Here is a 72089-nt window from a genome sequence, read left to right as displayed (position 1 = left end):
TCAGTCAGTTCTACTTGGTGAAGAACTCAGGACTCAGGCCATTCAAGCACGTAAAGGTCATTCTAATGATCAGGCATTCACAGCTTCAGACAGAAGCAGAGGCAAAGGCAGAAACAGAGGTAGATCATATCAGAAAAGTGGTCAAAATCAAAGTCAGAATCAGCATCAGCATCAGCAGCATCCTCAGCAACATCAAAATCAGCAAAGAGGAAATCATTCCAACAGAGGAAGATTCCAAGGACGAGGGAATGCATCCACCAATGTGTCAAACATTCAATGCAACTATTGTCACAAGTTTGGACACTATGAAAGAGATTGCCGCAAGAAGCAGTATGACCAAGGCGGTCAATCCAGCAGTAATCGAGGGAATTCTCGAGGAAGAGGAAATCATCGTGGTGGACATTCTAGTCACAGTCATTTTGCAAATGAACATGGGAATATGTTTCTTGCAAGTGAGGAATTGCATCAGACTGATACAATGCACCTAGACACTGATTTCAATCCCAAAGAGGATTTCAGCTATCAAGTCGACCAAGTGGAACAGGATCCTTGGTACATCGACAGCGGTGCATCATCTCATATGACAAATCATCAGGAATGGTTCACAGAAATGAAGCCATTAGAAGGTCAAAAGAATGTCATTTATACAGCAGACAATACACCGAATCCGGTTCAAGGGACAGGTGTTATCCCTATGAACAATTTCACTGGTACAAAAGGATTAGTCAAAGATGTGCTCTATGTTCCGAAGCTCAGCAAGAACCTTTTGTCAGTAGGTCAAATGACGGAACACAACTACAAAGTCATCTTCGACGGTGATGAATGCACTATCAGAGACAAATCCAAAAGAGGTCAGCTAGTAGCAAAAGGTGTCAAGGAAGGACGCTTGTACAGGATGCTAGCTACCGTACCAGATAAGCATGCCATGTCAGCTCAAATGCAACAGATGCCACTATCTGCAAAATGGCACAAGAGATATGGTCATGTCAACTTCAAGTACTTGTTAGATCTAAGGAATCAAAATATGGCAATTGGGATTCCGAAGCTACAGTTTCTTGGAAAAGTTTGTGAAGCATGCTGCTTCGGCAAACAAAAGCGAACCAACTTTGTCAGAAGTACCTCTCGTGCACGAGGTATTCTTGATTTGATTCATACAGATGTATGGGGTTATGCCCAGACCCGCAGCATCAATGGTTCACTTTATTACTTGACCTTCATCGACGACTACAGCAGATATTGTTGGGTCTATTTTCTGAAAGAAAAATCTGAAGTGTTTGCCAGATTTCAAGAATTCAAAGCCATGGTAGAGAACCAAACAGGCAGAAAGATTAAGGTCATGAGATCAGACAGAGGAGGTGAATACATGTCTTCAGCCTTCATGAACTTTTGCAAAACTCACGGCATTCGAAGACAATTCACATGTGCAGATACTCCTCAGCAAAATGCAATAGCTGAAAGGAAGAATGGGACTTTAGCAGACAGTGCTAGAGCAATGCTTAGTGAAAAGCATCTTCCGAATCAGTATTGGGCAGAAGCAATAGCTACAGCTAACTACTTGCTTAATCGGCTTCCTACCGAACCGATACAAGGCATGACTCCTTATGAAGCATTCACTGGACACAAGCCACGCATTGGGCATCTCCGCATATTTGGTTGCATAGCATATGCCCACATACATGATGACCATCGCAGGAAATTGGATGCGAAGTCACGCAAATGCATCATGGTTGGCTACAGTGACGAGAGTAAAGCCTACAAATTGTATGATCCCATCAACCGCAAAGTCATTATCTCCAGAGATGTAATCTTCGATGAGGAATCAGAATGGAAAACCTCACCTACACAGGAGATAGAAGCATCGACTTCACAGTCATCTACAGAACAGGTTGATGAAGAAGAGCAAGAATTGCCAGCAACACCCCAATCAGTGTCACAGCAGCTCAGACGGTCTACTAGGGAAAGCAGACCACCAGCCAGATTGACATATGCTCAGAAAGGCAAAGCAATTCAGGTGGAAACCACCAACTATGCTCTTATGACTACCATCATGGCTACAGAAGAGCCAGTGTACTTCGAAGACGCAGTAGCTAAGCCAGAATGGCAAACTGCAATGAATGAGGAAATGGATGCTTTGTATCAAAATAACACCTGGGTATTATGCGACCTTCCACCAGGAAAGAAGGCCATAGCCAACAAATGGGTATACAAAGTGAAGTACAATCCAGATGGCAGTATTCAGAGATACAAAGCCAGATTAGTTGCAAAAGGATTTGCACAACAATATGGTCAAGATTATGATGAGACTTATGCTCCCGTAGCAAAGATGGATTCCATACGGTTCTTGATATCACTAGCGACACTCAGTAAATGGAATGTGTATCAGCTCGATGTCAAGAATGCATTTCTCAATGGTTATCTAGACGAGGAAGTCTACATGCAACAACCAGCCGGTTATGTTGAACCAGGACAGGAGAACAAGGTTTGCCATCTCAAGAAAAGTCTCTATGGCTTAAAGCAAGCACCCAGAAGTTGGTACAGCAGAATTGATCAATATTTTGCTGATCTGGGATACATGAAGTCCAATGCAGATCATACTCTCTACTACAAAGTTCAAGGGGAAGATATTACTATTGCACTTTTGTACGTAGATGATCTGATTGTGACAGGAAGCAAGGATAGCTTCATTAGAAAGCTAAAACAAGACTTATCTGCAGAGTTCGACATGAAAGATCTTGGACTTATGCACTATTGTCTTGGAATTGAGTTCTGGAGAGATTCAGATAGCACATTCATGAGTCAGCTCAAATATGTTGACAGTCTCCTGAAGAAGTTTCATATGGCAGATTGCAAGATTGCAGCCACTCCCATGGAACAGAGTTTGAAACTTACTAAAGATTCAGAAAAGCCTACAGTCAATGACAAATACTACAGGCAACTCATTGGATCTCTTATATATCTGACAATCACACGGCCAGATATTTGTTATGCAGTAAGCTCACTAGCACAGTTTATGGCAAATCCAAAACAGTCTCACTGGAATGCAGCCAAAAGAGTCTTGAGATACATCAGAGGTACAAGACAATTTGGGATAGAATACAGAGGAAGTCATCCACGGTTGCATGGATACTGTGATAGTGACTATGCTGGAGATCATGAGACCAGGAGATCGACACAGGGATATGCATTTTTCCTTAGTCAAGGTGCTATATCATGGTTGTCAAACAAACAGCCAACTGTTTCTTTGTCTTCGACTAAAGCAGAATATAGGGCACTCACTACAGGTGCATGTGAGGCTATATGGCTCAGAAGACTATTGTCAGAAACAGATTACTTTGATGAGTCAAAGCCAACAACAATATACTGTGATAATCAATCGGCTCAAGCATTAGCCAAAAATCCAGTATATCACTCCAGAACAAAGCACATTGATGTCAGAGAGCACTTCATCAGAGAAAGAGTGTTACTTGGTGACATCACACTGCAGCATTGTGATAGCAAAGAAAATGTTGCAGACATCTTTACCAAACCACTCGGTAAAGAGCTATTCGAGAAACACCGACTAGCTCTTGGTTTGATGCAGAGGAAGGACATTCCCATTAAAGGGGTGTGATGGAATGTAATGCTCAGTCCTTCTTCGATTCCCCAGAATCATCATCTTGAGGGAAGGCCTACTTCATGATGTTGATCTTGAGGGAAGGTGTTGAGAGTTCACGCTCAACATCATGTGATCATGTGTGCATAGCACCATCACGTGATCATATGTGCATAACACTAACCTTATAGAGTGCTATAAAGGAAAGGGTTAGATCCCCTAACCCTAACCCTAAAAGGGTTTGTATATATTCTATTTTTTCAACTAATTCTAGTGTACAGTTAGTCATTTGTGGTGTGCTCTCTAGCTGTGCCCTCTCTCCTCATCTCCACTCTTCTCCTCTCCCCTCTTCATATTTTGTCACAGTCCATACTGCCTCTACAAGAGCTGTATCCCACTTCGTGATCTAATCACCTCAATGCCCAAGAAATAATGTAGCTCTCCCAAATCCTTCATCTCAAACTTTTGCTTCAATAGCATTTTCACATGAAGGATGTCTTCATCACTATCACCTGTGATGATCAAATCAACATAAATGACAAGCAGCATAATACCCTTCTCTGTTTTTCTCACATAGACTAAGAAATCTGCCTTGGAAATCTAAAAGCCAATAGTAACAAGATACTGTCCTATCTTGTCAGACCATGCTCTAGGTGCTTGCTTCAAGCCATACAGGGCTTTCTTCAACCTGCAAACAAACTCAGGATGAGTAGCATGAACATAACCTGCTGGCTGCTCCATAAAGACCTCTTCTTGCAAATCACCATGCAAGAAGGCATTCTTTACATCCATCTGATGTAAAGACCATCCCTTTGATGCAGCCATAGCAATGGCTGCTCTTACGATTGCCATCCTTGCAACCGGGCTGAAAGTTTCTTCATAATCAATGCCATATGTCTGTGCATACCCCTTGACAACTAATCTTGCCTTGTATCTATTCACAGAACCATCTGCATTGTGCTTGATCTTATAAACCCACTTACAGCTAATTGCATTCTTGTCTTTAGGCAAAGGCACCAATTCCCATGTAGCATTTGCATCCAAGGCATCCATTTCTTCATCCATGGCTTTCTCCCATTTTTCATTTCCCATGGCTTGCTCAAAAGAAGTGGGTTCTGGTTCCTGTATCACTTTGACCATATAGGCATAGTGAATGGCTGTAAATCCATCATATTTCAGCCTATCCACAGGATACCTAACCCTGGTAGACCTGTGCAAAATAGGCTCACTTCCAGGTGCTCTCAAAACATCCCTGGTCTTCCTTACTCCAGGTGTAACAATAGAAGGAATACCCAACTCATCATCAATGCTCTGCTCTGAGCCACTGGATTCACCATCCACATAAGAGTGACCTGCATTCACATCAAACATGGGCTGATCTACCTTCTCTTTTCCTTTTCGTGATACCTGCATACCACTATCTGCATTGCTTTGAGGAGATTCTCCTGATCTCAATCTACCTATCCATGGTGAAGTATGTGAACCATTGCTAGAGGACACTGCAGGTCCACTGATATTTTGTGATTACTGCTGTGAATTTTGTGCAACATTACCATTTTGTGCATCTACATCAATCATCACATTTACTGGTTTATACTAGCTGCTCATCTCATCAAAAACAACATCTCTGCTCACTGTGAACTTACGTGTAGAAGGGTTATAGCATCTATACCCTTTCTGCTGCAGAGAATAACCAATAAAGATGCACTTCTCAGCCTTTGGATCCAACTTGGACCTCAACTCATCTGGCACATGAACATAGGCAATGCAACCAAAAATTTTCAAATGAGAAATGTCTGGTTTCCTACCAGTATACATCTCCTCTGGTGTCATGCCATGTATTGCTGCAGTGGGAGTCCTGTTCATTATATAAACTGTTGTAGCAACTACTTCAGCCCAATAATAATCTGGTAGATCTTTTTCATTTAGCATGGCCCAAGATACCTCTCCAATATGCCTGTTTTTCCTTTCTACAATTCCATTTTGCTGTGGGGTATGACTGCATGAATATTGCTGCTTTATGCCATGCTCCTGCAAGAACCTTGCAAACTCATTTGAGAGGTACTCTCCCCCTCCATCTGACCTTAGGCATTTTATTTGCAGGCCTGTTTCTTTTTCAACCATAGCTTTAAAAGCTTTGAAGTGCCCAAACACTTCACTTTTCTTTTTCATAAAGTACACCCAAACTTTTCTGCTGAAGTCATCAATAAATGTGACAAAATAGTGACAGCCTCCAATAGATGCAGCTTTAGTAGTCCACACATCAGAGTGGATTAATTCCAATGGCTTTTTACTCTCTTGAACATGCTTAGGAAATGGTTTCCTTGCTTGTTTTCCAAATTGACAGGCTTCACACACCTTATGCATTTCTGCAACCTTGAATTTAGGCAATCCTGCAACAATATTTTGGGCCTGCATTGATTTAAGTCGCTGTACATTAGCATGACCAATGCGTTTATGCCAGATATCAATATCTGCAACTACACCGGTCCCATGTGCAAACATTGCTGCACTCAATTCAGGCATGTCCGCATCCAGCGTAAACATCCTGCCTTTCTTCTTTCCTTTTGCTATCAAGCGACCGTTATTTTTCATATCCTCAACAAAGCATCCATGAGAATTGAATCTGACCTGCAAGCCCTGCTCAACCATTTGACCAACAGAAACCAGGTTCTTGGTGATGTTCGGGACATGAAATACATCAGACAAGTATTTCTTTTTCCCATCCTGCATAGACAAAGGAATTTTGCCAATCTGCACAATAGGATGTGCAGTATCATCACCAGTCTCCACAAATCCTGGTTTTTCCATTTTCCTTGCATCCTGCATCCATTCAGTATGACCTGTCATGTGGTTTGATGCACCTGAGTCAACATACCACACATCATTGCTTTCTTCTGCACTTGTCACAGAATTTTTCATATGCTGTACCATAAACAAATGCTCATTTCTGTCATCACCCTGTCTACTAGAGGATGCATAATTGCCTTGCTGCAATTTTCCATTCATAATGTCATTCTGCTTTTTGTAGCAGTCTTTAGCCATATGCCCCATTTTACCACAGTAGTAGCATTCAACATTGCTGTTTGCATTTTGGCCTCTCTGCCATCCACCACGACCTCTTTGGCTCCCCCTGCCTCTAGAGTTACCACGTCCTCCTACATAGGACTGGTTTTCTTGAGTTTGCTGCATATTCTGATTTCTACCACGGCCTCCAGATCGGCCTCCTCTACCTCTGCCTCTACCCCTTTCAGCATTTGAGTAGAAGACAGTTTCTTTTGAAGTTCCTCGTGAAGAAGATGCACCACCATTTCTCTGCTCTTCAAAAATTAGAAGAGCAATCAACTCCTCAAAATCAAGATATTTTTCATGGACGGCAATGGATGTCCGAAACTGTGCATAATCCTTTCCTAGAGCATTCAAGGTCACAGAAACTAAATCGTCATCATCCACTGGCGACCCAATGGAAGCAAGTGCATCAGCAATTTTCTTCACCTTCATGTGGTAGTCATTGATGCTCATATTTTCTCTCTACACATTGTGCAGCTCCTGCTTGAGCTGCATTTTCCTGGCCTGCATATTTGTGCTGTACATTTTAGCCAAAGTATCCCATGCCACCTTTGGCGTACTTGCATCCTGAATATGCACAATCATTGAATCTGAAATACTGATAGACAGCCAGTACATAACTTTTCTGGCTCTCTCATGCCATCCTTTAAATGCCTACATTTCCTGTTGATTGGGAACATTAGGAAGAACTGGTTCTTCTTCATTTCCTGTAATGAACTCCCAGTAGCCTTTTTCCATAAGGAAATTCGTCATTCTAAACTTCCATGCTTAGAAGTTGTTCTTGTCAAGCTTTTTAGTGACAATCTATGAAAGAGAATCAGATGCCATTACAGAACACTGCAAAATATTCTGTCAATGCAAAAAACACAGCTTCTGCCTCACAAGGGCAAATCTGCAAACCTGACAAAAGTGGTTTTTGACCACACAGTCACTTCCCAGTGACGATTTTGCATCAACAGGCAATAAGGATGATTTTGCAACTCCCAATATCTCTGCGCATAGGCATACAATGCAATTTCTGCGGCAAATTTTCACCGACCTGCAGAATAGTGGTCGCACAGCAAAAACAGGGCCTTTTTCTGAGTGCCTGCGGAGAACTTCTGTCTCCAAAACGGGCCCCGAAATGACCTCGAATCAGAAAAATAAAGTCACCGATGGCTTTGCCCTAGCCCGCCGCAGCATAATGCCCTCTCGCCACACCACGAAGGGCGTCTCAATCTAAGACAGTGCACTCTTGCACTTCCGGCTGTGCTACCTGCAGAGATTTGCTCCCAAACTCAAAAAAGGAAAGCAACACTGGTCTCTTACCAGGACACTGCGAACTTGGTTTGCTTTCTTGAGCTCCTTACCACGAACAAGGCTCTGATACCATGTGAAGATAGTGGGAGAGAGGGAAGGAGTCTCACTTGCAGCTTTCTCACATACACAATGGGGGAATACACACAAAGGTGGAGGCTGAAAACAGTTTTCCTCTTCTTAGTTGTGAAAGCCAAAAGAACTCTAGTACAAAGAAATAGAAGAACCCTATATGTGGGTCTCAAACCAAACTCAACTAACTAAGGTGGCATACTAACTAAGCCACAAACTAGAGTAGATAAGGATAGCTGTCTTCCAGCTATTATTCATGGGCAGTGTACCAACCGCATCTGTAGCTAACAAGTCGGTGACATAAATGCACAACGGTCACCCTGGCATATCACGAGTGGAGCTCGATATCTCAACAGAAAGCACTTGATTTCACACACACATGCCACCATTGTAAAGCCTATTTGGCTATCTCACGGCATCGTGCACATCATTTAAGCCTTGTACTGGCATCATGGTTGGCTATAATGAAGAAAGCAAAGCATACAAATTCTATGATCCCATCAACCGCAAGGTCATTATCTCCATAGATGTAATCTCTGATGATGAATCAGAATGGAAAACCTCACCTACATAGGAGATAGAAGCATCGAATTCACAGTCATCTACAAAACAGGTTGATGAAGCAAGAATTGCTAGAAACGCCCGAAGCAGAGCCAAAACAGCTCAGATGGTCTACTAGGGAAAGCAGACCTCCAGCCAGATTGACATATGCTTAGAAAGGCAAAGAAATTCAAGTTGAAACCATGAATTATGCTCTTATGACTACCATCATGGCTATAGAAGAGCCAATGTGCTTCGAAGATGCAGTAGACAAGCCAGAATGGCAAACTACTATGAATGAAGAAATGGATGCTTGGTATTAGAATAATACTTGGGAATTATGCAACCTATCACTAGGAAAGAAGGCCATAGCAAACAAATGGGTATACAAAGTGAAGTACAATCTAGATGGCAGTATTCAGAGATACAAAGCCAAACTAGTTGAAAAAGGATATAGCAATATGGTTAAGACTATGATGAGACTTATGCTCCAGTAGCAAAGATGGATTCCATATAGTTCTTGATATCACTAGCGACACTCAACAGATGGAATGTGTATCAGGTCGATGTCAAGAATGAATTTCTCAATGGTTATCTAGACGAGGAAGTCTACATGCAACAACCAGCAGGTTATGTTGAACCAGGAAAGGAGAATAAGGTTTGCCATCTCAAGAAAAGTCTCTGGCTTGAAGCAAGCACCCAGAAGTTGGTACACCAGAATAGACAAGTATTTTGCTGATCTGGGATACATGAAGTCCAATGCAGATCATACTCTCTACTACAAAGTTTAAGGGGAAGACATTACTATTACACTTTTGTACATAGATGATCTAATTGTGACAGGAAGCAAGGATTGCTTCATCAAAAAACTAAAACAAGACTTATTAGCAGAGTTCAACATGAAAGATCTTGGACTTATGCACTATTGTCTTGGAATTGAGTTTTGGAGAGATTCAAATAGCACATTCATGAGTCAGCTCAAGTATGTTGATAGTCTCTTGAAGAAGTTTCATATAGCAGATTGCAAAATTGCAGCCACTCCCATGGAATAGAGTCTGAAACTTACTAAAGATTCAAAAAAGCCTACAGTCAATGACAGATACTATAGGTAGCTCATCGGATCTCTTATATATCTAACTATCACTCGGCCAGATATTTGTTATGCAGTAAGCTCACTAGCACAGTTTATGGCAAATCCAAAATAGTCTCACTGTGAATTGCAGCCAAAAGAGTCTTGAGATACATCAGAGGTACAAGACAGTTTGGGATAGAATACAGAGGAAGTCATCCACGGTTGCATGGATACTGTGATAGTGACTACGCCAATGAGACCAGGAGATCGACACAAGGATATGCATTTTTCCTTGGTCAAGGTGCTATATCATGGTTTCAAACAAACAACCAACTGTTTCTTTGTCTTTGATTGAAGCAGAATATAGAGCAATCACTACAGGTGCATGTGAGGCTATATGGCTCAGAAGACTATTGTCAGAATAGATTACTTTGATGAGTCAAAGCCAACAACAATATACTGTGATAATCAATCGGCTCTAGCATTGGCCAAGAATCCAGTATATCACTCTAGGACAAAGCACATTGATGTCAGAGAGCACTTCATTAGAGAAAGAGTGTTACTTGGTGACATCACACTGCAACATTGTGATAGCAAAGAGAATGTTGCAGACATCTTTACCAAACCACTCAATAAAGAGCTATTCGAGAAACATCGACTAGCTCTTGGTTTGACATAGAGGAAGGACATTCCCATTAAAGGGGTGTGATGGAATGTAATGCTTAGTGCTTCTTTGATTCCCTAGAATCATCATCTTGAGGGAAGGCCTACTTCATGATGTTGATCTTGAGAGAAGGTGTTGAGAGTTCACGCTCAACATCATGTGGTCATGTGTGCATAGCACCATCATGTGATCATATGTGCATAGCACTAACCTTATAGAGTGCTATAAAGGAAAGGGTTAGATCCCCTAACCCTAACCCTAAATGGGTTTGTGTATATTCTATTTTTTCAACTAAATCTAGTGTACAGTTAGTCGTACAGTTAGTCATTTGTGGTGTGCTTTCTAGCTGTGCCCTCTCTCCTCATCTCCACTCTTCTCCTCTCCCCTCTTCATATTTTGTTAACAGGCTCGCCGCCAAGGACGACTTCCTGCTCACTGCTATGCACATGCTCCACTGCACGCAAGCCATCAACGGCTAAGCACCTACTATGGGCAACTCAACGACTGGCAAGCCTACCTTCCAAGTGCTTCTATCAAGCTCACGGACGGCAGCCTTGGCAACGTCACCACCAATAGATCCACCATAGCACCAGTGCACAAAGCTATTGACTCGAGCAGCTCTACAACTCCAGCTATAGCTCCATAAGCATGCCTAGGTACCCATAGCCATGGGCCTCCAAGCCTCTCCAAGCAACGATCTCTCTAGGCTCCATCGATAGAACCATAGCCACCAAGGTCATTTGCCATCTACAGCTCCTTCTCCAAAGCGACCCGACAGAAGCGTCACCCACATACTCAGAGGAGGAGATCCATCAACGAAATCTTTAGATTCTGATGGAATCTTAGAGATTTTGTTATCCCCAACAACCAACACGTGGCCCTATCACCCACCTTGGTTCAGATAACCCGAGTACAGTTAGGAAAGGATAGGGCTGGTTAGATTAGCCCGGGTCAGGTTAGATTAGCCCGAGTCAGGTTAACTTCAATTGGGTCACCACAGCTATGTTTGGTCAAGGTTGATCCACGTGGCATCTTATCTTGCCATGTCAGTAGCCTCCCACATTTGCCACATCATCAACTCATCTTATCTGCCATGTCATCATCGATTACCACATCATCATAAACACATCAATAGGCCATGTCACCCTGCCAGCTCATCACTGCCATGTTAGTTGACACATCAACATAGCCACATCATCACTGCCACATCATCTACCATGTCATCAATGCCACATCATCATTGCCACATCATCTACTGACATCATCATATGTGCCACCTCAGCAATGCCACCTCAGTTGTCTAGTCAGCACTGACCCCTGTAGGCACAGTTACCTCTTCACAGTCACTACATGAACACTCCTGCCACCTCAGCACAAGGCTCCAGTGGCATACCTCTTGCTAGGCACAGTGTCACATCATCACTGCATGTGACCCACAGTGACACATCATCATTTAGCACAATTGCACTCCTTTTGCCCCTCCACCTAGATCAAGTCGTATCTCTTCATCCAAGAAGAATTTGAGGGTGCTCCAAAAAGAAATGTCACTCATTTTTTGTGCTCTACGCGCTCATCACATCACATGCACATTTTGGTGCAAGTTATACTCACATTTGAGCCTCACCGACAAAACCACTTCCTTCATGCACATTTGCATCTACATCAATGCATTTGACCCAGCACTTAAAAAGAACAAAAGAAAAGGAATTATTTGCTGTTCTTTCATCGATCGACGGTTGGTATGGATCTAGATCAGAGTAGACTAGATCGCCATACCGGGGATGCTTTGAATTTCCCCAAGTTGCCAATTTAAGCCATGCCCGAAATTCTCGACTAGGACCTACTCGACAGTCCATACACTCACATACAGTTTCACATCATTACATTACCTGAAATCTTACGTTCATTAGTTCAGTGAGCTGACTTCAGAGTTCAGAGGCATTGCAAATTGTTCAGTGGGCAAAAAGCATTTGATTTCACACACACATGCCATCATTGTAAAGCCTATATGGCTATCTCACGACATTGTGCACATCATTTCAGCCTTGTAAAGCCTCTTGGCTACCGGCATTATTGCCACAAGCCTTGTAATACAGATAAGATTTTATATATTGCAGTTCTATCCTCACCGATGGTTTAGAGATTTCACTTGGCATAATCAATGTATTTGCAGTTGATTCATACATAGATTTTCATGACACTTTTGAGTACATGTCTTACACCATGTTTACAACTAGCAATCTCAATCTGGAGGCATCTGCTAAGTTAGACAACTCCAATTATAGTACATGGAAATATTGAATGGAGATCATTATTGTACTTCAGGACAAATCGGAGTATGTCGATGGGTCTACACCTAGACCATTGGATGATCCAACCAGAAGTAGCTCTACTCCACCTGTTGTTACAGCACCAGCAATGGGATCTACAATGGGATCTACATCCACACAAATAGTTTCCACACCTATAGCAAATCCTACCATTGCCCAAGTTCAGGCAGAATGGGATAAGAAAGACAAGTATGCCTACCATCTGATCAAGCAAAATGTGCAAGATGTCATGCTAGGACAACTCAACACAGTCAAGACATCGAAAGAAGCATGGGGCAGAGGCCCAAGTCCAGCACCCTCTTAGGTAGGAGCAACAGGAGTCTTAGACCCCCTGGGTTACCCCCTCAAAAGGGGACTGGACCCTAGTTAAAAATAAAAAGAAACCAAGCAAACAGGCCTTCAAGCGCCACAGGCAGAGGGCCAAACACATAGAGAGAGGGACATGGTTGACCGATAGGACCTAGAGGAGGAATACCAGGAGCCACCTCCCCTAGCGGAAGGGTCCACCGCCCAGCAGATGATCCTCCCATCTCGGAGGTTCAGCCTCGGCACTCACCCTACCATCAGCAACAAGCTCGAGGAGCTCTAGATGCAGTGATGGTAGAAGCCGTGGACGCTGGCCTAACACTAGCTGCTACGGTTGATCGAGTTGAGAACCCCAACGAGCCTAATCAGTAGGGGGGCCAACGATCGTCCTTACCCATCCTCCTCCGCCTCCCCCTCCCCCTCCAGATCCCTCCCCCTCTTCCTCTCCACTTCCCCCCCCCCCTCCATGTCCCCCCCCCCCTTCCGCCCCTCTTGCCATGATCACTCTCACCACCCGCCCCCTCTCTTTGACCCCTGCTCCCCTTCCTTCCCCGTCGTCCCCCTCTCCACCTCCGTAGTGGGTTCTTTTTCCTTGACACCTCTACTAGTAGGCAAGGGAAATATGATGTCCCCTTATGCTTCCTCATCATAGTAGTCGGTCAGGGAGAGATCCTAAGGGATGGGGCTCGTCCTCCTAGTCAACAGTTCCCAACTCTAGCCTAGCTGTCCCTTACTATGGGACTTTTGGAGGTAAAGACCCTGGAACTATCTGGAAATTCTAGACTCATATCCTCTACCATTAGAGGTAACGCTCATGATCCTATAGCCCCGAAAGGAGGGTTTGATTAGTGCGGTGGGCTCTCAAACACACCCCATTTGGAGATTCCAGTTTGCCTCCACAGGGTTGGAGAAGTGGTCCCCAGAGGTATTTGATGCTATTCTGGGAGATCAGATTTCATGCATGATGGATGAGTGGATGGGGCCACAGGGAATGGACCTTTGGCACACCCATGATGCCGCTGTGAACTTTCAACTGAGCTTCACATGCAAGGAGTTGATGTGTGGTTTGGCGATAGGAGTTGGAGGCAAAGGTGGAGCAGGCATACTACTGGCCCCTCCAAAAGTGTGCGGAGCTGTTCGGGATGGAAGTCTCCTTCATGATGAATTGGGCATGGAAGATTGGTACTGAGCCAGTATCCACCCTAGTACATCGTCACACAGACACAGACTATTTGCCCTCCAAACCCCCGGCAAAGTCACACAAGGCAGTCTTTCTGGAATAGGCACCCACTCACAGAAGAGCCTTGTTCTTGGCACCCCTATCCTCATGAGGTGGACCATAGCGATTTGGAACGTGCAGGAGCTCCACAATCGTGCTCGTAGCCAACCATAGTACCTGATACTCCAACAAGAGTGGTAGGGCGAGCAATGGACATCCTTTTGATTTAGGAGCACATGTTTTTAGCATCAGACATCAGATGACGACACCACCTTCTCCCAAGGAGAGGTCCAGAGGAGTGGTCCCTCACAATAGGATGGAGCAGAGGGGTGTGCATCTCAGTCTCACAAACTTTGGCTCCAGAGGTCTACAATCAGGGCGAGCTTATTCTAGGATGGGCAATTTGGATGGGAGTTCAGACGGGAGAGTCCAAGATTGGGATCCTAAATGTGTATGCCCCAACATGCAAACAGCACCGCCGACCTTTTGGAGGAGGTTGTTAGAGTGTTTTTGTATGTAGACTCCTAGATTTTTGGAGGGGACTTCAACAACTTGGAGTTTGGGGAAGACAAGTAGGGTAGCGCCTCCTTCTCTGAGATGCTAGTAGTAGAGCGTAGCACTTGGGAACAGTTCATTTTCATGATCCCTTTGATTTGGACTAGGCACACTCTCAATTTCTCATTTCAAATCATCACTCATTGAACTTTGACATTTTTTGAACCTTTGGGATTTTAACATGTCCATATTCTTTTTGCTAAATAGTATATAAAGTATGAGAATAATTCTTGGGTTGCTTTCTTTCTATTTGTTTGTGTCCAATGTAATCAAACAATTCTTTTTTTCTCAATCCTAGAGGAAGGATCTTTCTAGTAACCTCTTCACCATAAATGGGGTGGAGGAAAAGCATTTCCTATATGAAGTCATCCAGAATTCCTTGTGCCATTATAATTGTGCTTCTTGTTTTGGGCATTCCTATGTTACCATGAATACTAAATTTCTTCTTCTTTGGCTTTACCAACTAAATCTCAATATATGCCATGTGATAATATAGTAGTAATGTGATTTCTATTGTGGGAAAATCCTCTTCCCCTCCATAAGATGGCTCATCTTTTGTCCTAAACCTGACCTTTTTTTGTCATTTTAAACAAAGCAAGAGAATGTAAAGAAAGTGCATACATCTACATCTACCAAACTTTAGTTCCAATCCATTAAGAATAGGCTCTCCATCCATCATTTGTATTCTCTTTGGTTGCTTTTTTGGATTGGCAAGGATTCATTGTCTCTTCATGGATCTATATGTCTATTTTCCTCCCTCACAATTGTTTGTCACATTACGTCCCTGGCATATTGCATACTTCATCAATTCACTATCAAAGTCAAATACTAAATAATCATACAGTGATTTCATCCTTGCATTGAGTGTTTGTGATAGGCGACCTCTGGAGTGCAAGAGAATGCATCTGTCAACCAAGCACTATGAACACATCACAAGTACTGGGAACTAGGTAATTTGAAGGGTAAGTAGGAACACGTGTCAACAAAGGAGGCAGTGGATTGTCTAGTGGTGATGGAGGAGGAGAAGACAAGGGGGGAGATTGAGCTATGTCTCATGACCATATGGACCAAGTATAGACATTTGTATTGATGCGAGCTGGGGGAGCACACACTAGTTGATGCAATGGAGAAGGACAAGGCAAAGCACTAATTATGGACATTGTAATGATGGGACCTGGGGGCCATATGTTGGTTGATGCAATGGAGAAGTACAAGGAAAGTGGAAAACAATACATACCTCATATATACCGCAAGATAGAAGTGGAATCAAGCAGGTGAAGATAGAAGAGTTAGAGAAAGAGAGGATTATTTAGGGTTAGCTATAGGCCCTGATGGGGTTGCTCCATATATTTTCGAGGATGGCACAACTTGTCTCTCCCTCTTTTGTGATCCAAAATACCACTATTTCGTCCAGTATCCTTTCCACCTCCTCTACACCAAATTGGTGTATGTGAAGTACTCCTAACACCAAAATGATACAATGTCTACCGAATGTACATGGATTTCTCTTGTTCCTTGCCTTTCCACCTCATTTGCACCATTCTAGTGTCTATTAATAATTCCTAATACCAAAATGATAGATATTTCTACCAAAATTGCAACAAATTTCTACCAAAACTAAAGAGATTTCTTTTCTTTCTTGCCTTTCCACCTCCTTGCACCAATCCCATGTTAGCCAAGGAATTCTAACACCTAAACAATAGAGATTTCTATAAGAAATACACGAGATTTGTACCCCAAACTTAAGGAATTGTTTTTAATTTTGGCACAGATCCGATTTCTCAAATATTGATTTCATCCAGTTTCTACAAAAATTCCATGAGGCAGGCACACAAAAAACTTTGTTCTTGGAGAAATTTTACAGCAATGAGGGGAGAGGAAGAGAACAAAAGTTTGTTAGGGGATACGGTAATGAGGATTTATGGAGGCAATGGTAGCTATGGCTATGTTGATTGCTACTATAGTGGCCTTGAAATTATTGGCCATGCTAAAGCACCTTCTAGCTATGTGTCCATCAAGTCACAACAAAGTAAGTTAAAAAAGCTCAAGGAGATTGTTCACTCTAGCTAAGCTATGATAGGCTATAGCATTTGTCTGCCATAGCTAGTGCAACTACAAGAGGAGAAGTGGATTTTTTGAAGCAAAACAAGAGGAGGAGAGGATTTTGTATAGTTGAGCTATGATAGGCTATACCATTTGTATGCCATACCTATAGCAACTACAAGAGGAGGAGGAGAGGATTTTGTGAAGCAAAACAAATGGAGAGATAAGTAGTCTCATCATCAAAAAGAGAATGTTAATCCCTTAAACTTGGACCATAGGGAATCCAATGCTTGTGACATATACATGTGGCATAGGAGAGGCAAGACTTTTTCTTCATGGACTAAGATCTTCATGTAGTAAGGAGTGCTCAATTGGCCCAGGGGATTCACAGGGGGAAACTTATGATATCACATGAGTGTACAATAGGGGGTTTTTTTGAAATGAGGCATAAGCTTATACATTAGGGGTGGGGGCCCTTTTTATTTTTTCCCAATATTGAATTTAAGTTAGGGGGCCATGCCATATTTAAGAGGGGGGGACTTAGTATAGGCTACCTTGCCTAACTAGTCCGAACAAGTTTGGTTTTGTTTATGGTTTTAAATAGTCATAGGGAAAGTAATCAAAATTTGCTTTTTGTGTAATCTAAATGCTTGAGAAATAACGTAGATTTAAGGAAAGGGGGGGACATAATAGAATTTTGGTGGTATCTTATAAGCTTAAATAGGGGAGTTTTATCATCCTACATGGATCTTAAATAGGGGGTTTTCTTGAAGTTCACGCACGCAGGTGACGCCCCCCTTTAATGAAGAGTGAATCCCATGGGTCAATTGGAGAGGGAGGTGACAAGACAAAGTTGAAAGTGATGAATTAGGGATAGGTAGGGAAAGAGGGAAGATATCAAGCAAGAACATCATGGAGTATAGGAAGTGTTGGAAGAAATTTACAAGAATGGAGTGGGAGGGGGATGGAGCTTATCACATCAAGCTAATGCCTCTCCTTTTATCGCCAAACTTTCACAATCAATTCACCCTCCTACATGCATAGTGTGAGTTGGCTTCTCTTCCTTATGAGATTTTTTTTTGAATGTAACATCTTTTTGTCTCTTTTCCATATAAATAAAATACAATCTCCAAAGCATGAGTCACCCCTTTGAACCCTTCCCCATTTTTTTAAATATTGAAAATCCAACCATGAGAACAACTACAGGGTTGGCACAATTTTAATTGCCACCTCATTCCATTGTTCTCAATATAAAATTCTATTGACTTTGCACAAATATTGGGGATATACTATTGACCTCACACAAGTACTACATTAATGTTCATATGCGACTACCTATGTTGGCAAACCTTGCCAGCTCATCATACTTTTCTAAAATAAAATACTCAACCATGAGCACAACTCAAGGGTTTTCAAATTATACATGCCATCTCAGTCTACCTTTCCCAATATAAAATACTAAATCAATACTTTGACCTTGCAAAACTACTATCTTAATGCTCATATGGGACTAGCTATGTGGAAGGGTGGCACATGGGCATATCTACTCCCTTAATGCTCATACTTGGCTACTTATGAGGAAGGTGGCACATGGGTATATCTTTCCTCCTCATCCTATTGTTTCATAATAAAAGACCTACCCCATGCACTAGTACTCCCATAATGTACAATGGGGCTACCTATGTGGAAGGGTAGCACATGGGCACACCTGGGCAGCTCAATGAGATAGCCACAAGATTAATTATTTTACATCACATATTCATATAGAGGTTACACTAGTAAAACCTTTATTGTTGGTTCATTTTGATTATTCATAGCACACACACACATACACATGTTGAGATATCGAGCTCCACTAGTGATATGCCAGGGTGACCGTTGTGCATTTATGTCATCGACTTGTTAGCTGCAGATGCGGTTCATACACCACCCATGAATAATAGCTATCTTTATCTACTCTAGTTAGTGGCTTGGTTAGTATGCCACCTAGGTTAGCTGAGTTTGGTTTGAGACCCACATACAAGTTTCACCTATTCCTTTTGTACTTAAAGCTTTCACAACTAAGAAGAGGAAAACTATTTTCAGCCTCCACCTTTGTGTGTATTCCCCCATTGTGTATGTAGGAAAGCCACAAGTGAGACTCCTTCCTTCTCTCCCACTCTCTTCACATGGTATCAGAGCCCCGGTTCGTGGTAAGGAGCTCAAGAAAGCAAATCAAGTTCGTAGTGTCTTGGTAAGAAGATCAGTGTTGCTTTCCTTTTTTGAGTTTGGGAGCAAACCTCTACAGGTAGCACAGTTGGAAAGTGTAAGAGTGCACTGTCTCAAATTGGGATGCCCTTCGTGGCATGACATTATTTCTTTAATTCAAGGCCATTTTGAGGCCTGTTTTGGTGGCAAAAGTTTTCTACAGGCACTCAGCAAAGTGCCTTGTTTTTGTTGTGCAACCACTATTTTGCAGGTCAGTGAAAAGTTGCCGTAGAAATTGCATTGTATGCTTGTACACAGAGATATTGGGAAAGACAGAGTCATTCTTATTGCCTATTGATGCATAATCATCACTAGGAAGTGATTGTGTGGTCAAATAATTTGCCCTTGTGAGGCAGAAGTTGTGTTTTTTTGCAGTGACAGAATATTTTGTAGTGTTTTGTAATGGCGTCTGATGCTCTTTCACAGATTATCACTGAAAAGCTTGACAAGAACAACTTCCAAGCATGGAAGTTTAGAATGATGAATTTCCTTAAGGGAACAGGCTATTGGGAGTTCATTACTGGAGCTGAACAAGAACCAGTTATTCCTAATGTTCCCAATCAATAGGAGTTGCAGGCATTTAAAGGCTGGCATGAGAGAGCTATAAAATTTATGTACTGGCTGTCTATCAATATTTTAGATTCTATAATTGTGCATATTCAGGATGCAAGCATGCCGAAGGAGGTGTGGGATACTTTGACAAAAATATATAGCACAAATACGAAAGCCAGGAAAATGCAGCTCAAGTAGGAGTTGCACAATGTGCAGAGAGAAAATATGAGAATCAATGACTACCACATGAAGGTGAAGAAGATTGTATATGCACTTGCTTCTATTGGGTTGCCAGTGGAAGATGATGATTTAGTTTTTGTGACCTTGAATGGTCTAGGAAAGGATTATGCACAATTCTGGACATCCATTGCCGTTCATGAGAATTATCCTGATTTTGAGGAGTTGATTGCTCTTCTAATTTTTGAAGAGCAGAGAAATGGTGGTGCATCTTCTTCAGGAGGAACCTCCAAAGAAGTTGTCTTCTACTCAAATGCTAGAAGAGGTAGAGGCATAGGTAAAGCAGGCAGATTTGGAGGCTGTGGCAGAAATCAGAAAGCGAAGGATCATGAGGGACTATGCATTGAGTTCATTGCATATGGGATTAACCTCCTGGCCCCGATGTTAGCCTCATTTTAAAGTTTTTGGTTACATTGCCTATGTTCATGTGCCATATGAATTGAGATCTAAGTTGGATCCAAAAGCTGAGAAGTGCATCTTTATTGGTTATTCTCTGCAGCAGAAAGGGTATAGATGCTGTTGTTTTGGATGAGATGAGCAGCTGGTATAAACCAATAAATGTGATTGATGATGTAGATGCACAGAATTCACAGCAGCAATCACAAAATATTAGTGGACTTGTAGTGTCCTCTAGTAGTCATTCACATACTTCAACATGGATAGGCAGATTAAGATCAAGAGGATTTCCTCAAAGCCATGCAGATAGTGGTATGCAAGTATCAGGAAAAGGAAAAGAGAAAGTAGATCAACCCATGGTTGATGTGAATGCAGGTCACTCTTATGTGGATGGTGAATCCAGTGGCTTAGAATAGAGCCTTGATGATGAGTTGGGTATTCCTTCTATTGTTACACCTAGAGTAAGGAAGACAAGGGATGTTTTGAGAGCACCTAGTAGTGAGCCTATTTTGCGCAAGTCTTACAGAGCTAGGTATCCTGTGGATAGGCTGAAATATGATGGATTTACAGCCATTCACTATGCCTATATGGTCAAAGTGATACATGAACTAGAACCCACCTCTTTTGAGCAAGCCATGGGAAAAGAAAAATGGGAGAAAGCCATGGATGGAGAAATGGATGCCTTGGAAGCAAATGCTACATGGGAATTGGTGCCTTTGCCTAAAGACAAGAATGCAATTGGCTGCAAGTGGGTTTATAAGGTGAAGCACAATGCAGATGGTTCTATGAATAGATACAGGGCAAGATTGGTTGTCAAGGGGTATGCACAGACATATGGCATTGATTATGAAGAAACATTCAGTCCAGTTGCAAGGATGGCAACCGTAAGAGTAGTCTTTGCTATGGCTGCATCAAAGGGATGGTCTTTACATTAGATGGATGTAAAGAATGCCTTCTTGCATGGTGAGTTGGAGGAAGAGGTCTATATGGAGCAGCCACTAGGTTATGTTCATGCTATTCATCATGAGTTTGTTTGCAGGTTGAAGAAAGCCTTGTATGGCTTGAAGCAACAACCCAGAGCATGGTCTGACAAAATAGGATAGTATCTTGTCATTATTGGCTTTCAGATTTCCAAGGCAAATTTCTCACTTTATGTGAGAAAAACAGAGAAAGGCATTATGCTGCTTGTCATTTATGTTGATGATTTGATCATCACAAGTGATAGTGATGAAGATATACTTCATGTGAAAATGCTATTGAAGAAGAAGTTTGAGATGAAGGATTTGGGAGAGTTGCATTACTTCTTGGGCATTGGGGTGATTAGATCCACAAGTGGGATATGGCTCTTGTAGAGGCAGTATGGATTGGACATGCTGTCCAAATATGGGATGACAGGCTGTAAGCCTATTTCAGTTCCTTTAGAGCAAAATGTGAAGTTGAGCGCAAATGCAAGTGAGCTTCTAGAAGACCCTACTATGTACAGACGCATAGTACGAAGTTTGATTTATATGACTAGAGCTATGCTATTGGGTTGGTAAGTCAGTTTATGCAAGCTCCAAGGAAACCGCATTTGGATGTGGCTAGATGCATACTGAGGGTTCTGAAGTCCACATTGCAGTATGGACTATTTTATGAAACTAGGGTTTAGATACAGTTGCTGATTGGGCCTATAGTATTTCTGATAGATGATCTACCAGTGGATATGTGTTCTCTTTTAGGAGTTTTGCAGTCACTTGGAGCAGCAAGAAACAGCCTACAGTTGCCTTGTCAAGCACAGAGGCTGAGTACAGGGGTGTAGCAATGGCTGCATGCGAGGTAGCTTGGTTGCATAAGCTACTTTATGATATGCATCAGTTTACAGATGGGCTAGTTGTCATTTATTGTGACAACATGAGCAGTATACACTTGGCAAATAACCCAGTCTACCATGCTAGAACAAAGCACATTGAGGTGCATTATCACTATGTACAGGAGAAGGTTCTAGTAGGTTTTATTGATCTAGTTTATGTCAGCACAGAGGATCAGGTAGCTGACATATTCACGAAGGCATTGTGTGCAGAGAAGCTGCACAAGTTTAGAGACCTGCTTGGTGTGCAGCAATCGGGATTGAGCTCGAGGGGGAGTGTTGAGATATCGAGCTCCACTAGTGATATGCCAGGGTGACCATTCTGCATTTATGTCACCGACGTGTTAGCTGCAGATGCGGTTGGTACACCGCCCATGAATAATAGCTGGATGACAGCTATCTTTATGTACTCTAGTTAGTGGCTCAGTTAGTATGCCACCTAGGTTAGCTGAGTTTGGTTTGAGACCCACATATAGGGTTCACCTATTCCTTTTGTACTTAAAGAGTTCTTTTGGCTTTCACAACTAATAAGAGGAAAACTGTTTTCAGCCTCCACCTTTGTGTGTATTCCCCCATTGTGTATGTGAGAAAGCCACAAGTGAGACTCCTTCTTTCTCTCCCACTCTCTTCACAACACACACACTTAGGAGAGAGAGAGAGAGAGAGAGAGAGAGAGAGAGAGAGAGAGAGAGAGAGATTATATGATATGATATGATTGTATTAAAGTCCGCTTGAGACCCTTCGAGATCTATAGGACTGGAGATCACTATTAACTAATAGTGATCCCTTAGATACATTGCAAAAAAATATTATGGACTTGCTATAGAGTGCGTACTTGTTGTACTAGCTTATGTGCCAGTTCTAGTGCATTTTTGCGGTGTTCCAAAACCTCTTTCAAGTAGCTTCCTATCTTTTTGGCTTGAGAGAGAGAGAGAGAGAGAGAGAGAGAGAGAGAGAGAGAGAGAGAGAGATGGGTGTGAAGAGAGTGGGAGAGAAACAAGGAGTCTCACTTGCAGCTTTCTGACATACACAATGGGGGAATATGCACAAAGGTGGAGGCTGAAAACAGTTTTCATCTTCTTAGTTGTGAAAGCCAAAATAACTCTTTAAGTACAAAAGGAATAGGTGAACCCTATATTTGGGCCTGCATTAATTTAAGTCATTGTACATTAACCTGACCAATGCATTTATGCTAGATATTAATATTTGCAACTACATTGGTCCCATGTGCAAACATTGTTGCACTCAATTTAGGCATGTTTGCATCCAACGTCAACATCCTGCCCTTTTTCCCTTTTGCTATCAAGCGACCTTTATTTTTCATATCCTCAACAAAGCATCCATGAGGATTAAATCTAACCTGCAAGCCCTACTCAACCATTTGACCAACAGAAACCAGGTTCTTGGTGATATTCAGGACATGAAATACATTAGACAGGTATTTCTTTTTCCCATCCTGCATAGACAAATGAATTTTACCAATCTGCATAATAGAATGTGCAATATCATCACCAGTCTCCACAAATCCTAGTCTTTCCATTTTGCTTGCATCTTGCATCCATTCTGCATGACCTGTCATGTGGTTTGATGCACCTGAGTCAACATACCACACATCATTGCTTTCTTCTGCACTTGTCACAGAATTGGTCATGTGCTGCATGTGGGGGTTAAAGGTCACTGTGCCTTTACCCTGGTTATGTGCAATACTCAAACACATATATAAATGAATGAAAAAGAGGATGAGGGTGTTTTGTACCCACCAAAACTTGTGTGGCTCTCTAATTATCTCTCTCCCTCTTCCATTCTTGCTTTCATTGAGAGCACTCTCAACTGGTATCAGAGCCCGAGTGATTTAGCTGAGCATGCGTGAATGCCTAGAAGCTCAGCAGCTCTGTGGAGGAAGGAGAAGCTTTGTGGGAAGCTTTGTGGGTGACTTTACTTGCATCCAAGTGTGCAAAGACCTTGGAGAAACCTTTGGAAAAGTCACTTTGGTTTTGCGAAGTGGTTTTGAGAGCTTGTTGAGTGTTTTCAAAGAAAAAGTTATTTTTTCAGCTCTTCCTTGTTCCGTTCAATGACAGAGACTCCGTATTGACTTGTAGAGATCTGTCAGTTCCGATGGACTCAAGAGGTCCTAAAACTTCTATGTTACTCATCATTCGCACTCTGGTGGAGTTTACAAACAATTCTATTTCCAAAAACGTTTTTTAGTCCATGTGTTGGACCCAGTGATTGAGGCCACAGTTTCCAAAACCGTCTGTCCCATTGTGTTCCAGATGCCCAAAAACCCCTACCTATTAATTCTTATGTGATTCGGTGGAGGATTTTCAGAGTTATATATCTCTGTGTATTCGATTTCGTCTCTCTATTATGCATTTTTCATTCTAAGGTTTTGAAACCTTAGATTTATGCCACATGGCAGTGGATAAGTGTTGACTCCCATTTCTCACTCATTGGTTGGGATTTTGGAGTTCTGGCAGAAGAGAGATATTTGCAGATTTATTTGTTGAGTCCGATTATGCAATGGTGCCCACGTTTTGAGGCATCTCAGGTTCTATTTTAAGTAGCAGTCATTATTGTGGGATCATGATTTCTTGAGCATACATTATGCAGATCACTCTGGTTACAGTGTGCGCTCATTCGTGGTGTGCATTGGGTTGCGGTGGATGATTTATAGTCCATTTGGATGCATTGTGATCCTTATTGGATGCGCTGATAGGCCCAGATTGCCTTGTAGCATGCTATTTTTTATGGACGCTTTGCACATGGATGCTATTTTATGCTGAGGGACACCTTTGACACATTGCAGGTGATGCACTGATAGTGTTATGCTCTCTTGGATGAGATATTGGTAATGCATATGCCCATGGATGGTGTTTATGCTTGTGCCATTTGGCACTTATTGGCATTTTGGATTGCCATTGTAGTTGGCATTTTATTTTGGGCCAGATTTGCTCATATGGATGCATAGTACATGCACATGAGTCAGTTGTATCTTTTGATGCTTTGAGCTTTAAGTTTTGGTGATATTTCACTCTATTGTGGCATACACATTTGGGTGCACCTAGTATTTGGTGTGATTCTCTCTTGCAGGCAACACTAGCATTTGGGATTTTGCTTTATTTGCATCATGGCATCCTCTTCCACATCTGAAAAGGAGATTTTCAACATTAAAAAGTTTGATGGGACAAACTTTTCTTTGTGGAAAGAATAGATAAGGGATGTGCTTATTCAAAAGAAGCAGATTAAACCCTTGGCAGGGATTGAAGCTAAGCCTGCAAATATGTCTGAGGATGATTGGAATGAGTTGGATGCATTAGCAAAGTCTACTATTAGACCATCTTGCGGAGTCAGTTTATTTCACAGTAGTAAATGAGTAGACTACATAAGATTTGTGGAAGAAGTTGTGTGCCACTTATGAGAAGGAAGCTGCCTCTAATAAAGTTTACCTCATGAAGAGATTGTTTGAGCTGCAGATGAAGGAAGGGGTCTCCATTGCTTCTCACTTGAATGAATTCAATATTATTTTCAGCCAGCTTCAGGCTCAGAAGATGAATATTGATTCGGAGACTAAGGCAATATTTCTCTTATGTTCATTGCCATCCTCATGGGATACCTTCCGTACAGCTGTCAGTAACTTTGCACCTGGTGGAGTACTGAAATTTGATGATGTTGTGGGTAGCTTGTTATCTTAGGAGATTAGACGGAAGTCTATGGACAACAACAAGCAGGATGCAGCCTTAAATGTGCAAAGGGGTAGATCACAATTTAGGGGAAAGTCCCAAGAAATAGGGAAGTCTCGTAGCAAATCCAGGGCATGGAACATTGAGCGTTACCACTGTGGCAAGAAGGGCCATATGAAAATGGATTGCTACAAGCTGAAAAGAGAGCAAAAGTATAAGAAAAAGAATGCAAATTGGGGTGCAAATAAGAAGGAAGAGAGTCCAAGGGAGGACAAAGGAAAAGTGAAGATCGAGAAGATCAATGCAGTCACACATGATAGTGACGATGACATTCTCTTCATGTCTAGCTTATCTGCAGAGTTTCTTACCACTTCAAATGATGCATATTCCCAGGATTGGATTTTGGATTCTGGTGCTTCATTCCATGTTACTCCCCATAGGGAATGGTTCTCCACTTATGATAGTGGAAAGACAAGTTGTGTGCATCTTGGAAATGACTATGCATGTGACATAGTGGGAGTAGGTGACATAAAGTTTTCCTTTGCAAATGGGTCTACATTTGTTTTGAAAAATGTGAGACATGTCCTAAGCTAACCAAGAGTCTCATTTCAACAGGTCAGCTAGATGATGCTGGTTTTTAGACCAACTTTGGTTTTGGAAGTTGGAAAATTTAGAAGGGCTCTATGCTTTTGGCTAGGGGTGCCAAGTGTGGAACTTTGTATCCCTTACATGTATCAGGGGTGTTTGATCATGTTGTTGCAATAACCGAGCAGCCAAGTACTTCTTTGTGGCATTGCAAGTTGGGGCACATAAGCCAGAATGGAATGAAACTCTTATGCCGTTTGGGTTATGTACCGCATTTGAGTTTCTTTGATTTTGAATTTTGTGAGCACTATCTCTATGGGAAGCAGACTAAATCAGCCCATAAAAGAAGGGGAAAGAAAGAGTTTGAAAAGCTTGATTTGGTGCATTCAGACATATGTGGTCCCATGCCTACATGGTCATAAGGCGGGGCTGAATACTATGTGACATTCATTGATGGTGGATCATGTGAAGAAGTGCAACTTATAGTATGCCATTCTCCAACATTGTGTCAATGTCCATGTGAGCTTATGGAGATTGTGGCCTGGGATTTCTTATAAGACTCTCTTATTTAGTGATCATATGGCAGAAGTGCCAATCTACATGTGAGTTTGTGGAGATTGCCACCAGTGGAGAATGGTAGTGGTGCCAATCTCAAGCTAGAACCTGGAAAGTAGCAGTATGAACCCTAAAACTACATGTAGATTGGAACATGTGCCATTCTCCTAGTGCCAATATGATCATTGGAATACCATATTGTTATATTGTCTTTGAAATTTCATTCTCTCAGTGATATCTTGAACAATAAATATGGCAGAATATAGCCAAAAATGTGAGATTCATCTTGGGATTGAGCTCGAGGGGGAGTGTTGAGATATCGAGCTCCACGATATGCCAGGGTGACCGTTGTGTATTTATGTCACCGACTTGTTAGCTGGAGATGTGGTTGGTACACCGCCCACGAATAATAGGTGGATGACAGCTATCCTTATCTACACTAGTTCGTGGCTCAGTTAGTATGCCACCTTAGTTAGTTGAGTTTGGTTTGAGACCCACATATAGGGTTCTTCTATTTCTTTGTACTAGAGTTCTTTTGGCTTTCACAACTAAGAAGAGGAAAACAGTTTTCAGCCTCCACCTTTGTGTGTACTCGCCCATTGTGCTTGTGAGAAAGCCTCAAGTGAGACTCCTTCCCTCTCTCCCACTATCTTCACACATATTTGGTTGCATATCATATGCCCACATACATGATGATCATCGCAGGAAATTGGATGCGAAGTCACGCAAATGCATCATTGTTGGCTATAGTGAAGAAAGCAAAGCATACAAATTGTATGATCCCATCAACCGCAACGTCATAATCTCCAGAGATGTAACCTTTGATGAGGAATCAGAATGGAAAACCTCACCTACACATGAGATAGAAGCATCGACTTCACAGTCATCTACAAAACATGTTGATGAAGAAGAGCAAGAATTGCCAACAACACCCCAAGCAGAGCCACAGCAGCTTAGATGGTCTACTAGGGAAAGCAGACCTCTAGCCAAATTGACATATGCTCAGAAAGGCAAAGCGATTCAGGTGGAAACCACCAACTATGCTCTTATGACTACCATCATGGCTACAGAAGAGCCAGTGTACTTCGAAGATGCAGTAGACAAGCCAGAATGGCAAATTGCTATGAATGAAGAAATGGATGCTTTGTATAAAAATAACACTTGGGAATTATGCAACCTTCCACCAGGAAAGAAGGCCATAGCCAACAAATGGGTATACAAAGTGAAGTACAATCCAGATGGAAGTATTCAGAGATATAAAGCCAGATTAGTTGCAAAGGATTTGCACAACAATATGGTCAGGACTATGATGAGACTTATGCTCCAGTAGCAAAGATGAATTCCATACGGTTCTTGATATCACTAGTGACACTCAGAAAATGGAATGTGTACCAGCTCGATGTCAAGAATGCATTTCTCAATGGTTACCTAGACGAGGAAGTCTATATGCAACAACCAATAGGTTATGTTGAACCAGGAAAGGAGAATAAGGTAAATGCCATCTCAAGAAAAGTCTATACGGCTTAAAGTAAGCACCCAGAAGTTGGTACAGCAGAATCGACAAGTATTTTGCTGATCTGGGATACATGAAGTCCAATGCAGATCATACTCTCTACTACAAAGTTCAAGGGGAAGACATTACTATTACACTTTTGTACGTAGATGATCTGATTGTGATAGGAAGCAAGGATAGCTTCATCAAAAAATTGAAACAAGACTTATCTGTAGAGTTCGACATGAAAGATCTTGGACTTATGCATTATTGTCTTGGAATTGAGTTCTAGAGAGATTCAAATAGCACATTCATGAGTCAGCTCAAGTATGTTGACAGTCTTCTGAAGAAGTTTCATATGGCAGATTGCAAGATTGTAGCCACTCCCATGGAACAGAGTTTGAAACTTACTAAAGATTTAGAAAAGCCTTCAGTCAATGACAGATACTACAAGTAGCTCATTGGATCTCTTATATATCTGACAATCACACGGCCAGATATTTGTTATGTAGTAAGCTCACTAGCACAGTTTATGGCAAATCCAAAACAGTCTCATTGGAATGCAGCCAAAAGAGTCTTGAGATACATCAGAGGTACAAGATAGTTTGGGATAGAATACAGAGGAAGTCATCCACGGTTGCATGGATACTATGATAGTGACTATGTGAGACCAGGAGATCGACACAGGGATATGCATTTTTCCTTGGTCAAGGTGCTATATCATGGCTGTCAAACAAATAGCCAACTGTTTCTTTGTCTTCGACTGAAGCAGAATATAGAGCACTCACTATAGGTGCATGTGAGGGTATATGGCTCAGAAGACTATTGTCAAAAACATATTACTTTGATGACTCAAAGCCAATAACAATATACTATGATAATCAATCGGCTCAAGCATTGGCCAAGAATGCAATATATCACTCCAAGCCAAAGCACATTGATGTCAAAGAGCACTTCATCAGAGAAAGAGTGTTACTTGGTGACATTAGACTACAGCATTGTGATAGCAACTCGGGGGGGTCACTATGTATAAACCCTCTATATCACGTGCGTTCAAGGCCTATATTTAAAGTCCCTTATCTGTAAAAAATTTCATTAATAAAATGTACCCCTTTTCTATACAAATCTATAAATTTTTTCCCAAACTATTTTGAATAGTCCCTTATGTATATTTATTTCTGTAAATTTTAGAAATAAAAAAAATCCTTCTGTTGAACTCACGTGATAGGGTTACATATGATGAGTGACCCCCCCGAGGATAGCAAGGAGAATGTTGCAGACATCTTTACCAAACCACTCAGTAAAGAGCTATTCGAGAAACACCAACTAGCTCTTGGTTTGACGTAGAGGAAGGACATTCCCATTAAAGGGGTGTGATGGAATGTAATGCTCAGTCCTTCTTCGATTCCCTAGAATCATCATCTTGAGGGAAGGCCTACTTCATGATGTTGATCTTGAGGGAAAGTGTTGAGAGTTCACGTTCAACATCATATGATCATGTGTGCATAGCACCATCACGTGATCATCTGTGCAAAGCACTAACCTTATAGAGTGCTATAAAGGAAAGGGTTAGATCCCCTAACCCTAACCCTAAAAGGGTTTGTATATATTCTATTTTTTCAACTAAATCTAGTGTACAGTTAGTCATATTTGTGGTGTGCTCTCTAGCTATGCCCTCTCTCCTCATCTCCACTCTTCTCCTCTCCCCTCTTCATATTTTGTCACCTATCATTTTCATCTACCATGTGTAAGACTTATTTGTAAGGAAAATGCTCATTTCCATGATTTGATTTTTAGGAGGGGTATTCCTGAACGTATTTCTTCCTCTTCCCCATTTTAGGAGCGGCCATTTTTGCAAGAATGTATTTATCGATTCCTTGTTCCGTTCTTTCTCTTCCCCATTGAAATTTTATGGTTTTAAGTCCTTGAGAATGTTAGAGGTTTCTTTAAGTAGAGAGGTGACCCTCTCAAATTGACTAAGAGGAATCGATGATTGTGCCATGAGAGTTGCCGATTGAGAATCAAATAATTTAAATATGGCTTAGTTAGGGATTTTGTTGGCTCTTTCCCATGGATTCTACAAGAAGAGCAGAGTGTTCTAAGTATGTAAGGTTCTGAGGCCTTTTGTCACCTACAGATATATCAATGTCGACGTTGTAGTATAAGTGTAGCTTAGGACCTCGGGTCATTTTTTGATGAGAGACATAGTCTTAAGTGTGGTAAGCAAACATCGTGCATGTTTGTATCAAAGCAATGTGTATCATCATGGTTAGGGTAATGAAGGCTTTTGCCTCCATTAGTGGTTAAAAGGTTTAGAAAGAGTTTAAGGGTTAGAAGGAGGTTTAGGGTTCCAAGGTTTAGAAGGGGCCGCTTTGCCAGAGCCATGTCCTTGTCCATAACCATGATGCACTTTGTGTGGATGGCACACAAGTTGGCATCCTTGAGCAAAGAGGTGGCTTGCTCTGCAACCTCCTGGAGCACCCCCATAGCTCCCATGCTAAAGCAGACATTGTCCTTGTACCCCTGTGCTATCTCCAGTACCACATATTGGAAGGGAGCATGTGGGATCAGGTTGTTGCTAGTCTTTTGTAGCTATCTGATCTCCCTTAGGGCCCTCACTCCTTGCTTTGCTCTGTATGGCTTCTTGACTCTTGGTGGAGGCCTTACAGGTACTCAAACATGGCTCCATGGCGTCTTATCTACTTTGAACTTCTTGTGATGCTCTTCTCTGCACTCATCCTCCTCTAAATCCTCCTCTCATAAATCACTTGAGCTTTCAGCTTTTTTGGAGTCCTTGTGATAGGGCTTCTTTCGCGTCTGCTTTATCCTATGCACAGGCACAAGAACTATGTCCTTGAGATGGGCTCTATCACTAGGAGAGGGATGATTGTGTTCTTTCTTGCAGTTTGTTGAACCCTATCCAAAAGCCTCTCGATATTGGGGAGGTTCTCAAACACCTTTTGCTCATTCAGGGGAGTCCTCTCACGGGAGCCCTCCTAGGTATTGGGGTTGGCTCATGGGATTTTGGGGAAGGCTCACAGGATTCAAGGGAGGGAACATGCTCTTGGGACTTGGGGGAAGAGGGCTCATGGGGAGGGTAAGGCTCATGCTAAAGTTGTAATCCTTCTACTTGCTACAATATCTCCATGGGGATTATGGCTTGGACTTTATTAAATGATTTGTTTTGGGTGAAATAATGACAAAAATATGATACACATGATGCAATACGTCCATGAGGGTTATGGCTTGCCTTTGATGCTTGACTTCTAGCTTATCAATGAGCTAGGGGTTGCAAGGCATCAGAGCTAAGTTGCAATCATTCAAGCAATTTAAAATAACATTGTCTTACATATTGTGATTTTCATGGGGATTATGGCTTGGCCTTAATGCTTGACTTCTAGCTTATCAATGAGCTAAGAGTTGTGGGGAATTAGGGTAAAGTTGCAATCCTTCTACTCGCTACAATGTTTCCATGGGGATTATGGCTTGGACTTTATAGAATGATTTTTTGTGTGTGAAAGCATGATGCACATGATGCAATACTTCCATGAGGATTATGTCTTGGCATTGATGCTTGACTTCCTGCTTATCAATGAGCTAGGGATTATAGGGCATCAGAGCTAAGTTGTAATCATTCAAGCAATTTCAAAAGAAAATTGTCTTACATATTGTGATTTTCATGGGGATTATGGCTTGGCCTTTAGGCTTGAATTCTAGCTTATCCATGAGCTAGGAGATGTTGGAGGTTTTGTAATCTTGCCATGGAGGTAATGGCTAAGATTTCATGCTCAACTTCTAGCTCATTAATGAGCTAGGGGTCAAAGGGCATCAAGGAAAAGTTATAGTCATTCCAAGTTAGTTAAAATATATTTGTCTTACATATTACAAATTTCTCTATCATCGCTTGGTGTTTATGCTTGACTTCTAGCTTATTAATAAGCTTGGAGTTATGGAGCATTAGGTGAAATATGCAATCCTTCTACTTTTGACAATATTCCCATGGGGATTATAGCTTAGCCTTTATTCTTGAATTTTGGCTCAGCATTGAGCTATGAGTTGTGGGACATCAAGGCTAAAGCTAAAATTCCTTGAAATTAAGCAACTTATTAGAACTTGATCATTGTGGACAAATGGTGTATCTCTACACAACCCTTTCATGTGGAATATAACAAGCTCGTGAATTACTTTATTTAGGAGAGTATTGAGTCAACTAGATCATTGTCGAGTGGAGCTTATCACTTTTTGGCTATTTATTTTTTTATTTTCACTTCATATTGGTACAATATAGGCTTGTCTTTTATGCTTAACTTCTAGCTTATCAATGAGATAGGGGTCATAAAGCATCAGAGCCAAGTTGCAATCACTTCAAGCAAGCTATCTTTGTCTTACATATTGCAATTCCTTTGCGATTATTTATTGGCCTTTATGCTTGACTTCTAGGCTTTGGTGCAACATTGAGCTAGGATTATGATTTGACCTTCATTCTTGACTTTGGTGCAACATTTAGCTAGGAGTTGTGGGGCATCAGGATTAATTTGCAATCTTGACTTATATTTAGAGTTTAACAAAATCTTAAACTACTCTATTTTTGGAGTTATTTGAGTAGGAATGACCTTTGAGTTGTGGGCATTAGTGGTAAGCTACAATTGCTTGAATTGTGAGGCATCATGATGAAGCTAGGATCATCCATAGAAATATTGTTTCAAGTTATTCTTCTTATAATTTCATGAATGGCTAATTATGGTATTCTTTCTATATATTGCAGCTTGCTATTAGTAAGATATCATGGCTCCTAAGACATGAGGATGCAAAAGTGATGACAGTAGAAGATATGTCACTATGTTATTAGCACCCAAATGGAAGTCCAATTTTTTTAAAGGTATATTTCATGGATCGGGGACTAGGATGCGAGCACACCTCCTTGGTTAAAAGAGTGGAAATATTAGAAAATGTGATGGTCCTAATGTCCAATCAGCTTGTCCAATCAGCTACCATTGTTTCTCTTACTAGGGAAAGGACTTCCTTGCAATTGGAGAGAATGCAACATGTTACAAGGTCAACAGAATGAGGAGGTATTTACAATTTCAAGGAGTTAGAGTCCATATGGTTTTTCTACTCATGAAACTGAAGATATATCCTCCAAACCTCATGGCTACAGTAGAATTTCAAAGAGCTAGTTGCTCACATAGAGGGTCTGTGTATCGACAACCATCAATTGAGAAGTCATTAAAGGTCAATTGAATGAGCAAGAAAAGGAGGAAATTATGGATGCAATATGATGAAAAGGATTTTCTTTAAGCATGGTCAATAGCCCACATTGGAAGAGACCATTTGCTATAGTTGCTAAAGTCGAGCCAAGGTATAAAATGCCATCTTACAATTCAGTGCGCACAAGTATGCTTGATCAACTGTATGAGAAGTATCAAGTTCGTGTACAAGCTATTGTGTATGAAGCCATAGAAAAAAATGGGTGTACCATTGTGTGTGATGCTTGGAAAAATGTTGATCATCATCCATTATTGATTTTGATGGTTGTTACTCCATGAGGTGAGGGACTATTTGAATTTGTTGATTGCACAAGGAGAAGTAAACAAGTTGCTTCATTGCATTTGCATTAGGTGAGGTCATTGAGAATGTGGGTTATGACAATGTGCTTCAAGTCGTAATGGACAATGCAAAGAGTTTTAAGAAAGATGGGAAGATAGTTCATCATAAACATAAGCATATATGTATTGGAGGATTGGTACAAAAGCCTTGACACTACTTTCTTTAACGCTATCATCGATGAGGGAAAAAGTCTTGTGAATTTTTTCCTTAATCATGAACGTGTCCTTGGGGCATTTAGGAATAGGCAAGAAAATAACAAGAAAGAGTTTATTTTAAAACCTACTAAAACTAGATTTGGCACAAATTATTTGATGTTGAGGCATTTACAAGATTTGCATTCATTTGTGGTCGAAACATTATACTCTTGAGATGTGATTGCATGGTCAGAAGAGAAAGTTGAAGCTGAAGGTCAAGAGTATATGCAGATTAGAAACATGTGTTAGAGTCAACAATTTCAAAAGAAAATGGATGATGCAATTTCAATCATGAAGCTAGTTTACTATGCAATCCATAAACTTGACACAAAATCACCTATGATGGGGAAGGTCTACATGGTTTGGTGGGAATCATAAAAAGCTGTGCTTAAGGATGATCTAGAACTACATCATGAGGGAACCTATAACCTAACAAAACATTGTACTCTACATTCTTATCTTGATAAGAGATGGAAACAAGCTCACTCAGACTTACATCATGTGGGCCATGTGTTGGATCCTAGATGGTGGAATTATAGTCTAAAGATAGTTGAGGAGACCATGCATGGTTGGATTAATAGATTGAAAAGTTTTTATATGAATGATGTTGACTTTAACCAATGATATTTTGAGCTTGCAAATTATCACAAAAAGGAAGGACTATTTGATTCCAGCGGATGGCTCTTTGCTTTGGGCTGCCAATTTAGCAAGCATGAAGGGGACAAGCCTAGTCAGGTCACTCATTCTAGTATGAGAGAGGACCGGAAATTTGGAATTCATGAATGGCCTGAATTCAATCATTTGGTATAGTTTCAACTAGCCCGTCTAATCTCATTTTACGGATGACAAACTATGTGCCTTCTTGTTGCTTGTTTTTCTTTTGACACTCTTCTACTACGAACCTACTTGTTGCTCATTTCTCTTTTGATGTCTCTTCTAGTAGATCTTACTCAGTCATCATGATGGAATCTGGTGGCCTAGTTTCCATGGGATTTCTTCTTTGACACCACTTTCATGTCAGATCCCATCCAACGTAGCTCGAGGTCACAGGGATTTTGTGTTTTACATAGAGATGGAGGAGGATATTGTTGAACCTACAGGAGGCTCCCATATTCGAGGTTGCCAAAGAGTGGCAAAGCATTTTATGTGTGGGTGCTTGCATCTATTCACAATGGAATATAGCATACATTGAGCGTTACGTCTTGAATAACCTTAGACATTTTTGTTACCTACATGCTAGCCTTACACACCTTGCCATCTCTCATTTTTCCTAGCAATGGCTTGATATATAATTTGAGGCCATGTTATCTAAGCCAATTTTGGTTGTCTGCAAGGATTGAGCGTGGATTATGCTTGAAGTTCATTCTCCTTCGCAATACTTGATCAGAACAAGGAGGGTAAAATGAATAGTTACATTGTCGAGGGCCTTCGGTTAAGGAGATAGCAACTCTGTTTAGTGTAGCTGAGAGGTTTATATCACCACCTACCTACATAGCTCGCTGGCGAGCTATGCCAAAGGGGGGGATAATTTTTTTAATCCTATGATATTTTTGTCCCTCTTGGCCATAGCTCACCGGCGAGCTATGCCCAAAGGGGGGATAATTTTTTAATGTGATATTTTTTGCCCCTCTCTAAGATAGGGGCATAGCTATTGTTGCCCCATCGATTTGTACCAAGAATCTATGCCATTTGGATTGTACTTGGCTCCCCACATCGTGCACCCATGCTAGGATGGCAAGGAATAATTTCTTGTATGTGAAATTGTTTTACTCCCCTTTGGCATATCTCTGTGCTGAGCTATGTAGGAGGGTACGACAATTTTTTAATATGAATCTTTTTTACCCCCTTTAGCATGGCTCTCCGAGCTATGAGGAGGTCGGGACAAAACTTTCTATGTGGAAATTTCTTTTCCCCCCCTAAATAAGGGAATAATTTTTTTAATGTGAAAATTTTAAGCCCCCTTCAACATACCTCGCCAATGAGCTATGCTGGAGGGGAGGATAACTTTTTCTTGAGGGAGGGATAAAGGAAAATTGGACATGAATGAAATATAACCATACGGATGTGTATGAGATGGCAATGATGGAGCATATGCAATATCTATGCCATTGTGCATGACAAGGTAGGGAAGACGACATGGGGTAGAGGGGAAAAGGAGAGGAGGTATATTGGAGGAGATGCAGGCATAGCTCATTGTTGAGCTACGTTGGAGAGGGGATAATTTTCTTAATGTGAAATTCTTTTAGCCCCCTCGAGCATAGCTCACCAATGAGGGGGGGGGATAGTTTTTTTAATGTGAAATTTTCTTCCCCCTTGGCATAAAATTTTTTATAACAAAGATAGGGAAATAAAGGAAAGAGAAAGATTGAGAGCTTGAGGATGTGTGTGTGTGTGTGTGTGTGTGTGTGTGAGAGAGAGAGAGAGAGAGAGCATATGCATGTGCATGTGCATGTGTGCATGTGTGTGTGTGTGTGTGTGTGTGTGTGTGTGTGTGTGAGAGAGAGAGAGAGAGAGAGAGAGAGAAAGAGAGAGAGAGAGAGAGGATATATGATGAGCTATTGATGAAAAGAGGAATATTTGTAGTGAGAGAGAGAGAGCATGATTTAGGCTAAGCAATTGATAGAAAAAGAGAGTGAAAGAAAGGGAGAGATTGGGGAAGAGTGAGAGAGGGAAAGAGAGAGTGGGAGAGAGGGAGAAAGAGGGAGAGTAAAAGCAAGAGAGGAGTTTCAAATAAAAGGATTTCAAGTAATAACCTCAAACAAAGAAGTCCCAACTAAAAAAGTGGTGAAGGCTAAGAAGGAGAAAGAAAAAGTTAAAAGTGAGGATGATTCTTTAAATAAGATATTCGTAACCCATTTTCAAGTGGAATTGCTAGCACAAACTATTGGACAAACTTAGGATTGTGAGGTCTTATCCCATTTTGTCAAATTTACATGCATAATGATGTGAGGCATATAGGGCCAAGACAATCTCCATTGAAATCCACATTCACTTGAGATGGATATGTGGAGGACAAAAAGTATAGTCACTAAATGATATTACTTATGAATTCTAGAGCAAAGTGGCAACGAAATGATTTGATGGATAATGCTTCTTTTGAGTGGTTTTGTCAAAACAAAGTTGAAGGATGTTTTGTATTCCATCAGAATCTCTTTTTGCATCTAAATTTACTCCTGAGGAGATGGAGTAGGTAAATTGGAGGTAATGGACTATTAGTCCCCAAACCCTGAATACAAATCATTATATTGTCCAAGTTAGAGCTACAAGAGATGCAGAGCTAAAAAGGCATGCAGGATTGCCCTGGTAGCCTCTTACCCATTACATGTTGGCATGGATTATATTCCGGATGGGTCCTTGGAGACAATTTATTTTTCTTCCACATTCTTTTGGTTTCAAATGTGTGTATAGGATCTATTTTTTTTTCAAATGTGTGTATTGGCATGGATTCTATTTTTGAATTGTCCTTGGAGATTATTTCTTTCCTTCCACTTTTTTTCTATTTCCAATGTGTACATTGGAATTTCTTTAAATGGAGTGATGGATTGAGATATGTACCACATAAGAAACTAGGTGTGCTTTGTCTTTTGTTATGGAAAGAGATAGAAAGGATCTCTTCTTCATTAGGAAGCGTGACACAGGTTAAATGGGATTCCTTGTCCTTGCATGCAGGGCATCCTAGAAGAACAAGGAAGGAGGCTCAAAACTCTTATAGTGTGGATGTCATTCTTTTAGATATGCCCACCAACATGACGGATAGTTTTGCTAGCATGCTTGATTCGAACAAGTGGTCTATTGACATGCTTGAGGAAGTGCTCAATTTGACTTCAAGACTAGATACATGCTTGATTCGAACAAGTGGTCTATTGACATGCTTGAGGAAGTGCTCAATTTGACTTCAAGACTAGATACATTTGCATGGAGTGGATCCTTTTGGGATGAGACTTGATGGGAGACAAGTGAAGAAAACTTGTTCCAGACAATATTTTTTAGTTGGTTTATTTGGTTGGGAGTTGACGATATATTTTTTCTTTCTTTGAATACTTTTTTGGTCTAATAAAGGGGAAGCTAGTACAAAATGATGGTTATAATAGCGGATTGCCTTGTTATGCAAAAAATATGGCTAGGCACATGGAAGCTCATAGTGGAAGATATTTGCAAAAGGTTAAATTAAAGAAGAGATAAATTTTTGCATTTATGTGAATGAATTTGCTTTGGGCGATGTGGTTAACCATACCTTGGATTTGGTTTTCTTTCATTGTATGTCTTTTTAGTACAATTTCAATCAAATTTTAGAGAAGCACGTCAAACATAGCTAGCCACTAGCTATGTTCATTGTGGTTGAAATATATTGAAAAACTCACAAAACTCACAAAAAATAAACTTGCGAATGTCAAAACCAAAGTACATTGTAGAGGATCCCAAAAAGTCCCTTGTGGTACCCCAAGATGTTCCTTATGGTATCTTTAAATTACTTACGGTATCTTGAAAATTCCCTCACAGTACCCTAGAGACTCCCTTATGGTACCCCCCTTATGGTACCCCAGAAAGCCCCTTGTGGTACCCTAGAAGTTCCCTTTTGATATCCAAAAAAATCCCTATGGTAATCTACAGATAACCTCTTGGTACCTCTTAAAAGTACTAGATTGTACCTTTTGATGTACCTTATAACACTATATTAGGGAATTTGGGAATTTCCAAAAGGTAAAGATTTGGCCACATGGTCAAATCTGAAGCCCTTAATAAAAACTTAATCCACCCTAAACACTATATTCAGGAATCTATACAAGTCCCACTTTCAAATAAGGGGTCAAGATTTTAGCCACATGATCAAATCTTCAACCCTATTTAAAAGTGAGACTTGGGAAATTCTCAAATTCTCTAATATAGTGTTTTATAGAATCAAAGTACCCCAACATACTATCTAAAGTACGTTGTAGAAGTCAAGGTATGTTGAACTAAAAGTACCATATTGTACCTTATTGATAAGCTAGAACTCAAGCATAAAGGGCAAGCCATAATCCCCATGAAAATCACAATATGTAAGACAATGTTATTTTAAATTGCTTAAATGATTGCAACTTAGCTCTGATACCCTGCAACCCCTAGCTCATTGATAAGCTAGAATTCAAGCTCAAAGGCAAGCCATAACTCTCATGGAAATATTGCATCATGTGCATCTTGTTTCTATCATTATTTCATCCAAAATAACTCATTTAATAAAGTCCAAGCCATAATCCCCATGGAGAGATTATATCAAGTAGAAGAATTTCTAACTCTACCCTAATGCCCACAACTCCAATCTCATTGAGAAGCTAGAATTCAAGCATAAAGGCCAAGCCATAATCCCCATGAAAATCACAATATGTGAGACAATGTTATTTTAAATTGCTATTATAATTACAACTTTGCTCTGATGCCCTGTAACCCCTATCTTATTGATAAGCTAGAATTCAAGCATCAAAGGCAAGCCATAACCCTCATGGAAGTACTGCATCATGTGCATCATGTTTTTGTCATTATTTCACCCAAAACAATTCATTGAATAAAGTCGAAGCTAGAATTCCCATGGAGAGATTGTAGCAAGTAGAAGGATTTCTAACTTTACCCTAATGCCCCACAACTCCTAGCTCATTGATAAGCTAGAAGTCAAGCATAAAGGCCAAGCCATAATCCCCATGAAAATCACAATATGTAAGACAATGTTATTTTAAATTGCTAGAATGATTACAACTTCACTCTGATTCCCTACAACCCCTAGCTCATTGATAAGCTAGAATTCAAGCATCAAAAGGCAAGCCATAACCCTCATGGAAGTATTCCATCATGTGCATCATGTTTTTGTCATTATTTCACCCAAAACAATTCATTTAATAAAGTCCAAGCCATAATCCCCATGGAGAGATTGTAGCAAGTAGAAGGATTTCTAACTTGACCCTAATACTCCACAACTCCTAGCTCATTGATAAGCTAGAAGTCAAGCATAAAGGCCAAGCCATAATCCCCATGAAAGTCACAATATGTAAGTCAATTTTATTTTAAATCCAAGCCATAACCCTCATGGAAGTATTGCATCATGTGCATCATGTTTTTGTCATTATTTCACCCCAAAAAATCATCCCTAGTGATTGTGTAGCAAATATCGATTATGTAACCAACATCAAGTTGTGCATGTCCTATTCTTTTGATTGGGATTTGACAAAGAAGCAAACAAATGTTGGAGTGAAGCAGAGGTTAGGGCTATTACATGACCGAACCTTCCATTTGCATACATTTAAGAGATTCCTAGTAATGTGACCCCTTCCATTCTGCATGATTCTCTTACACAAGCATGACCCCTTCCATTTTGCATGCTCTCAAACATTCCTATTAACTCTATGAAAAGTATCACAGTATACAAACAACTGCCCCTAAGTTGCTGGATTCTTACAACTATGTGGTACAAAAACAACTAGCCCCCTTCCACTATGGCTAGAATGCAAGGCCCGATCTACAACAAGCTGGCATAGGATGACGCTTCTAAATTTGAATCCAAACCCACTTCCAGAGATAAAAATTAGAGGTGAAAATGTAGTACACGAAAACATGCTTTTTAAGCTACATGGGGTGCCTACATATATCTGTGACTATGAACTTTCCCATGCCCATAACACTCAGCCTAGATATATCTGTCACGAGGAACTTTCCCATACCCACAATAGTCAAGGAGAGGCATATAACATCTATGATGTAGGGAAGACTCAATAGCCAAAAAACCTCCCACCCTTGCGAAAGAAGCAACCAAAAATAGCCCAGGAGGCTAGGTAGCTCATAAATTAGGGGTAGTGAGATCTGAATCTTGGCTATTTTCGAGTGTGGACTCATAAGAAATCGATAAAAAGTTGCAAAATGGAACTACAACAAAAAATATTGAGAGCTCCAAAGTCAATTGCAACACCATGTAAGAAGAGACGATAGATGATCCAAGCCTCGAATAAAAGTGACCAAGGTAGAGCCAAGGTATAGTAGAAGAGATGTAAGTTGAACCAATGGTAGAAGGAATCCTTAGGGAGCAAAATAATCTCTCAACTTGGATTTGGAATTAGTAGAAGCTACAAGGCCTGTAAGCAACACTTGGAGCTATATAAGAGCTCAAATTAATAGCCATGACTAGAGTTTGGTAAAGGAGAAACAACAACTTGTCAAAAACATCAACAAAGAAAGTTAAATGCTAATAGCCAAGCTTGCAGGAAAGAGCTACATGAACGAATGCGTATAAAAACTCAAGAGAAGTTATTTCTATAAGAGACATCAAATATTCCTCACCACCTTCACCAATGTTCTTTGGTAAAGAGATCTTGGCATCAGAATGAGTGAAAAGATAGCTTGCAGATGTGACCCTTCAATAATTGATGCTCACTAGAGAGACTAAGAGATAATGACATTAATTGTGAAAAACCCATAAGCCACTATAAGAGTGACTAAGCAAGCATAAGAGCCTTTCTAGTAGACCAGTAGAAAAAAACTCTAGCAATAGTCTTCACGAAAAGCTCTAGCAATAAAGAATAGCGTCAACCATAGGCCCATCAAAATCTTGTATCACAAAGGAAACCTTTGAAAAGAGCCGAGGTAGCAACTTTAACCGTCTTCTTTTGGGAACCATTCTCTTCTAGTCTCACTCCTCTCAAGAGTTGCTACAAAAAATCAAGCCTTCAAAGAAATGGCATCAGAGCATCTTGGAGAAGAGACTTCCAAAAATAGTTTACCTGACTAGTTATTGTAGCACATTAGCAATCTCGACTATTCCCTAGCATTTCTCGTGCTCTAAAAAATGCAAAGCGATAACACATATAGACTTGAATGAAACATCACTTTGGGCATGTGATAAAAATCAATAGAAAAAAAGCGTCAATTGGACATTGATCAATGGGATCGTGAGTAGAGATGGGAACCGACCTACAAAAGGATGACAAGCGTGGAAACATCAGCAAGGGATTTGATGGCTTGGGAGCCTTAGAGGTCAGCTACCTTAATACCAGGAGGCTGAGTGGGAACCTTGGAGGGAAGCCAAGGATATTGAAAGGGCTCCAGGATGAAGAGAAGACTAAGGGGGATTAGATACAAATTTCATTCAATGATTAGAATTTAGGTGGCTAGCCAAAGGCCACAAAAGCACAACTGTCTGACCTAGCCTTAATCCTCTAAGATTTTATTCTTTCTTTCCCTACTAAGTTTGAATTATCCATTCATGGAAGGGTTGAGAGTGATCCTAGGAGGACCTAAAAATATATAAGAGCTAGTCCCCATGGCCTGGCATTTCCTACTTCGTCCCCCATGCTCAGAAAAAATGAGAGTCCTCATGAAATAGATCTGCCAACCTGCCCCGCATTCATCAACTTCAGTTACAGGAGTTTTTAGCTCAATGCCTAGTGCACTCCATGGATTCCACTCCATGTTCCAACTACGAACAAAAAATCATTTGACATTGAGGGACTTTAACCTCTTTTAACCATGCTCCAAAAAAACCTTCCCACTTAGGGGGACTCAATTTGTGCATTCCAAGCACAAATTGACTAACCACATCTGGCACCTGAGGGAAGTGACCAAGGTCCCTTGCTTTTCCGTTGCATGGGGATCATCTATAACATTTAGAATACACATTGCTCCCTCCAAAATGTGTTTGTATATTTATTTCTAATTGAAATATTTCCTCTTTTCCTAGTGTTTAAAAAAAGCATTTGGGCTTCTTTTTACTAAAAAATATAAAGGGGCTACTCTAATATTTCCTATTTTCCTTGTGTAAAAAAAAACATAACAGAGATACTCTAACTTTTGTAGAAAGATTAGAAAGCTACAATTGCCAATTGCTCATGAAAAGGCAATTGTTGTAGCAACCAAATTGGATTCGGGTATCGATGATACTAAAGATTTCAATTATGAAGATGGTCTTGTTTGACATTCAAAGATTCAAAGATATTGTTGGTGTTGATCACACTTGGATGAGAAAGAAGAATGAGTCATTGTAGAGAGTAAGAGCATTTGGACAAAATTGGATGTCAAGAGGTACCTCTTGAATATGAGTTGGATATTATCCGCTTTGTATTGTTGGGTTGATCGGCATGAGATTGTTAGGTCTCTTTCATTTGATGATTATCTTTCCCATTGAGTTTCATATGACACTTGTTTATGAAAATTGAATGCCTTCCACCTCACATGATTTTTATGTAAGTAGGTAATGTGATTGGGTATACACTATTAAGGAGGAAAGAGGGAATCATCCTTTAAATGTTGTTGGATTAGGTTAAAATGTTGCTAGAGCCCTTAAGAACAAGGTAGTTGTAATCGCCCTCTCTTATTGGAAATTGATATCACAAATTTTGACAACAATGTGAACTCTCATGGAATAACACTAGGTATAAGGGACAGTGATTAGATCTATAATTGCCGAAGTTACTCAACTCTTTTTAGTTCAACAAACTAATGTGTGATTTTGCGATCGATCATGAATCTCGAGTTTGTAGGCTAGGGTTAACGAGGCAAACGATCCACATTGGGACTTGTCATAGAAAGATAGGGTTAACACTATTGGATTAAGATGAACACATTCCTCAATGCGATGGAAATGATCCACATTGGGACTTGTCATAAAAAGATCTCAGAAAGATATGACAAGGATATGCCAATGCCATGTGATTTAACACATTGAATCTCCATGGGAGCCCTCAATCGTGTACCATTTGAACATGATCACATGAACATGAAATCATTGATCAATATCATAAAATCCTAGTGTCACCATGATGGATAAACAAGCTTTAGTAACCCTAAGGTCGACACTTTGATTGGTTGATAGAGCCTACCTTGCTAAATAAACATTGAAGGGAACAAGAGTTGTCATATTAAGGCCTATATATAATCCAAACCATATTATCGTGGTGTGGGTATGCTATACTTCAACCCATCATCCATTAAGGTTTAATGGACATCTAACTATAAAGGTACAAAATTTAATGTTGTGTGGCTCAAACCAATGACAATCCACTACCATCCAAGGGTGTGCCTCCAATGTGACAAGGATCAACTATCCATCCAAGTGAGTGGCTCCAACCAATGAGAACCCACCCACTGCCCAAGATGACAAACTAGCAGATCTCTCCACCTCTCTTATACAACCATGACACTCCAAGGGTACACTTGCTTGCATCTTTCTTTGTCTTCTCCTTGTATGATTGCCCTAGGCTCCTCCTCAGTAATCTCCTATTGTATTAAACAAATCACCACCATTCTTTCCTATGTATGATCTAACTCTTTTCCTAAAACTTTATGTTGCTAATGAATAATGCTAAATAATGTTACCTATCTCTGTCTTGCTTAGAAATTCTATCACATACTCTCTCCTATGGACCATAAGGCATAAAAGTTTGTTAGTCAACCTTAGTCTAGCTAACAAATAATGTTTCCATCCTCAAACTTAATCATAGAGACAATATAAGAGGCAAATTTAATTGATTTAACACAACATAAATACTGTATATCACCACAACAATCCAAGGTAGGGATTTGAAACCATGACCCAATCTTCAAATTTTTAGGTCACATGACAAAAACCAATCTTCCCGAAGAGTTTCCAAATTTCTATGTTGCATGTTCAAAGCTTCTCTCATGCTTCTAAAACTTTTGTAATATACACAACCCTTTTGTATTTTAACATTTAGGCATTAATTTAGCTCTGAATGTATATATAGATCTGGAATTAATAAAAACCCATCTATTGAACTCACGTGATAGGGTTACATATGATGATTGAACCCCCCAAGCTTTGCCCAAAGTGGCACAAAGGTGGACAAACTTAGCTTACAACCACCCTAAATCCCACGTGCAAGTTGGCAAGTTTTAAGGTTTTCTTTAACCTAATAAGAAATAATGTTTCATTCCATTACCCATTGGATCTCAATTCTAATTATTTATGCATTTTCTCATGAACATCAAATAACGAGAAATATCCTATAATGAGAATATAGGTTTCTGGTATCCAAGCATTGCTATATGTCATACATGAGCCTATCAACAGGACTTTTAAAAGAACCAATCCGTCCTAAACTAGCTAAGAAAAAATACAACTATTATGGCTATTAACCAAATAGAAGGATTTATTTGAAATATTGAATCAATTCACAAGCTCCTCATGAAGTACTTAGACTTTTTAGTTCTTTAGCTTTATAACATTAATTTGTACACTTATGTCCTTTATAATCTTGCAAGTACGGAAAATATTTTAAAAGGAAAAAATTTATATATATTAAGCCTTGGATAAATATAAAAAAGTAATTAAATAATATATCCCATCCATATCCTTCTTTAGGTATTTTTAGCTTCCATATGGGACTTCAAGTTCCCTCATAGGATTTCAAGTTTCCATATGGGACTTCAAGTTCCCTCATAGGATTTTAAGTTTCCTCAGGGGATTTTCTCCTTTGTGTGTCACTCTTACACGGTAGTTAGTACTCCCTTATGGAAATAGACCTCTTGATATAGGAAAATCCCTAAATAATATGTCCTATCTACATCCTTTTTTAAGAATTTCTAGCTTCCATATGGGACTTCAAGCTCCCTCATGGGATTTCATGTTTACTCATGGGATTTCCTCCTTTCTATGCCATCTCTTGCCTCTCTCTTGCATCGTAGTTAGAACTCCCTTATGGAAATACACCAATAGCCCTTGATTGTTAAAATAAATATCCCATGTTACTTTTGAAGTCTTAAACATGGCATTTGAATCAATATCTTGCATGTATATTTGAAGTCTTGAACATGAAATTTGAAGCCCCATATATGAATAATGATGTCTTAAACATGACATCCAAATGAATATCCCATATGAATATTTAAAGTCTTAAACATGACTTTGAATCAATATCTTTCTTGAATATTTGAACCCTTAAACATGACATTTGAATCAATATCCCATGTGAATATTTGAAGTCTTTAACCAATATTCCTTGATGGAGTGAATCAGTATCTTGCATGAATGTTTGAAACCTTGTTGAACATGACATTTGAAGTCCCACATATGAGTTTAGTACTCCCATATAGGAGTGGATCAATATCCCAAATAGAGTCTTTGAAGTCCTAAACATCAATTTAAAGTTCCACGTACAATTTTAGAAGTCTGCTTTGGGAGTGAATCAATATCCCACATGGAATATTTGAATTTCCAAATGGGATATTTAAAGTTATTTGGAAACTTGTTGAACATGACATTTGAAGTCCCATATATGAGATTGGTACTCCCATATAAGAGTGGATCAATATCCCATATGGAATCTTTAAAGTCCTAAACATCATATTTAAAGTCCCACAAAGAAGTTTAGAAGTCCACTTTGGGAGAAAATCAATATCCCACATGCAATATTTGAATTTCCAAACATGATATTTCAAGTTGCATGTAGGTGTTTGGAGGTTCCTTATGGAATTTCAAGTCCCACATAGGAGTTTTAGGGTCTTTTATGGGACTTGAAGTCCCACATATGAGTTTCATATGCTCGTATGAGATGTGATCCATCTCCTACAAGAATTTAAAGTTGCACATAGGAGTTTCGGATCCCTCATGGGATTTGAAGTCCAAGATACGAGTTTTGGGGTCCCTTATGAGATTTGATCAATGTCCCACAAGGGATTTGAAGTCCCATAGAGAAGTCCAAATGTCCCTTAAGGGACTTGATCATATCCCATAAGGGATTTGTAAAGTCCCATAATAAAGGTAGCAGGTTTTCAAGTTTTCTTTGACTTGATAAGAAATACTACTTTGAAAGAATTAATTCAGGATTTATGGAATTAAATTGGATTTAAAAGACTTTTTTGAAAAAAGAGCATTAAAAAAAAACTCTGAATGGAGGAGATGAGAGGAAAATATGCTTCAGTCTAGGCCATAGATTTGTTGGTCCATCCAATGGAGGAGATGAGTGCAAATAGCACTTCAATACATGCCTTAGATTTGCAAGTGGATCAAGGGAGGAGATGAGTGGAAATGATGCTTCAATCCAAGCCCTATATTTCTAAGTGGACAATGGCACTAGAATCTGAGCCATCCATCTCCTTTGCACAACAACACAAATCACCCACAAACACACACACAGACATGTTTCCTTAATTGAAAAAAAACTTATGGGCACGTCTATTTGTGCATCTATATGTGCATCTACAGACTCGCATCTATTAGCGTGTCTATATAACAGATAGACGTGCTTATAGATACACCTATAGACGCACTTTTAGATGCTCTGTAGTATGCATCTACAGACCTGCATCTATCAGTGCATCTATATAACAGACAGACGTGCCTATAGATGCGCCTATAGACGCACTTTTAGGTGCTCTGTAGAAATTTTAAAAAATAGAAAGATGCGTACATAGACGCGCTTATAGATGCTCTATAGAATCTTTTTTTTAAATAAAAGCAGAATTTTGTGTGGTTGAACAGAATGCTGTGTATATTGAGTATGTTATGTGGTTACAAGAATCCCATTTCCACATTGCGCAATTCAATTCTTACAACCAACCACATTTTAATTAGCACGATTCCAAGCCTGTCTATAGCCGACAATTACAATTTTTAATAAAACATTACAACTCCAAAATGTTTAGTTCACAAGGCATTCATTGATAGAATGTTGCACAAGGAAATTGAAAGCCAAAAAAATAAAAGGAGTGAATATTAATTCATAGCCCAAAAAGTACTTGTATGTACATATAGCACGAAGTCAAGCCACGTCCTGTGGCTTCACGTAGAAAAAATAAGAGGAGTGTATGTACAAGAGAGGCAAGAAGCCAAGCCAATGGCTTCAAGTACAAAAAAGAGTAGCTAGCACTACTTCTACGACTAATCTAAGTTCTTCGCACTCTCACTCCCTTCTTCCTCATCTTCTTCCTCCTGATTAGCCCTAGGGCCCCGTAAACGAGGGACAACATGTATCAAAGTATGAAAAATCAAATCTTTATTTATAATATTGACATTATTTAATTACTTTTAAATACCTAGGGGGCAGTCCAGTAGCTCAGATATACTGCTCCTTAGTAATCAACCCATCTTCATAGAAGTGCATCCATGTATCTCCTCTGTGATGGTGGCAGTGGTAGGCTATCTCAATAGGAGTAGTGTACCTGCCCATGATATCAAGTTGCAAGATGACACAATTTGCAGAGGGGTTAGTACAAAGAAACAACCTCCTAATAAACCACATAAACACAATATAATTTGAGATAGATACTTACAAATTGGGCCTCCTATGATTCAACACCCCTTGCTCCAAAATGCAAGTTTCCATATTGCTTCATTTGGATCCTTCGTGCCTCCACATGCTGCAGACTGCGGTCCGCCTTTGCTGCCTTCATTGCTTTCTTCCACTCATTGCTGAGCGATGTGGGGCATGCCCCTTGGTGGTTGACCTCCCTCTCTCCTGGTGGCAATCTTGGCTAGCACCTATCTCTTAAGTGAAGATCTTTTATTAGCAAGTATCATAATAATCTTTGACTTTTCCCATTTACTTGTGAACTGAACATTAGGGGGATTGGGATACCTAGAGTGAACAGCAGTGATGGTCTCATCAGCCAACTTTTTTAGCTGCTCTTTGTAGTGAATAAAGAAATCTCTATATTTGTTAGCAATGATAGAGCGCATGAAGGCCATGATGTCCTTCCCCCGTGCATCCATCAAGATGCCTCCTGTCTGAGTGATGTCATAGAAGATTGTACCATCACCTTGTGGCACGTTTGCATCATCTGAATCATCCCCGCCCCCACCATTACCCCCCCAAAGCACTATGCCATGCATCCCCCACCGCTCTCCCTGCTACTATGCCTGTTGTCTTGTCGTGTTGAGCTAGTACGCTGGCCACTCATAGCTAGAGAAGCGACTCTTGATTGCACAGGAGTACATTGGCCACTCGTAGCTGGAGAAGCGACTTGACTGCAAAGGAGTACGTCGGCAACTCTGCAAGGTAGAAGGGTCTCCTGACCACATGGGGGGAGAAAGGGCTCGGCTCTGTAGCCTGTTGGGCTATCTTGACTCCACTGGGGTAATTTCAACTGGTGTGGGATTGGGGTGGTTTGGAGTCTGTACTGCCAACTCCTAGGGGGTGGTTAGAGTACCTGTCATCTATGTGTATAACTCCCCAGGAGTGGGAGGGTGCCCCAAAATGTCATATAACTCCCGAAAGATGGCATCCTGAAGATCAAGTGAGGCTAAAGAGCTTCCTGTCCACATGATGAACTGAAGAAAAGAAAAGAAGAAGATTACCATCGAGCATGCCCTCTTTCTATCATGCAAAAGAAAATTTAGAGTGACAGCCTAACATTGAGCAAGCATTGACAGACTCCTGCATTCTTTGAATTAGAGTGACAGAATTCTGTATCTGCTTGCTCAATGTCAAGCTATTGAAGCTTCACATGGGGAAAAAGAGAGAAGGAAAGAGAGAAGAAAAGACAAGAAAAGAGAGGGTAAAAGAGAAGGAAAGAGAGGAGGAAAGAGAGAAAAAGATAGGAAAAGAGAGGAAAAAAGGAGGAGAAAAAAGAGAGAAAAAGAGAGGATAAAAGAGATTAAAAGAGATTTAAAGGAGAAAAGAGAGGAAAAGAGACGAAAAGAGAGAAAAAGAGAGAAAGTGAAAAGAGAAAAAGTGAGGATAAAAGAGAGAAAAAGAGAGAAGGAAAGAGAGGAGAAAAGAGAGGATGCCAAAAGAGAGAAAACGAGAGAAGATAAGAGAGAAAAAGAGAGGAGATAAGAGAGAAAAAGAGAGGAAAAGAGACAAAAAGAGAGGATAAAAGAAAGAAGGAAAAAGAGAGAAAAAATGAGGATAAAAGAGAGAAAAAGAGAGAGGGAAAGAGAGGAGAAAAGAGAGGAAAAGAGAGGAGAAAAAAGAGAGAAAAAGAGAGGAGATAAGAGAGAAAAAAGGAGGAGAAAAGAGAGGAAAAGAGACAAAAAGAGAGAAAGAAAGAGAGAAGGAAAAAGAGAGAAAAAGTGAGGATAAAAGAGAGAAAAAGATAGAAGGAAAGAGATGAGAAAAGAGAGGAAAAGAGAGGAAAAGAGAGGAGAAAAAATAGAGGAGATAAGAGAGAAAAAGAGAGGAGAAAAGAGAGGAAAAGAGAGGAGAAAAGAGAGAAAAAGAGATGAGAAAAAAGAGAGAAAAAGAGATGAGATGAGAGAGGAAAAGAGACAAAAAGAGGAGGAAAGAGAGAGAAAAAAAGAGGAGATAAGAGAGAAAAAGAGAGGAAAAAAGAGAAGGAAAGAGAGGTGAAAATAGAGGAAAGGAAAGGGGAAAAGAGAGGAACAAAGAGGAGAAAAAAGATTGAAAAATAATGCTCCATCATGCATGCCCTCTTTCTTTATCCTGCCCTCATGCAATCACTTATTTCCATCATTCATGCAATCCCTTATTTCCTCACGAATGCTTAAGGAAAAGAGAAGGGGAAAGGGAAGGGGAAGGGGAAGGGGAAGGGAAAGAGAAGGAAAAGGAAAGAGAAGGGGAAGGGGAAGGGGAAAGGGAAGGGGAAAGGAAAGAACACACAAGAAACCATAAGAAAACTGTCGTAGTGCATCTATAGGCATGTCTAACAGTGCATCTACAGGCACGGCTGCCTGTTTTTCCAAAAATTAGACACGTTATTTGACGTGTCTATAGACGCGCTCCGACAGATGCCTTTTTAAAAGAAGCTGAAAAAGACATGCACCGGATCCCAAAAAGAACAACACTAGTACCAAAAACATCCCTTCCCTGCATACAACAAAGGACGAATCCAAAGAAGACCAACTGCCAAGAGGCTTACTTTGGATAGAGGTATGGAAGCTTCTTGTCCTTCTTCAAAGCTGCTTCTCTTTCTTCACCCTGTTCTCTTGCATGCTTGGGGTTGACTGTGTAAGCCTGGAGATGAGTGTGGGTGCTTGGAGATAAGTGTGGATGCCTGGAGTTAAGTCTGTTAATAGGAAAGCAAGCCACGTGATGCTAAAAGTATGTGAAGGAAAGCAAGCGCGCTAAAAGTAGGTTCGAAAATCAACTTGTCTACACATCTAAAAGCACGTCTAAACATGCATCTAAAAGCGTAGCTACAGTATGTTTTAGACATGCCTATAGACGTGTTCCATAGTATAGACGCAGTGTTAGATGCGCTTTTAGATGATACACAGAGTTTTGACATTTACAACTCATGCAAGAACATATTTTTTGGGTTGTTTATCTGTAGGATGTCTTCATCTTCAACAAGTAGCTCCAGTGAGGATGAATCTCTATGTATCCACCATCGCGAAATGTCGTTGGAGCAAAAAATCAAATGTATGTGTGATCGATGTCAAGGAAACATGTATCGTGCATGCAGAATTACACTCAATCACATCTCAAAGTATGGAGAATGGGATGCGACCGTAAACATGGTAAGTGTTAAAGAGTTAAGGTTGATTGAGATACCTATGGGTGTTCATGTGTTTGATATATGATCCTTTTTCAATTTGATAGAAGATGTAGTGCCACACCTGCATATGTTGACCTATGCTCGTCGTGAGGAGGCAAAGCATCAGCGATATGAAGTGGGATCTTTAGGAGGGATCGTTACGGATGCATGCAGTGATGATGATAGTAGCCCTCCGCCATTACCTCATGAGGCCGTGGAAGAGGAGGTGTTTGATGATATGGTGTGGGATTTATATGTCCATTAGTCCTCAGGTAGGGATGATAGCATGGAGCAAGATGATCTTTTTACTACAGCATCAACTCCACTATTTGAGGGGTGCACATTCTTTGTTCTACGTGCCTCCCTTGAGTTACTAAACTTGCAGACCATCTATGGATGGGGCAATGCAAGTTTGAATGTATTACTCAAGTAAGCTTTAAAGTCTATTTTGCAAACATGGTGAATTATGCTAATGGGTCAATTACTCGAATGCTTTTTCTCATTTATGGTCTTCACATGTAGGATATTGTGTAAAATGCTTCCAAGGGAGAATAAATTACCAACCTCAAGAGATATGGCAAGGCAACATGTGACCTCTCTTGGAGGATTAGATTACAAGTGCATCCATGCATGCATCAACGATTGCATTCTATTTCGTGGACCACATAAGGATGCAAGAGAGTATCCTACTTATGGAGAGGCAAGATATAGAGCAGATCTCAGAACTTTGGATGTGTCTCGTACGGTTCTGCGACATTTTTCCATAATCCCTCGCATCCAACATATGTTCAAGTGCAAATCCATTACAAAGCTCATATCATGGCATTCCTCCCATCAATCAACCAATGGCAAGTGGAGAACTCCCGCAGATACTCCTGCGTGGAAGCATATTGAAGACACATGGCCAAGCTTGAAGGAAGAACCTAGGAACTTGAGACTTGGATTGGGTATGGACGGTCTGAACCCATTCGGTCTCAAAAGCACCTCTTATAGTGTATGGCAAGTGATATTGGTGAATTATAATCTTCCACCCTCTATGGCGATTAAGAAAGGACATGTTATGTTATCCCTTCTAATTCCAGGGAAACATTAAGTCAAAGATCCTGATGTTTATTTGGAGCCTTTAATTGATGAGCTAGAGATACTTTGGATAGGTATCGAGGTGCATGATGTGAGCAGACCTCCATCATCACGAGACTTCAACTACAAAGCAGTCTTGATGTGGACGATGCATGACTTCCCAGGCTATGGCGAGTGTTCAGGTAAGCATTGAACTTTTAATTATGAGTAGGCAATCGATGTGGCACCTTGAACCCACCTTGAACTTTAATTGTGTCTATTGTTCAGGTCTCACTACATCGAGTTACCATGCATGTCTTGTTTGTGGTCCTTCGCTAGTTGCCTCACGGGCAGACGCATTGAATAAGGTCATCTATGAGAATCACCATATATTTCTCCCACCTAATCATCCTAGATATGTTGCCCCTTGGAATGAAGTCCCCCCACAATCACTCACTACGGGAGATTGGATGAGAATTTGGGACGGTTCCATGACTCCTCGACCACTTGGCATGAGCCGGTAAGGGTTTATAACTATTGTGTGCTATATTGAATATTGGTTCCACCTCAAGATCAATCACCTACTTGATCCCATGCATATCTTCAAGAATGTGGCATCTACCATTTGGAAATATTTAAATGGGACACGAGATTCTGCTGGCATAAGGGAGGATCTATGCACCACAGGGAGGATGCGTAAAGCCTGGCCACAAGAGAGGCCAAATGGGTGTGTCTTTTTACCTCGTGCACAGTGGAGGTTATCAAAGCTAGAAATGGTGGTGGTGAATGAACCTTTTACTACAATTCATACTCCCACTGGATGCATGAGGTGTTTGAAGGGGGCCTTCACAAAGAGCAAGAAAAGAGGTGTAGAGCAATTATATGGCTTGAAATCTCATGATTGGCATAAGATGCTCCAGGCAAGTATTTTATATTCATAATATATTTTTCCTTCCAAATTTGTGAGTGAATTAGAAGCAACTAATCAACCATTCCTCATGTGTTCAGTTCATACTACCTACTAGCATTTCTCGTAGTGCATCGAAGGATGTGAAGGATTGTATTTACAAGATGGGTGCACTTGTGAGGTACTTTACAGGATACAAAATGTGAAGCTATCAATGCTCCATGCAAGGTTTTCATATTGCTAATATGGTATACTTTTCCTTTCTAGGTATGTGAGCTCAAAGGAAATAGATCCAACCATGCTTGAGAATGCTCAAGTTATGTCAGTGGAGGTGGTTTGTTTAGTGGAGGAGACATTTCCACGTTCTATTCTCACAAGCCAACTACATCTCATAGTGCATTTGGTGGATGAGATTGCTATATTTGGTACTATACATGCACGATGGTTGTCCTTCCTCGAGCGCTTCATGAAGACCTTGAAGGGTTTCGTGAGACAAAATGCAAGGCCCAAAGGTAGCATGGCCGAGGGTTGATTGGTACAAGAGTCACTTGTATATATTTCTGAGTTTCAAAAGGACGAAACAAAGGAATAGACACAGAGTTGCTTAATAATATCAACCTTTATTGCATGCTTAATAGTGTGTGATGAAAAGATGGGTGACAAGATATGAGGATGCAAAGGCAAGAAGACAAGGAGAAAGGGCCCTCTTTCGTACACACCACGAATCTCGTGTACCATACCCTCAACATCTAAGAGCACTTCCAAAGGATATTCATGTGGATTGGCTACTTGACGAAATGAAGAGAGCAGAGAGAGATGAAGGGATCCATATCACAATGGAAAAATAGGAGTATGCTAGGGGATGCATGAGCAAGGTCGGTATATAGGAGGTATATAGAATGTTATGCATAAGTTAGGAGCTTTCAACAATTTAGATTGCTTATTTAATTGATTTTGTCTTGGTGTAGTGTACTATGTTTAATGCTATATGGTGTGAGGGCAAGCATTTTCGAAGACAACGGATTGATGATAAGAGAAACACACAAGATTGCAACGTCATTGCTAGCTTTGAGGGAGCCAATGGAGCCATAGATGATTATTGTGGCATAATCCAAGATATTATTAAGCTTGACTTTCAACGCTTCTTTGTGTATGTTTTGGATATCAAGTGGTTCAAGGACGTGGTGGAAAGAGACCCTAATGCAATAATCAAACGCCATGCAAGTGGCTTTGTAATGATTGACTCCACAAAGTTTTGGCAAAGTAAGGACACACTAGTACTACCACAACAATGTGAACAGGTATTGTATACACAATAAAAATACTCACTTTTAAATATTTGATACCTTCGATGCAAGGAAAATAACATGATTGTATTTGTGTTTGAATTAGGTTGTCTATAAACCAATGGTGGATGATAATAGGTGGTGGCATGTCATACCTATTACACCACATTCCAAAGTGATGTATAGTACATTTCCTAATATGGAGCGTATGGAGGATGATCATGGCCATGGGGATGATGATGATCATGAGATAATAGATACAAATATTGAGGCCATTACCCGTGAGGACGAGCCTACCATTGGTGATGCTGATTTCGATGAGCACATGAGTAGCACAAGTAGTAGTGGATTGAATGTATTTGTAGATCTCAACACTGGTTTGGATTTTGAAGTAGTTAGTTTGGCAAGGGTTGATCTCATTGAGGATGAGATTGAACCGTATCCCATCATTGATATTGGCAAAACTATTTTACATATTGTCTCATTCTCCTCACCTCACTTAATTTTTGTATATGTGGATTTGCCAAAAAGCATTGATATTTTTATTAAAATTATGTGCTTTTTGTAATCATGGGCAATGTTTGGAAAGCAGTGATGCACATTTATCAGCTTACACCAAAATCTCACTTTCTGTATTCTCTATTTTGCGTTTATAAAGGCGTCTAAATTCGCATCTAATTCATAGTGCAGACGCGCTATTAGATGCGCAAATAGACACGCTACTAGATGTGCTCGTATTTTCACTATTCTAGCTACATCTATAGATGCACCTGCTATTTTGTACGTCTATCAAGTGCATCTATAGTTGCTTTGTCTTGTTGTGTTGGTTGATCTCCTCCCTTCAAAATGCACTTGAATCCTAGCCCTCCATCATTAGAAAGCCCATGGGCTACCATAGTAAAGTTCACTTGGTCATACCTTATGAGGCCATTTTGCGACCCCATTTCTCCCTTGATGATCCACCTAAGTTAGCTATTGTTTCAAATTTCTTGGGATGCCCCTGCTACTTGTTAGCATATGCCCATGAGCATAGGCCATGGGCAGACGTGCCCCTCATAAATGGCCATGTGTGTGTGAGTGGGAAAAACAAAAAAAGAAAAACAAGAGCATTAGAAATTAGAATTTTTATTAAGAGGTATACTAAATTACCAATTTGAAGGGTATGAGGAATCCAATTTGTATAAGCTCCAAGTGAGGGATCTTATTGGTATACTGAATTGAGGTAGAAGGATGCCAATTGGTGAATGTCTGGCAAGAATATGTCCAAGAATGGAATATAATAATGCCGCATGCTAAATGGATGTGAGGACAAGCTCAAGAATTAAGAGGCAAAATGGTTATCACATGTTGGATTGGAACCTATAGACATAATTGAGACAGATTTTCAATCTCACTTATACTAAGTTAATCTCTCTCTAGAACTCGTTCTCTCTCTATATGTGTCACCTTCATAAAGCTTCCAAAAATGAGGTTTAAAAACATGAAGAAAAAATGCAAGAAGTGGCATCGAGGCTTGCCATGTGGTACCTCCCCCCACAAGCCTTGCAGAAGACGCTCTGTGCTATCACTCCCACCTATTTTTGAATTTTAGAGATCATCCAAGAACGTGCAATGCACACAGGTTTGTTACTGCTTCGAGATGAGCTAGGTACAATCATGTTCTGGCATAGCAATGTAGTGTAGGTCCCTACTAGTACTAAGAAATAGCTTGAAGCAAGGCGATATCATTCTGCACAGGTTCTCTAAAATACAGTTGAGCCTGACGTTCAATCTTCCCTACTACTAAGTAATGGCTTGAAGCAAGACAAGATCATTATGGGCACAAGGTTCTCTAAATACAGTTGAGCCTGATGTTCAATCGCCTTAGCCAGACAGAATGCAAAATCATGTGAAAGGCATCGTAGCGCTTGGGCGGCTGATTTAGCACGAAATGCCTCTGCACCTGCCTCACCCTCTCTTGCATCTGTTCATACCTCTCCTTCGTCACAGCCTCCAGAATCACCTTCAATTTGGGTATATCCTCCTCGCTCACCTTCAGAGAGAACGACTCCCAGTCCAGCACGTCGCTGAATGGCAGCACAAAGTTGTCTGCAATCACTACCGGTACACAGTCGTTGTATATTGCCTCCACTATCCTTGGACTGTTCACTTCGTAGCCCCCCGGGCACAGACAGAACTTGCTCTTCTTCATGAAATCCTGATACGAATACTCGGGTGGTAGATTTTGGAATACCCTCACATCGTTGTCCTTGCCCTCCCAATACTTGTACAGGATTGGTCTCACAGGCCCATGGTCTCTCCCTGCGAAAAACGCTAGATATGGCCGCCGTTCGAGAGAAGGGCCTCCCAGCTCTGGTTGGATGTATCCGCCGATAAGATTTATCTCAGGTAAGCTGGCATCTTTGACGGGCAGGTAGCCTTCTGTCTTATCAGCATTGCATAGAACGCGGATTGCATGCTTTTCCAGATCTGGACGAGCCCTTGTGACATGAGGACCCTGGAAAATCGACAAACCTGAGACTGATGAGGCGACGAACGCAACACAACGAGGAAAAACTTAGACATGCAGAATTCGTGTAAACTCACCCAATCATGGCAAGAAAGCATGAAATGATCTGCTCCCTCGCTCCGATTCCAGAAGGGATGTTTGCTTGCTATCACGTCAACGTAATCCTTTACGAAGTGTATCAACGGCTTCATGTCCTTCGAATTCGGTACGTAGAGATAGGTGACCATCATAGAGACACTAAATGGCATAAAGAAGACGTGGGCTTCCTCCGGATCACTCGTTACGAATGGATTGCTTGTTTGGAGCTCTTGAATAAAGCGGCCTTCCACCGAGTAAATCTCTTTGCAGGGACCGTTGTGCACCAAAGGCTCTTCACCTTCAGGATATACAAAGACCCTGAATCGCTTCTCCATCTCTAGGTAGCTCCTGGCACGTTTGGAAACTGCTGTTAAAAACCACGATAGGCCTCATGCATAGAGTGACAGCTGTAGAGAATTGCTAACTGCTTAAAGTTCTCTCTCTTCCTGTTTGGAGGTCGGAAAAGGGTTCAACGACGTACTGGCGAAAGATTGCAACATCCCTGTACGCGGATCCTGATGGAACATAATCTCCTATTTCTTTCGCTTGCAATGCCCGCGTCGTGTTCTTCTCCAATGTCACCTTCCTTAAAGCCGCTCGAGCGTTTCGTAGACCCGCTTCCACCTTTCGTAATCCGAGACTCTGAATGATAGAAGGCAGAGCTGAGAGAATCATTCCCAAACTAGACAATACTACATCCTAGCCAATTGAAGGCAAGCGTGTGCGCTGCAAATGACCACAGCAGTGCTGCTCTAATTAATCGATGTGTTCATAGCAAGAATGGCGATATATATATACGCGAACAGGTTTTGCCAGGCAAGATCCGGAGCAGGCAGCGGCATAAAAATTGTAAGAAATTTTAAAACTTCTTAGCACCCTGTAAACTTGCCAGAAGCAGATTCCCGAAAATTGTACCTGTAGAGGGTCGGGCGTTGATGCAAGCGAGGTCTGATTGGAAGAAACGTTCGTCTGTGAGCTGAGCACTGCATCGACGGCATGAGTAGAGGTGTTCTGAATGGATTGTTCATTTGGGGATGCAACAGATGAGCTGAGCGCCTGTTTAGAAATTTGCGAGGCGTTTTGAATTGTCTTCAAGCTATTGAGATCAGGATTGCCAGCCGCGTTGGAAAAGTTGCTCTGCAATTCATCAGAGGGTGAGAAAGCGGAGCCGGGGCGTGTGGCGGCGGTGGACCAAGGATATGGAACGAAGTGCCAATTGTAAGACTCGAACAGAAGGAAGCTGGTCAGGAGCAGCACGACGGCGATCCAGGCGGTACGGTGAAGGTTTGGAGGAGGAAACATGGAGGATAGTATAGTCTACTGAGTCCTGACTGCTTCCGAGAAAAAGCTGATCAACTGCAGAATTGAATCAACGGCATATGCGCCCTCTTGCTGGGGATGCGCCTTATCCGTAGCCTGTATTGCGTGGGGGGACGCTCCACGGATTTTCCCGGAGATGTTTGATGCTTCTCGGGGCTTCTTTGGCGACCGCGAAGTCACCGGACGAATTGCCGGATAGATAGATTATCTGGACGCTGCTGTTGCTCCGCGGCGAGACGGACACCGTAATCCCAAGTTGGTGAGCCGTGTGGTGGGCGACCATCTCACACGGTTCGGAGAGCACTTGATTATGTTGCTCAATTCGACGGCCATTGAGGAGATATCAAAGCTGGCCATTATGAATGGGGTGTGAAGCAGAGGATAATCTATGCTTGTACCTCCTTGGCTCGTCCGAGGCACAGAATGGGAGCTGTCTGAAAAGTATGAGCCCATAAACGCCCAGAGAGATCTGGAGCTTTTCAGGTGAAAGCAGGGAAACTTAAAGCAGCAGATTGACGTTTTTGTGCGTGTCACCTAGTGGGGCGGAGTCCGGACAGGGCGATAAGCTCTCTCCCTTAGCTTGCAGAGAGAGATGAATTACTAGAGGGCATAAAGCATTGATCTAGAAAGAGGGATCAGATATCATCAGCATCCATTGACATTGTGAGCTAGAAGCGGATAAACAAATCAACTGATGAGTGATTGATCGAGAACTGGGACGATGAACAATCAAGTAAAATGTCAAGGGGATATTTTACCAGCAGCGAAGCAAGAATGAACAAAACTTCTTTATAATCAGAGAAAAACAGCTCACATGAACAAGAACGGTATACTGATTGGGTGATGATTTTCCAAAAGACTGAAGTGATCAAGGATGAAAGACAAAAGGCTGAAGTGATCAATGACGGAGAGACTCGGATGATTAAGTCGTCAAGCGTTCCATCATCAGAGGTCGATGAAATTCGCAACCTTGATTGAGAGAGGTCGATGAGGATGATGGAGAACAAACCCGGAAAAGAAAACGCAGAACCTAACAGCAGCAGCAGCAGCAGCAGCAGCAAGGGGAGGTCGATGAAATTCGCAACGTTATTTGAGAGAGGTCGATGAGGATGACGGAGAACAAACTCGGCAAAGAAAACGCAGAACCTAAGAGCAGCAGCAGGATCAACAACGCAAAGAGCAACGAGAAAGAGAGAGAGAAAATAAACAAGAGTGTGATGGAGAAGAAGTGAAGGAGAAGCGAAGTAAGAGGTGAGTAAGGAATCAGCTGAGGAAGCGGGGATGGAGTAAAGGGGATGTAAGGAAGAAGTTTAAAGAAAGGAAGAACAAAGAGGGAGGGTTGTTTGGTTTTGCAGTTTGGAGGTGGAAAGAAGATTCGTTTATGTTCATAAGACTTGACGCGTGGCAGAGCTGTCGAGGTTTACGGCCGCACGTGTCAGAATCTGTTGATGAAAGCCCACGTAGGATGATCGGCTGTTTGCATGCATTTGCTTGTCGTCTTGAAAACTACAACCAAAGATTTTGTTGGGGCGGGCCGTTACCGCACGTAACTTCCCCCATCATTTTCCTTCGCCCTCTCTCTCTCTTTCTCTCTCTCTCTCTCTCCATTCATCAAGTTTTGAAAACGTACTTGGTTCTTTGATCGTTGAAACTTGGGACTCACCCTCTTCCGTCTATCTAGCTGTTTCCACTCAGCGCCGGTGGCTGCATTTGAATGCGCGGAGGCACATTCGAGCGGTTCTCGAGTGGCGGATTCTGGGTGGCCAAGGCGGCACTGGGTGGTGGTTGGGGTCCATGAGATTTCTTTGGATCCCTTTCGCCTCAAGAGTGCCACCGCGGCTCCCGAGTGGCGGATTTTGGGTGGCCAAGGCGACACTGGGTGGTGGTTGGGGTCCATGAGATTTCTTTGGATCCCTTTGGCCTTGAGAGTGCCACCTGCCTCCAGGAGAGGGCTCCAATCTTGGGCAGTGCACCCCTGTATCCACACTTCAATGAGGGCCGCCTCTCCTCTACATGGCTTCACTCTTTCCTTCACTTTGATGCATCTCCTCCTCCTCTCTATTGTCTCTGCATCGGCTCCCCTTGCTTCTCCCCAAGGAGAGTCGTCCCCTCCCTCCCTCCCGTGCCGAGCTCCTTCCCTTCTACTTTTTTCCTTCTGTTCCTTCACCTCCTCTATTCAGACGACCCTTCTCCTCTCCAATCTAGTCACCCCTTCTCCCCTCGGCTTCTACATGGTCTGATAGTCCACTATGCCTTCCCGCTCAAAACACTCGAAGTACCCCTCCCCCCACCCCCCCCCCTACGCTACACTTTCATTCCCTTTCGTGATGGCTTCTTTACTACCTCGACCATCATTCAGGCGCCCTCCCCAATATGCATGCCGTTTTGCCGACCACGCATGCTGTACTCTCCATTCACAATCCCTCACCTCACCACCTATAAATCAAAGGGAGGTTGTTTGGGTTCTTTGCGCTTGACTATCAGTGAGCATGGCGTCCTTTCTCGACTTGAACGAGTCTTGGAGTCAAGAGGAGTATTTGGAGGATTTTGTTTTGAGCACCCACTTCCAAAGCCAGCTTGAATCGATTGTTGAGAACATTGAGTCTGCATGTGCATCTCTTGCATGATCCGAATTGCGCACACCCTTGGCTCCTCTAATGAACATGAACGCGCGTGTTCCCACAAATTCGAATGGACCCTCTGTAAAGGCAATCTCTACCACCCATCACGAATCAGGAAGGTGCATGATACATTTTCTTCTTTTTGCCTCTTCCCTCCATGCAGCTTAGTGAATCTTCACAGTGTTTACATGTGCAGGGTTCATCAGAGGGGGATTGTGGTCATAGCTCCATGAAAAAGCAAGGGGCTCAGGGCCCTTCGGCTTCTAAGAAAAGAAAGAAACCTGCGCCAAACAATAAGGGCGCCAAAAACGAAAAACCCGCAGCAGAGGAGTCCTTGGGTTCGCAATCCATGTATTGGGATGGGGCTAAAAACAAGGTTTTGGTTTCTCAATCTAGCATTCAAGGAAGAGAATGACTCTCTACCTGAAAAGGACAAGGCCAAGAAGAAACTGCAGAAATGGACGATTGTCTCTTAGAAATGCAAGCAGGAAGGTGTCATTCAAAGCTGGAAATAGTGTATGGATAGCTAGAACAGAGTTTACAAGGATTGGAAGGCCATTCATGAGTATGGCCGCAATACACCTTCGGGGTTGTCTACATACTCGGCAATGGATCCAAGAGCTCGCAACAAAAACAAGTTGCCACCACATTTTGAAGAGCGTCTATACAAAGCCATCAAGCTCGAGTTTGGGAAATCCCGATCTGTAGAGCTTGGGGATTTGTTGGTCGACACGTCTAGTAGTGTCAAAGGTATTTTAAACGATGGTTCTTTATGAGTATCGTGTTTGTTTGGTTTGTGGCTCTGTAGATCATGAGCATATTGTTGTCTTGTATTCGTTTTGCAGAAGTTGTTATTATTGGTGCTTCTGTTGAGCGACCAATGGTTGATGGGGGCCTTCCATCAACCATTCATTCTTTCATAGTATACTTCATTTTCATGAATGAAACATCCTTCAACAATGGAGAAAGATGATAAGTTTCATCCGTGCAACCTTTGCACATTAATGATGTCTTCCATTGGTGGAAGTCCCTCCATAGTCCTAACGTTCTACAAGTTAATAGGCTATGCATCAAACCCTTGGGCAAATCACAAAAAATATGTCAAGCTATATTTGCCCAAGGGGGTTTGATATAGCCTATTGAACTAGATGATCATTCATGGTGTCAAAGGGTGGTGATTTCATCCTTCATGAGCCTCTTCATAGCTCCCACCTTGTAGAATTAAACAAGTTAATAGGCTATACTAACCCCTTGGGCAAACCCCTTTGTGATTCGCCCAAGGGTTTGATATAGCTTGCATGTTTGAGTGTATCTAGAAGTTAATAAGATAGATCTCGATAGTGATTAGTGGTAGTTGGAGCTTGTGAGCTAGCCCTTCTCTCTTAAAAATTCACATGTTTTGGCTCCAAGAATTGTAAAACCCTACTACATACCCTTACTATTTCTTAGTAATATCTTAATTTATTAGATACCTCTCCCATTCTTTTCTACCCTTTTTACACCTGCCTTTTTTTAGAATTTTATATAAGACTAGATAATGTACCTTAATTATTAGAGGTTCATTACCATCCTTTTTGCACCCATCTTTCTTCATATTTTTGTATGTTGTGACTTCTAGGACCTTGCTCTTTTTACCATAATTGCTCACAAGAAGGCTAAGAATTTGAATCCTTCATCATGTTTTAATGCATGTACTATCAACAACTTTCATACACTAAGTTGTTTGCACTTAGAATAGTCTCATATCTGTTTGTTTTCTTTATACATCCTCAAGCTCGATCATAACTATCTGTACCTTCTTTCGATCATATAGGCATCCTCTTCTATGGAACCCATGATTCTTATTCTTTTATGTTTATTTAAGCTCCACTTACTCTACCCTAACTATGTATTTTCCCTATCTTCAATGGCACCTGTGATTTGGGTTCCACCACACTACTTTCTCTTGTGGAATTTTTAGTTTAACCTTGAAAAACACTTATCCCCCATTTGAATGGCCTTATAATACATACTCGGTAGGGTCCTTGAACTAGATAATAACTCTAATGGGATCTAAAATAGAGGCTAAATTTAGATATAGCCTTACATGCATGCTTGCAAGATTCAATGATAAGAATATGGATCTTAGGAAAGAAGAAAATAAATATGTCCATAGCTTTAGTAATATGGTGCATTTTTTGTAATATAGATATGAATACAAGTAGCCATGTTTAATTTTTCATTGATTCACTATTTATTACTATGTAAAGCATGTAAAACTAAGCAGTAACATCTTCATAGATCCCACCTTGTATAATTGAACAAGTTAATAGGCTATATCAACCCCTTGGGCAAATCACAAAAAATATGTCAAGCTATAGCTTGACATATTTTTTGTGATTTGCCCAAGGGTTTAGATGATGATAATGCTAGAAAAGGGTGGTGAGTTCATCCTTCATAACAGTCCCTTCATAGTTCCCTCCTTCATTTTTTGTGATTTGCCCAAAGGGTTGATATAGCCTATTCAACTAGATGATGATAATGCTGGCAATGGGCATGTGAGTTCATTCTTCATGAGAGTCCCTTCATAGTTCCCACCTTCATGGTGCCCACCTTGGTCAATTAAACAAGTTAATTATCAAACCCTTGGGCAAATCATAAAAAATATGTCAAGCTATAGCTTGACATATTTTCTGTGATTTGCCAAGGGTTTGATTTAGCCTATTGAACTAGATGATGATAATGCTGGCAAGGGGTGGTGAGTTCATCCTTCATGAGAGTCCTTTCATAGTTCCCACCTTGTACAATTAAACAAGTTAATAGGCCATATCAACCCGTTGGGAAATCACAAAAAATATATCAAGCTATAGCTTGACATATTTTTCGTGATTTGCCTAAGGGTTTGATATAGCCTATTGAACTAGATGATGATCATTGTGGCAAAGGGTGGTGAGTTGATCCATGATGAGAGCCTCTTATGTATGAGTTGATCCATGATGAGAGCCTCTTATGTATGTAGATTTTACATAAAGGATTCTCATCTTGGATCAACTCACCTACCTTTGCTACCTCATTCAACCAATGAAGCTCACATAATTGCTACCTATTGGATGCAACATGCACATAAAACCACAAGAGCAAACACAAAGCTAAACATAGTCAAATTGAATGACACTATGATAAAAGCATCTCTTCAAAATTATGTATTAAAATTGATACATATTTTTTGGATAGAGGTAACCATGTAGTCAAAGTTTAATACATATCTTGGATCAAGAACAAAAGTGACAATGAGTACATGCAACCAATGCACAAAACAAAGGAAGCTTTCTCTACAAACATAGCGAGTTAGTGAGTCTCGAAGGACCTTGGGATTCCTCCATGGCACTATACAGATAGGATGTCGCATCTCCTCCTCATAGTCACTCTCCTCATCCATGTCCAAGTCAAGCAAGATGTTATGAAGAATGCAACAAGCCACGGCAATTTTGGAAAGCCTATGTGGCTCATGGCACAAGATCTTGCCGTGGAGATATCTCCAAACTTGCTTCAATCTTCCAAATGCTCTATCCACTACAATGCAAGTAGAGGAGAGGAAGAAGTTAAATTGCCTTTGTAATTCAATGCGAGGAAGTGTATAGGGCACCATACACCAATCTCGTAGCTTGTAGCCACCATCTGCTACTATGTACTCACGTATGGAGAAGTTTCCATCCATGAAGGGATCCCCATTCAAGTAGGCACCTGCTTCCACACAATTCATGAAAGAAGAATTTTTCAAAATTCTTTTGTCATTGGACGATCCTGGCCATCCTACAAAGACATCCATAAATCTAAGATCCATATCGACAATGCATTGCACACTCATGGAAGAGTTCTTGTTGCTATCAAACTAATCAACCCTACTCTCATCCCTGGGCAAGTACATGTTGACAAGAGTTATGTCCATGGCTCCACAGCAATTGGGGAATCCTCATTGAAGGTAGAAACCCCTTTTCACCCTTTGAAGTCGTATGGAATCTCTCGGCCAATAGATGAAGTGAGTACGATGCTCAAGCAAGGCATGTACAAACTTGTGAATAACCTTGCATACCGTGGACTTTCCAAGCCCAAAAATGCTCACCGATGTCTACGATCCTTGTGCCACTTGACATTTGAAGAAGAGCCATGGCAACCTGCTTCTCCACATGAATGAGTCTGCCACTAACTCTTGCAAGGGATGCAGGTATTAGGCCTTACTGCAATTGCTCTCATAGCAAGTCGGTCAATCCTTGACATAATTCCAAGGGCAAACAAAAGATCCCTCTGAACTGCTCATCATCGCCACAAGTAGCTTGAACGTAATGGTTCCACGACAACAAAGATTTAGGCTTTACATAAAATTCTAAAATTTCCTCACAATGGCAGGCAATATTTGATAGAGTAACTTCCATATATTGAAGCATGCAAGTAAGCATGTAGTGGAACTGGGTGCATTCTAAAAGCAACCCCCTCTTGATGGCATGGCCACAACAAATGGGCCCTCGTTCATGGTGTTTAGTGAGTGTTTAGCAGCCTGACATCGAAGATGATTCCAAAGTGTAAGAAAGATCCCAAAAATATAGATAATCATAGCTCAAACTTGTTGCTGACTGGCCATATCAATGGAGGGAGTCCTTGCAAGAGAATATGGGAGATACTTTGGTGCAAAGCACACTGACGGATGAGGGAAGAGTAGAGAAAGGTAAGTGCTCTCGTGGCTTGGAAACGTAGGAGGAGGAAGAGAAGATGTGCGCAGCAAGAGGGAGAGAGGAGATTCTGCATAATGCGTGGAAACGTAGGAGGAGGGAGACACAAGATCTGCATAGGAGGGAGAAGAGATTTGTGTAGAAAGAGGGAACGTAGGAGGGGGGAGAGAGGATCCACTTCGGAAGGGGGAGTGGAGAGATGATCTCTACGTAAGGGAGAGAGGGAGTATCGGTTTTGGGAGAGGGAGGATCTACGTAGGTGGTGAAGGAAGCAAGGGTGGAGAACTTGTATCTCAGATGGCGCCATTTTTTGAATTGGCATGGGAACTAACTGGGGTGATGGCGGTTGAGAAACCTCTCTGCAACCGGTGTCCATTTCCAAATCCACCAGTAGGGGAAATGTGCCATTTCCCCTTGCGTGGAAATAGCTAGTATATGATCCTTGCTAGATAGATGCTAATCTGCGGCTCTCTTTGCTCTAAGTTCAAACCCTCCTCCTTGTTGCTACGAAGTCAACTCCCCTCGGCCCCCCTCCCCTTTCCCTCTGCCTAGTAATCTAAGATTTCATCTCAAATATTACGTATGAGCAATTTTTCTTTTCCCTTTTTTGGCATCAATGATCATCACATGAATACTAAAGATTACATGCAATCCATTTTTCTTTTCCTGTTTTGGCATAATATCATGAAGCATTTATGTGGCATCTTAAAGCTTGTTTCTTAGCACTACCTTTTTTTAAAAACATGCAACCATTTTTTGGCTCACTCTCTTACATCCACACTCCTGCATCCACTATACTTAGTGTGGACATGACCAATCTCTCTCCTACTAACAAAACATAAGCTAGCAATTAAAAATTCACCACCATTTCTCCCCTTGCAAAAAGGCTTGCACTTTGGACCTGTTGAGAGACCACGCTCAACATCATGTGATTACATGTGCATAGCACTAACACATATAGAGTGCTATAAAGGAAAGGGTTAGATGCCCTAACCCTAAATGGGTTTGTATATATTCTACATTTTCAACTAAATCTAGTGTACAATTTAGTCATTTGTGGTGTGCTCTCTAGCTATGCCCTCTCTCCTCATCTCCACTCTTCTCCTCTCCCCTCTTCATATTTTGTCATGGTATCAAAGCATCCTTGCCTTTCGTTGAGGCACTATGATCCATATGCATGAGTATGAGAGAGTATGATAGCTTGAGAGATTGAGAGACCGAGTTTTCTCTTCCGTGAGAGAAAAATTACGTTCGTTGAAAGACAATTCCGTCCATACATTAGAGAGATTTTCGTCCATTCAACTCCATTGCAAGAGTTCTTTGAGAGGTTGAGTTTATTGTTCTTATGGGCAAATTCTGCTCATTGTGATGTGAGATATTGAGTGTGAGAGATAGGGAGCGACTCTTCAATTCTTTGCCTTGTGAGGTTTCATTGTGAGAGAGCGAGCTTTGTGAGAAAAAGATAGGGAGAGAGGATCAAAAACTCCTAGCTTCAAGCAAAAAGTAGACCTACTGGCTCCCAAGGTGCCATGACCTTGAGCAAGACTCACACAATCCATCGACCATAGTTGTGCTTAGCTTCATCAAAGACCTATGGCTCCCACTAGTATTTGCTCCACAACAGTGCAGACGACTCAACAAAGAAGACGACCTCCACTTGAAAGAGGACCCTATAGTGATGACCAGACTTCATGCAACACCTGCCAAGCACGACTCCAGTGCCAGCGCTTCAACCTCCAAGCCTCTCCAAATGCAGTGCCACACTCCTACTCTACCTCCACGACTGACATCCAAAGTGCATAAACGACCTCGCCATGGCTGCTGACTCTATCGCCTCCTTCAACGGCCGCTCCTAGCTCAAAGAAGTGACTCATGGAAGCCTACTATGATCAACACTCGAGTCTCCAGTCCATCTATTGCTCCAAGGCACCTCCAACAAGGCTCGTGTGACAGCACGCACTAGCACCCCTCCACAGCAGAGGTGCCTCCACATAGTCTACATCCCTCAACACGATTTGAACAACACAGCTTCCATGGCCAAGAGACTCCAACTAGCTCTTCAACAAAACACTCCTCTAGCCGACCCTTCACAGGCAACAAGCTCAACATCCTACAATAGCCCCTCTATGCCATCGCAATCTTGCAAGTTGTCCTTTGCACACTCGCCATCAACAGAGCTTCTACGACCATCAAACAACCTCCACCAGATTACGACCTCCAACAATAGAATCTTTAAAAGATTCCATTGGATACTTAGATTCTGTCCAATCGGGCTTATCCTCTTGACACGTGGTGTTCGAGAAATTGAACACATGTCTTATCTACCATGTAGGCAGCCAATCCTATTTGCCATGTCATCACTAGCTTACTCTCTACCACATTAGCATTATCATGACATGTGGCACCACAACCATCTGACACATGACAACCATATCTTGAGTGCCACATCAACAAGTGCCACATCATCAACCACGTAAGCATCCTCGAGCCCCAAGCCACATCATCAGTGACACATCATCAGGCCACATCATTAGTTGACTCATCATTGCCATTTTCCATCTTAAGAAAAGTCTCTACAGCTTAAAGCAAGCACCCAAAAGTTGGTACAACAGAATTGACAAGTATTTTATGGATCTGGGATACATCAACTCCCATGTAGATTATACTCTCTACTACAAAGTTCAAGGGGAAGACATTATTATTGCACTTTTGTACGTAGATGATCTGATTGTGACCGGAAGCAATAGCTTCATCAAAAAATTAAAATAAGACTTATCTACAGAGTTTGACATGAAAGATCTTGGACTTATGCACTATTGTCTTGGAATTAAGTACTGGAGAGAATCAAACATCACCTTTATGAGTCAGCTCAAGTAAGTTGTGATAAAACATGTGTGCCTCAGGATCTATAGAGCGCTTTAAGGTGGATGGAACCTATGTGGGAACATGATAAAGAGAGTGCTCATGACATGTATCTCAAGTCAATTAGGTTCCAAGATAGATTAGCTTGGACTCATAAACAGAATCTTGAGTGAATGTGCATTTCTTCTATTCAACAATACATGATAGGCCTCTTATATAGAGAGTGCTCTTAGAATAGTCAACACATGTGGGATCCTCTGATCCACATCTCTCCTTGTGGATATCCTTGATCCACATCTCTACATCTTGTAGTCCACATCCTAGGGTGGCTACTTTGATTCTTTCCAATACCATACTTTAGCCTCTAATTCATGTGCTCATGGCACCATATCTCAACACCTCCCCTTGGTGCCATGATCCTTTGGCTACCGCAAGGTGGTCAGATCTGAGTTTACATTCCATCACCTCCCCTTAGTGCATGCATTACTACTTAAGGTGGTCAAGTGTGGTTTTCACAAGTCAATACCTCCCCTGGGTGCTTTCATCGCTACTCTTAGGTGGTCAGGCTTGATTTACAAACGTGTGGGCTAAAGGTGGCAAGACTTTTGCTTCTCAATACATGTTGTCGATGTCATTGTCTTCCTTGCTTGATGTAGCTTGATGCATGATGCTTTGTTCTTCCATGTGCCTTGATGCTTTATCTGTGGATGCCATGTTTCGGGCTATGGTCATCTCATGCACTTGTGCTTTTAGCATGCTTATGACAACGATGTGTGCATTCATGCTTTGCTTTTCCATTTGTTGTAAAGGTCTTACCAATTGATTTCTTTCAATATTGGAAGTATCTAATTGCTAACAATGATTCTGACTTGACAGGCGTGTAGATCTTGAAAAGACGATCACTTTTCTTTTCTTGAGCGCATGTAAATTCTTCCTGGATCGGAAGTTACAGCTTGTCAAAGTTTTAATCAAGAAGAAGGGCAATCGATGATGTGGCAAAGGTTGTTCACATGCTGCACTCACACTGTGCTTAGCAAGAAGCTGTGTGCTTAGGTGGCACTTGGCGATGTGGCACAACTTTGACCAAACTGCAAACAACCTGTAACTAAACCAAACCTTGTATAATCTAACCAAACTCTTTGAACTCAAGGTTAGATAAACTTAACCATGGTCTAACTAAATTGAACCTAACTATAAACTTAACCAAGGTTGAACTTAACCACGGTTGAACTTAACCACAGTTAAAGCCTTATTTGCCATGTGTTAGGTAAGGAAACCTTAGGAGACTTTGGATTTTTGAGGTGAGGTATGGCGACATCTCTTCTCCTCTTACACTCACATATGCATGCTTCACTTTTTGCTTTGAACATTCCAATGCTGCAACTATTCCTGATAGAAAACTTTTCTCACTTTCTCGCCTAGTGAACATTGGGCATGAGCAAATTCTCACCAGCTGAAATGACTAAACCTAGACACGACGGAGAGACCACCAGGGATGGGACATCCTTCGAAAAAGAACTTTGAGGCATTGGAGTTTGGAAGTTGGTTGTTGAAGAGCTTGGTGATGGCCCAAATAGCAAAGGAGAGCTGGGTGCATCTCATTCTCCAAGCCTCCAATATGGTGTGGATCGTGAAGCAACAACGCTCTCTATGATGTAGTAGCCCTCTGTGATCTAGACCTCCAAGATGGTGTAGATCATCAAGCAAGAGACCATGGAAGGTGTGTTGACAGTGATGGAGGTGATGGCGACAGCCCAAAACTGCACAAAGGTAGCGACAGAGAGGATAGTGATATCGGCAGCCCGCTACACCTCGAAAGGCCTTGTAGAGAAAGAAACATTTTCCACAATCTTCAAAAAATATCCTTGTACCAAATTGAAGGCTTTGCTCTTTGAATTTCTCAATTATCTCAAGCCCGAAGATACCTTGCGAGAAGCTAGGAAAGTCTTCCATGTCCATCATAGCTTGTCTTCTCAAGCAACCGGTTTTTATGTGATACACATGGGCAGGGAAGGCCTATTCAAAGAACATAAAATGAAACTCTCTCTCTTAGAATAAAGCTAGAGTCTTCGTAAGGCTTTAGAGGATAAAGAAGCTTAGAAGAATCCTCTTTCTGTAAAGCTCTCAAGAACCTAGAACTTCACTCACCAAAAATAGACTCTCTAGAAGGAAAAACTCTCTCACCCATTTCTCATAAGAAGAATCGAAATGAGTGGAAACCTATGGATGGAAATTTGTCTCACAAAGAATACTCACGAAAAAAAAAACTCAATCTAAATTAAAAACTAATCTAGGAGTCCAGACCTAAGCTCTCATACCATGAGAAAACATGTGTGCCTCAGTATCTATGGAGCACTCTAAGGTGGATGGAACCTATGTGGGAACATGATGAAGAGAGTGCTCATGACATGTACCTCAAGTCAATTAGGTTCCAAGATAGATTAGCTTGGACTCATAAACAGAATCTTGAGTGAATGTGCATTTCTTCTATTCAATAATACATGATAGGCCTCTTATATAGAGAGTGCCCTTAGAATAGTCAACACATGTGGGATCCTCTGATCCACATCTCTCCTTGTGGATATCCTTGATCCACATCTCCACATCTTGTAGTCCACATCCTAGGGTGGCTACTTTAATTCTTTCCAATACCATACATTAGCCTCTAATTCATGTGCTCACTTGCTAGCAAAACCGAAAAAGAAATGTTAGGGAAAGGATCATTTTGTAGGCTTGGACAATGTCATGTTGATTACTCATTGCAAAGTAAAAAAGTACACTTTAGGATGAAAACATAACAACTTGTTCATACACCATTGAAATCCCTAAAATAAATCATGATTCCAAAGAAACTCTCAACCACTAGCAGAGAATGGCAGTAGGATAATGGCAAAAGTGCCAATGCACATGTGAGTTTAGATTCCTTGTGCATGTTTTCAGGTCATGGTATGAGATTGGCACCACTACCATTCTCCACTGGTGGCATTCTCCACAGAGATTGGCACAATTCCATATGATCTCTGCACATGTGAGTTTAGGCTTCTCAATGACATTTCTTAGGGCCTAATAAGAGATTGGCACCACTGCCATTCTTCACTTGTACAAATGTTTACCCTACTATTCTAGGAGGGGTATTCCAGTGATCATAGGAGAGTGGTGTCCGATTCCAATCCACATGTG

General features: G+C 41.1%; 1 protein-coding gene across 2 annotated transcripts; it reads right to left on the bottom strand.

Moving 5' to 3' along the window:
* Positions 1 to 56235: 56235 nt before the first annotated feature.
* Positions 56236 to 59565, bottom strand: LOC147894178 (putative glycosyltransferase At5g25310). 2 transcript variants are annotated; one of them, XM_087384555.1, is made up of 4 exons: positions 58316 to 59565; positions 57882 to 58042; positions 57400 to 57748; positions 56236 to 57310 (listed from the first exon to the last, which is right to left on the bottom strand). In XM_087384555.1, exons 1-4 carry the CDS (start codon positions 58700 to 58702, stop codon positions 56645 to 56647), a joined length of 1563 nt encoding a protein of 520 aa, XP_087240681.1. In that variant the 5' UTR covers positions 58703 to 59565; the 3' UTR covers positions 56236 to 56644. The 2 variants fall into 2 exon arrangements, with proteins under 2 accessions (XP_087240681.1, XP_087240682.1); XM_087384556.1 differs by having other exon boundaries at positions 57882 to 58024.
* Positions 59566 to 72089: the final 12524 nt, after the last annotated feature.

This window comes from Dipteris shenzhenensis, chromosome 14 (assembly GCF_047967505.1).
Source record: "Dipteris shenzhenensis isolate YYH24624 ecotype China chromosome 14, Dip_SZ_1.0, whole genome shotgun sequence".
NCBI classification, from domain to species: domain Eukaryota; kingdom Viridiplantae; phylum Streptophyta; class Polypodiopsida; order Gleicheniales; family Dipteridaceae; genus Dipteris; species Dipteris shenzhenensis.
The sequence above is the reverse complement of the archived record's forward strand: the minus strand, read 5'-3'. Positions and strand labels throughout refer to the sequence as shown.

Coding starts and splice junctions, on each gene's coding strand:
- LOC147894178 (XM_087384555.1), bottom strand. CDS start 58,702: ATGTTTCCTCCTCCAAACCTTCACCGTACCGCCTGGATCGCCGTCGTG. Junction 57,749..57,881: donor GATGTTGCAATCTTTCGCCA/GTACGTCGTTGA, acceptor CAAACGTGCCAG/GAGCTACCTAGAGATGGAGA. Junction 57,311..57,399: donor TGCTTTCTTGCCATGATTGG/GTGAGTTTACAC, acceptor TCGATTTTCCAG/GGTCCTCATGTCACAAGGGC.